This window comes from Macrobrachium nipponense, chromosome 9, assembly GCF_015104395.2.
Source record: "Macrobrachium nipponense isolate FS-2020 chromosome 9, ASM1510439v2, whole genome shotgun sequence".
NCBI lineage: Eukaryota > Metazoa > Arthropoda > Malacostraca > Decapoda > Palaemonidae > Macrobrachium > Macrobrachium nipponense.
Genome location: NC_061110.1, coordinates 81,461,568 through 81,533,656, shown reverse-complemented (window position 1 = coordinate 81,533,656; position 72,089 = coordinate 81,461,568). Strand labels below are relative to the sequence as shown.

Here is a 72,089-nt window from a genome sequence, read left to right as displayed (position 1 = left end):
TTTCTGAGAACACCTATCAATTTTATTTATGCATTATATAGTAAATTTTATCAGCTTTCTAATTCATATTTCAGTTTCTTTCTATCATCATCCCTTAGTCTGGTACGCTACAAAACGTGAATGTATGTAGGTTGACGGATGAAGTGATTGCACATTTTTGTGTGCGTAGATCATTTTTTCTGTGCGCGCTTGTGGGGTTGAAAGAAATCGTGATTGTAATGTGCTATATATCATTTGAAAGAGCATTCTTTGTACTTTAACGTAGTATACGGCAACATGTAGTAAGAGAAAAATTTATATTAAAAACGCCATCGCAAAAATAGTTATATGAAAATGTTATCGTAAATATAGTTTCATAAAGATATGGTCCTTTTGTAACTGATGACGTTTCACAAGGGGCGGGGATAGGTTTTAGTACCGCCTCGTGAGCAGACCCTGTATATTTTGACTGGTAATAGCCACAATGCCCTCGATTTAATTGCTAAATGCGCATTATCATAACACTCCAGGGACCAGACGTCTGTTTTTTTTTTAATATGATGGTTTTTCTTATAATATTTATTGTAGTACTTACTATCTTACCTTTTACCAAATATTTCATAAGCGAGAGTGATGGGGAAGCAGTGTTGCCACACGTACGATAATTATCGTACAAGTACGATAAAAACGGCATTGGTACGATGCACGATAGCATTTTCCATTATCGTACGGTTTGTGCGATAATTCTAAGGTGTTGATAAGTAATTAATAACAAATATAAATGGTCGGTGAACACCTCCATGAAACAGGCTAATTTCTATAAAAAAGAAAGAATTATTTCGGAGTCCGTACATGGCTTGCCGCCGCTTGTCTCCAATTGTAACGTGGTTCAAAGGCTATTGGAACAGTGGGAGGCACTGAAGCTATTTTTCTCGGAGAAGTGGCTCGCTGAGAAACTATTAGTAACGTAGTTGATTATCAACTCCCGTCATGATCCTTTCATGAAGTTATATTTCATGTTCCTTGACTGGGTTCTTCCAAAGTTTACTGGGTTCAACAAATTTTTCCCGTCAGATAAAGCAGTAATAACAGTTCTCCATGAGAAAGTGTCCATGCTATTCAGAGACCTCCTTCTCTCATTTATGGACAGGACCAAATGTACCTAGGAGTTAAAGTTATGCAGGGATTAAAAAACCCCTCCATACAGGAAAAGAAAGTTCAACAGCAGGAGTTTTATCAGAGGTGTAGAAGTTTCCTTGTAGTGGCATGCACACAAATAAAGAAGAGGTATAATTTCAATGATGGTGTCCTGTCAAAGTTAAACTCTGTCCAAAAAATGCTCTCTCATCAGAATTCAGAGAAAGAATCCCCTCCTTATTTCCTCTTGCATCTGAGCTTCCTCTGATTGTACCCCCAGATGACCACTCACTACTTCAAAAGCTGGATGATCAATGGAGAATGTTTCCCATATTGCAACATGAACTTAAACATCTCGTTAATGAGTCACCTGATAAGTTCTGGGGCGAAGTTTCCCAAAAGAGTCTTGTTTTTTCAGACGTAGCCAATTTTGCTCTGACTGCTCTTTGCTTGCCGCACTCTAATGCTGAATGCGAACGAGTGTTCAATAAAGTTAAACTTTAAAACTAAACAAAGAAACAGAATGAAAACAAGGACAGTTAATGGGGCTCTTCTCTCTGCTAGTTGCACGTTTATCATGTTCAGCTGGTGAGTCTCCACCTATAACAATATCATCCAGATATGGATAAGCAAAACCATAAAAAGCTAACAATTGGGAAATGAACTTCTGAAATATTGCAGGAGCAGAATGGATACCAAATGGTAAGCGTAAATATCTATTCTATATAGACCCAAATGTTTGTTAATTACAAAATATTTACGGTCTTCTGGAGCAACTTCCATTTGCAAATAAGCCTTCTTGAGATCTAGTCTGGTATAATACTTATATCCAGACACACTGGAAATTAATTCTGACATATTAGGTCATGGGAATTTAGATTCATGAAGAATTTCATTTATTCTACCCCCCCCCCCCCCGAAAATCCCCACAAATCCTAAGGGATCCATTCTGCTTCTTGACAGTAACAATTGGTGAGGCATAATCTGAGAATTCTACTCTTTCTATAATCTTATTTTTTTTTCAAGCTCTTGCAGCGCACTCTCAGCCTCACTGCGTAACGTCAGTGGCACCGTGCGGACCTTCTGAAAAGCAGGAACATGACCAACTTTAGGATACAATCGGGCTTGACAGTTCTTAATTGGTTTCAAACTATCTACATTATATTAAATTCCTACCTATCAAGTTATTTGGGAGTCTGACCCAACAATTATGAATTAACGTCTGAATGATTTTGCTGTTTGTATAGAAAATTTGAAACGTTGATCTTCCCAAATACTTTAATTGGCACTTGGTTATAACACTGCAATTTAGTTCTACAGTTCAGTAATGTACAATTTAACTTCTTGAAACCATCATACTTTAATGTGGAAATAGCTGAACCGGTGTCAATTTCAAATAAAAATGGCTTATGATTCAATTGACAACTAACAACATGAGGTTGAACAGAACTCTTGTTTACTATACATTTCAAAAATCAAACTGACTTCATCATTGGATTCCTCTTCTTGGATTATAACTTCATGAGTCTTCTTCCTTCAAGTGGGGTTTCGTCGTTGGCGGCGCTCTTGTGAAAACTAACCTGAAGCTGCTGTACAAACCTAAGGGCCCCCATTCACGCTCAGTTGCAGCCTCCAGGTGAGAACGTTGTGGGCGTGGTTTAACTGTATCGTTGCGTGTATGGCGGGATTTTATTCCTAAGGTTCAAACTCACAGGCGACCGGACAGCTCGAGACCTGTTCGAGCAGGCCTGAATGTATGTGAGATGTCTTCGACGCGGCCTGCAGGCTTATCCTCAGTCTATGGTTAAAAGTCGCAGTAGAAGAACCCATTTAGTAGGCGACCACTATGTCAGACATCTGGGTGGATAAAAGATTTTGGAACGAATTCATTGATGTATACAAGCAACATCCATGTATATGGAATATTAAGAATAAAGACTATTCAAACAGGAATATGAAAAATGAAGCGTATGAGACATTGGTGAAGAAACTTCGAGAGAAGGATGGGAGTGCTACCCGTGACACGGTAACCAAGAAGATAAACAACATGCCAGTTCCTTCAGGAAAGAAATGAAAAAGGTTGAAAAAAGTCTGGGGCAGCTACAGATGAGGTCTATCGTCCAAGTCTGTGGTGCTACGACCAGCTTTTATTCCTTCGTGACCAAGAAACACCAAGAACATCATCATCAAATATTGAAGGGGTATGTAAACACTTTTTACTATCATATTGAAACGTTTCACGCTCGTGAAGCATTTTTGTAGCCTTTTCTTGGAATCCTCAAACTATTCTATAGAGCTCTAGAAGAATATAAAAAAAACTTAAAGTGTAAAGACTTGCGCAATTTTCCCTTCGTCATCCATATACACTCCCTAATCTGAATAAAATAGTCTTATAATAATCTGAAAAATGAATTATGTCACCTGAACGTGAAAGGAATAATACTCAGTAAATACAGGTAATAATTCTTTATACTGAATATAAATGCACACCTTTATTTCATAACTGGCTGTAATACATATAAATTTATTTTCTTACATAACCCTCACACATTCCAATGGTACAAAAAATCTCCTACTGTTGGGATATAGATTGACATAAGCAGTAATAAACAATAAGTGGTAAGAGTTGACCACGTATGTGGATATATAGCCTGCACAATGACTGCCATGAGAACCATTCTGTGAAATCCTTTGTAATTGTAAAAGAAAGATCCTGCATTAGGGGGAGGAACAATTGCTACATGTTTCCCGTCTACAGCGCCCAGGCAATTAGGGAACTGCCACATTTCTTCGAAGTCTTGACCAATCTGGCACCATTCCTCCTTCGAATGTGGGAACTGTGGAGATAAATGCATAATAATATTTATCAATACTGCTTTATTCAATACTAATATCCATGTTATTTTTGTCCCAATTTAAGGATGTGATCGAGATGGACTGCCAGTCTACATACCAGCCTGGAGCTTCAAGACCCCTTCCATTACCACCTGCAAAACGGAGCCGCCAACCGGGACCGTCAGTGAGCAACAAGCCTGACGAGGTTCTGGGCATCATTGGGGACAAATTACTGGGAACACGTGAAGAAGATGAATATGATTTGTTTGGTAAATTAATAGCAAGTAAATTGCGTAAAGTTGACGATGATCAATGAAAATTTGCTCAAAAATTTAATAAAAATGAAAATAGGAAGCATATAATACTAAGCTTCTGCACACCCTATTTTCTCATGGGGTGCTTTGGGTAACCTACACACGTGATGTATGTGAGGATACAAAGCTAATAATGATAAAAATTAATATCGTATAATTATAGGGTGTATAATTATGCACGGTATTTTTTGTAATATTGTGTTCAGCTTCATATGTGACCTTTATGTATATAAACAATAAACATCATGCACTTGCCTTCATATATTCTTTCCTTAATACCTTCCATTTAACTTTGCAAGTTTCTGGAATTATGCGTCCCAAAGCTTGTGGTGATACTGCTACGCTGAATTTCAGGTCTTCGTAAGACTTTCCAGTTGCTAAATACCGGAGAGTTGCAGCAAGTCTGTCCCTTGGTGATATAGCAGATCTCATGTAAGTGTCTTTCCTCTGTATATGTGGTGCCACAAGGTCTAGAAGCTTGCGAAATGCAGAGTCATCCATTTGTAGATAGTTAAAGAAATCATGAGGCTCCCATACTAAATGTGACAACAGGTTTGTGTGTGATAGTATTTCTCTTTTTGCTAGCCATTCCTTCATCCAAACCCTTTTCTTCCTTCTCGGCTGCTTACGTCTCTCGTAAGCTACAATACAAAGAGCTAGAATCTGCAGCTCCCTCTCTGATAGCACCTTCCACATTGCTGGCCGAGAGTAGACTAACCTGATTTCACTCAGGCCGCCTGCGTAATGTATGGGTACAATTTCGGTCGTCCGGCCACTGAAGCTCCGCCCCAAACCGGAGACCTGCAGGTAGTACCGGTGCGTGAATGGGGCCCCTAAGAGACAATTGTCATAACTTAATACTTTCGCGAGCTTAAGGTGGATTAAATACACACTTCGTGTAAAGTACTCACACATTGTTCCTTCACTCCGTTACAGGTGGTATAACTTATGACTTAGGCATAGTGTTACTCTCCTGATCCTGGGCCTGGCTGCCCGTTTTCGGATCTTGTTTACATGCTGACCTCTTTTTGACCGGGTCCCGCCAGCATTACAAAGTGGAAAAATATTAATGTATCTCTATATCAGGGTTGTAACAGTAGCTATATGCAGTATGTATGCTATATTTTTTTCAGTTTTAGACATCAAAGGTAGTGTTGGAATTGTTTAACAACGAAATTCTGAAATATCACCCATGGGGAGATCCGGTCAGGACGACGTAAACAGAACGTCGAAGACAACTATTATTCGATTTTAAGTTGAAATAGGCATTTTCTGATAATTCACAGAACTTTCAAAAAGTTGTCATTTATCTCCTGTTTTATTAGTCAATGATTTCTCATTTTGCCTTAACATTGAAACTGTGTGTGTGCGCCGTGTGTGTGTGTGTGTAACACACTCGATCGGTGTCCGAGGCAAAACATCCTATTACACTTCTTTACAGTATATATATGGGATTTCTGAATGACGAGTCCAGCGCAAATTCATTTTAATAACACTACCAGAAAGTAATCTATCTTTTTATATTTTACTGTAAATGATTTTTCATCACATAATAATATAGGAGCTTCACTTGTATATGTGTTTACATTTATGGCATTTCAACAGAAGGCTTTCGGTTTCGGCCGTTTTGTGTCGTCCGGCCGACGTCGGTGACGAAGCAAACTTTCATTATAAAGAGACTCCTGTTTTACAACTATTAACGTCAGTAATATTATTTAATAGTGTATGAAAGAGGTGAAGATAACTTTCTACTTATATAATATCAGCAGATTGATCTGAGAACGTAAACTATGGGATTTTATATACAAGATGGTTTGTTGAGTGTCTTCAAGACCAAGTAATTTCGCTTAAGTTCCTGCAGCAATTTTACAACTGAAGGATGTGGGTATGGTAGAAATCAATTAATTTATATTTTACTGGACATCAGTTGCCTTGTGAATGAAAAGGTATTGGTAGATCTATATAACTATTCCGCTGCGAGCTAGACTATGGCAGTTGACGTTTTTCTATGCAGTTTTACCTCCTATTCGTTTCGGGAACAAATGATCAGTGTAAGGCTACTGAAACTCTATAGGCTATATCCCAAAATTGTTGCGGACTACAACGGATATTGGTAATTTGGTATAGGTATTTTAGGTGGGTGAAAATACAAGAGCGGAATAGGCATACAAGAGGGTATTCTAACATTGCCATGGCAACCTGTAGTATCTGTAGGTTCTGATTCTGAAAAGGGTAAACTTTTTTGGGTTGGGGGGTGGGGAAGTGGTACAAGGATATGTCTTAAATGGTCCCTGATACTTTAATGAAGGGTATTAAAGTGCAGAAGTGCAGCGTGCACTAGTTAAGTAAGGACCTGGTAACTTAGGCTTATGTTAGTGGTCTACCAGGCTATGACCTGATACCTAAGGTTTAGTTCAGGTTAGGGTAGATTCCCAGCCGATAATTTTTAATGTTAAGTTCCCAAAGTTAGGTTAAGTTGCAGTCCAGGAGGCGGCAAAAAAAAAAAAAAGTCCGGCTATGTAAGGGCTTCTGTGCCTTTGACTTGGTTACATTGGGTTGCAACCCTGTTATTTTAATTCACAGTTCCATAAATTAGAGTAGGTTGGGGGGGGGGACGCTCATGAGAGCGAATCCCCCTGGCATCCTAGGTTAGGATCCCCTGATAGGTGAAGTAAGTCCATGATTTTTCACCCACCCAAATACCCGGCTTTCCATATAAAAGGGGGAGGGGGGTTTTATTACATAGGAAAAAAAAATGTGTATTTTGGCCAAGTCCGACGTGCTAGATAAAAGAGACAGTCTTCACAGTAATACCTGGATAAAAGGGACGGTCTTCACGATAATACCTGGATAAAGGGGACAGTCTTCACAGTAATACCTGTATAAAAGGACTGTCACCACAGTAATACCTGGATAAAGGGGACAGTCTTCACAGTAATACCTGTATAAAAGGACTGTCACCACAGTAATACCTGGATAAAGGGGACAGTCTTCACAGTAATACCTGTATAAAAGGACTGTCACCACAGTAATACCTGGATAAAAGGGACAGTCTTCACAGTAATACCTGGATAAAAGGACTGGCCCACCCCAGCAGTAAATAACCTGGATAAAAAGGACAGTCTTCACAGTAATAAACCATGGATAAAAGGGAAGGGACAGCATATTAAAAAAAAAAACCCTGGACAGTTCACACCACATTAATACCTGGTTAAAGGTGACTGACAGCACAGTAATACCTGGATGAAAGGGAGTGTCACCACAGAGGCCTGGATAAAAGGGACAGTAATTCCCGTCAGTTCACCCCCACGATTGTTAGAAGGGTGAACGTCCACGTGTAAAAAATGGAACTGTCAGTCGGACCATCGCTCATTTGCCAGAAGAGTGACACAACTCAAAAAATGTGTTTTGAGCTATTGATACCAGCAGAAAGCCTGTTCTTTATTCCATATTGTGGTGAAAATTCTTATTTGTATTTGTCATTAAAACAGGTCAGTAAAAGAATCATCTAAATATAAGTGGACAGAGTATAGAGATTTCAACTTTAGATTGCTTTTCCCGAAATATAGCAATTTTCGAGTTAAGACACTTCTGGCAAATGAGCGAATATATACTCATATCCCAATTTTGATCATCATTTAACTTTGATGTTAAAATTGGTGATACAAGTGAATTATAATCAAGTCTGACGATTTGGTTTGTTTCTTCATTTATTTAATGAATAGAACTCGGTATTAAGAATATTTTTATTATTATTATTATTATTATTATTATTATTATTATTATTATTATTATTATTATTTTTTATTATTATTGTCATTTGTGTAAGTAAATCCCTATGTAGTATTCTTGCTTAGGATTGCATAGTCTCATGTCCAATTACCCTTTTTGGGCATATTTCGGTACTACTATGATTTATTTTTCCTGTGATGCAGTTTGAGTCTCAAAGGAGTTTATTGTTATTTTGACGGAATAGATAAATTGATGAGAGGAGTGACATTTTCTACTTCGGTTTTAAGTCAAATGGACAATTTCCCCATGGTCCGGACCTTAAAGGGGAACTTCTGGTTGCATTTCAGATGTTCCATATGTGGTATTATTCCATTTAAGTACCCCGGTGAAAATTTGTTTTGGAAAGGGGAGTTTTCTTATTTTTTACAACCCATTTTCTATTGCACCATGGGCGCAGCCATTTATGTGCGTCTCATCTGTTATGCGTGGCGTCATGTCGCGGTATGCTCAAATAGGAGGAACTAATCCACCAGGCATGCTGTCTACACAATTCATGGACACACACACATGCACACACACACACATGTTTAGAAAACTGCCGTTCACCCCATCACACCACACACATTTCGATTGACAAGAATAAATTTAAATTCAAATACATACAAGTGGAGGCACCATAGTATAGATAGCGGTAAATAGCCGCCCTACCTTCGTCGGTACCGTGGTCTGTTCAGACCGACATTTCACGTTGATCTGTTTTCACTCATAGCTGTGGCCACCACTATTTCCTTTAAGGAGAAAACAGTTCCTGAATATGCAATGTCGAAAACAGAAAAAGAAAAACTACCTGGCCACTGTTTGTAATCCTGAAAAACATCATCATTAATAACTATTACCATTCTCTCTCTCTCTCTCTCTCTCTCGGCAATGTTGCAACATCACGTATATTACACACGCACACACTTGCCCATGCGCGGTATGCTTTCGTAAGGGCTGTCACTATTGCCATGAGTGGTGGGTCTCAATAGCCCCTTTCAGGTGTGGTGCAGTTTTGCTTTTGTTTAGTACTTTTGATTCAATCATCCGTGTACTTTGGCGTTCCTCATTCTTAGACAGCATGTCTAAAATGTGACTAGTCTTTTGGCTACATTATATCATAGATACATACATACATACCTACATACATATCATAATATATATATATGTATATATATATATTATATATATATATAATATATAATATATAAATAATATATATAGATAGATAGATAGATAGATATAATATAAACCTAGATGGACAGAACAATATTAATAAAAACCTCAATTAGAGCATTATGCACAAAGAATGGTACACACACATTAGCTTTCCTATTCCAAACGGAGTAATTTCACATGCACTTTAATATGTAAATATACCAATACACCGTTTTTCTACACAAAATTACACACACACACACTCTCTCTCTCTCTTTCAACTTATATCGAATGCAAAGCCTTAAACCTAAATGAAGGAACAAATGAAGAATTCCAGACCTTAGGGGCAAGATGAGAGAGAGAGAGAGAGAGAGAGAGAGAGAGAATTCATGAATCCATTTGACAAAATGGTAAACAAAGGAAAATCCCCGAATTATTGCCATAGATGAGGTAAAAAAAAAACAGGACGAGAGAGATAGAGAGAGACCAGAGAGTAGAGAAGAGAGAGAGAGAGGAGGAGGGCAGACAAAAAAAGAAACGGACTGTATTTGTGATGTGCATACTTGTAGCAAAACGTTCAATTGAACTAAATAATTAATTGAAGAATCATTTGAGTATGGGAACTTTTGGTAACAATTATAAATTGCTTGTGAAAATGATTTCTGAAAAATTAACCATCACAAACACAAGTCGCTAATGAAACTCTGTGTGTGTGTGTGTGTTTGGTGATCTCTTCATTCTGTATATCCCATTACCTTCTGTTCTTGAATTTCAAGTCAATGGACCCTGTGGTGGTGGGCTTATTCTATATGAATGAGGTTCATCTTTAGAATAATAATAATACTAACTTTGAGACTACAACGGTCCCCTAGAAAGGCTAAAAAGGTTAAAAAAGAACGGACGATAAACTAGCTCACGAAATCAGGAAACAGAAAACTTCTTAATGGTATCAGACATCCGACATCCTAAAAAACAAGTGGCCAGCGTTACGCACGAGTTGTGTGTCAGTGAATTATTATTACTCATTGGCATAATGATTGTTGACGGACGTGCGAATTGTTAGGGGCAGTTGGGACGGGCAACCAGAGGTCCTGTTCTTGCCCAGGGCCGAAAAAATAAGAAAAAGGCAGAAAGGAAAGGGGGTTCTACTAAATTAAACCCTTGTATTCATATGGAAGAAGCCCACCAAAAGGGGGCCACTGACTTGAAATTCAAAAGCTTCCCAAAGAATATTATGGTGTTCATTAGAAAGTAGTAATAGAAGGTAACAGATAAGCAGGGGGGGGGTTAAACCAGAAGAGATTAGTATTTGGAAAAGAAAAAAAAAATAAATAAATGGACAAATAATTAAATAAATAAACAGATACTCGTAAAATGTAATGAGATTATAAAATACACACTGTTAACAGTCATTTCACGTTGGTCTATTCTTACTCACAGCTGTGGCCATCAGAATTTCCTTTAAAGAGAAAAAGGCCAAGTTCCTGAATACGCTATTTCGAAAGAAGAAGAAGAAAAACACTACCTGGTCACGGTTTGTGATCGAGAAAAAACATCATCATTAACAACCGTAGCCATTTTCTCTCTCTCTCTCTCTCTCTCTCTCTCTCTTTAGTACTGTTGGAACATCACGTATATTAAGCCCACACACACGTGCGCACGCGCGGTAAGCTTGCTTAAGGGCTGTCATAATTTCCACGAGTGGGTTTCAATAGTGGGTTTCAGTGCGCATTCCTGCTTCAATATACTTTTGATTCATTCGTGTCCTTTGGTGTTAATCGTGCGTAGACAGCATGCCTAAAAGGTGACCTGACTTTGGGGCCATTATATCATATATATATATATATATATCTATATATATATCTATAATATAAATATAATATTTATATTATATATATTTATATAAATTATTATAATATATATAGATATATATATAGAGATATATAACCGAATGAATCAATATTCAATATAAACCTCAATTAAAGCATTATATCACTAAGCATGGTTATACACACATGAGATTCTCTATTTTTCGTTTTTCTAAACGCAAAAATACGGTCTCTCTCTCTCTCTCTCTCTCTCTCTCTTTCTCAAAATATTGAATGCAAAGCCTTAAACCTAAATGAAGGAACAAATGAAGAATTCCAGACCTTCGGGGAAAGAAAGAAAGAACGGAAGAAAGAAAGAAAGAAAGAAAGAGAGAGAGAGAGAGAGAGATTTCAGCAATTTATAAACCAAGAGACAAGACATAAAGTTCAGAATCTTTCTTGCTATATTTCGATCAAACCAAAATATATCTCGTGGAATATAGAAAATCAACGAAAAATCGAGAGTGAGAGAGAGGAGAGTATATGAACTGGATACTTCAGATATGGATTTCAGTTTGAAGAAAATGTGGCCTTATCTGGCCTTGGCAGCAGCTGTTATTAGGACGTTGTTGTCCAGATGTTGTTGGAAATCCGGAAGAATAGTGATCTTGTTTGGTGTGGCTGCCTATTCGCTGGCGAGATTTCTCTCCTGACTGATAATGATGGAGCTGAAGAGCCTAAGGAAAAGGAACTGAACGAGAGAATTGCGGCAGTGTTTCCACTTTAGGGGAAAATACCCCATTTTAGGGGAATCAGGTGGTGTTTAGGGTTGAGCCTAGGGGAATCCTAAAAAGGCCAAAATCTAGGGGAATTTGGATGTATTTTAGGGTGGGTTAATTGTTTATTTTCTAGGGTGTTATAAGATCCTCTCTCGATGAATATGAAAAATTCCTATTTTTTCATTTTTCTTAGTTCATGAACAAGAAAATATTATTATAAAAAAGGTAAAGAGGGGCCGTTCTAAAGACAAAGGCTTCATTCTCCGACCGAGTCCGACGAGAAGCACATGTTGGTAGCTTTCCAAACATCAACAAACAGAGAAGAGAACAACACGTGTTAGAAGTACTACGAAGCAAATGAGCATTATTGTGCAGTATTGGGAGGGTAATAAAATGCATAATTCTTTCTTAGATCTTGTGGAGATTCATGACAGTTCTGCTAATGGTTTGGTCAAAGCTTTAATACAGTCACTAGAAACCAAGGAGATTCCTTTAGAGAATATTGTAGCATTCTGTTCAGACACAACAAATGTCATGAAGGGGGAGAAACATTCTGTTGCAACCTTTTATTTTAAGAGAATTATTGCCAAATGTTATCATAGTAAAGTGTTCATGCCATCTTATTCACCTGTGTGCATCATATGCTTGCCTAAAGCTACCTAAATCCCTTGAGGATCTTTGTCGCAATATACATACACATTTTAGTTTAAGTTCAAAGCGACAAGATTCTCTAAAAGAATTTCAGAATTTTGTAGGTGCAGCTCCTCACAAAATTTTAGCTCCAGGGCAGACCAGGTGGCTTTCCTTGGAAAACTGCGTCAAACGATTACTGGAACAATGGGAGGCTCTCAGATTATATTTCACTGATGTTGCGTTTACAGATCCAACGGACAGTAATGATGCCATTCTCCAATCTCTCAATAATAAGTTTACCCTTGCCTATTTAGAATTTTTGTCGTATAACTTAAGTCGCCTCAATAGTTTCAATACACAATTTCAATCAGAGATTCCAAATTTTTATTGTCTTAAAAAAGAAGTTAGCAATTTAATAAGGAGTATATGCTCAGATTTTATGAGCATTCCATATGTTAAAAAAAAGTGTGATATACATGCACTGGATCCAAAGCATCCATTATTTTCATCAAGTATTGTGTCAGCTGAAAACATATATTTAGGAGTGTTTGGCTATGGAGACAATGATGGCTATGGAGACAATGAGAGAGTTAAAACAAAAAGCAGTGCCCATGATATAAAAATATTTTATGAAAGTTGTTTAAATTTTCTTATTGAATCTGTAAAGCAGATTCAAAATAGATTCAACCTTAGTGAGCCTATTCACGCAATAGTTCAGTGTTTGAATCCAATGAATGCTGCTAATCTTGAGCCTAAATCACTGGCATCTGTCTTTGATGCTATACCACAGCTGTATAAATATGCAGATAGAAACAAGACCGATGAAGAGTGGAGATCCCATTGTTTTAGTGAGGAGTTGAATGGCCAGGTACCAATGGTTTACAGTACTGGGATATTGTATTAAACAAGAAAAATGCTGCAAACCTTCCATGCTTTCCAAATTTAAGGGTTGTTATCTCAGTATTGTTATCTTTGCCATTTTCAAATGCTAGTGTGGAGAGATTTTTTAGTAAATTTAATCTGACAAAAACCCCACAGAGGACTAGGTTGAAAAATGAAACACTTTGTGGTTTTAATGCACATGGTTTACCATCTCAGTAATAAAGGTATAACTACAGATGGTCTCAGGATTGATGACCGAATGGTTTCAGCAGTTAGGGCAGTACAGAGTAATGCAACATGTAATGATAGTAACAGGAATGTTTAGATGAAAGTTCACTAATAGATTATGATGATGTGAGGCAGGATCATTTGTGCAGAGCAATTAAAATAAAAATTTTTCTACAGTATGCATATATGAAATGACCATAAATGTAGTTTGTGCTATTCCTTATGAAGAATGAAAGTTTTGCTACTTAACAGTTTCATGGATATTGGATTTTTGCTAAAGTTTGTGATTTTTGAGGTAATAATGGTTTTGGGCATATCTTGAAGGGAAAGTAATTTTACATTTTGCTGAAGTCAGTAATTATTGGTGGAAACTAGTTACTTCATAACCCCTGTGTAGGACCGTTTCACAGGACTAAGGACACACAATATTGGCTTTTATATGGAAAGAATAATCTTGTAATGTATTGCAGATGTTACATGTCATTGGAAATAATGGTACTGTGTATGTGATATTTACTGTAGGCATATATGTGATAATGCTGCTGCAATCTTATGGTATGCATGTGATATTTACTGTCGGGTTATATGTGATACTGCTGCAAAGATAGTGTTAAGTATTTATTTTTCTATGTATATCCCTTTAATAAAAGTGACGTGTTTATTTTGTAATTCTTTTATACATATATAAGTCACATTAGGATGTCACTAAGTTGAAAGTAAATTATTTACTAGGCTTATATAAATGTGATAATGCTGCAATCATATGATCCTGCATATGTGATATTTACTGTAGGCTTATATGTGATGCTGCTGCAAAGATAGTGTTAAGTATTTATTTTTCTATGCATATCTCTTTAATAAAGAATGTCACTAAGTTGAAAGTAAACTATGGTGCCATTATTATAGGCCAGTTTATAAGTGCAATTACTTTATTTATGAAAAATTACATTATTATGTTTGTTTTTGTTAGAGATTATTTTCTTACTACTGTGAATAAGAGAAATAATAAAATTTCCAATATATACTCCAATATATTGTATTTTTACTATGGTTACCCTACCTTTATTGGGTAATTCTGAAGATAACTCCACATGGACTGCAAGGAACGTAACCAAGAATACGACATCCACTAGGGATTGTGGCCTCCAATGTATTTCCCAGTGTTTAGTACTGGCCCCTGGTGGTTAATTACAGTCGACCGCCCAAAAATAACTGTAAATTCTTAATAAGCAACCCGAATACTATAGGAAACTGTAATTTTCAAATACCCGGCGCGGAGTTATTATAAGATTATCCCTTTATTGATTTAGGGGAAATCCGTGCCAATCTAGGGGAGGAATTTGAGGCCCGGATCTAGGGTAAAACAAACAAATGCAGGCCGTGGAAACCCTGAATTGCCGGCCTTGCGAGAAGCCATCCAGCCTGACAGAGAGAGCACGTGTGCACTTGGACAGGACAATAATTCTTCAGCTACAAGAGAGGCTCGACTACCAAGAAGAGACGTCAAGAAAGGCGGGGCGGAAGAGAAGAACGCGTTCGTGAAATGCAGATGACTCAGGAGGTGTTGCAACAGCAGGCCTTGCAAGAGAGGGCTCACTCGCTCGAAGCTGGAACGATAAAGAGAAGAGGGAGAAACGGCAGCTGGAAGACAAGATGGTCAAGATGGCCGAAGAAAACCAGCATGTGAAGAAGAACGTGAAAGAAATTGGTGAGAGGAACGATGCCCTTTGTGAGAGGGGAAGTGTCTGGGCAGTGGTCAGACGCAAACTGCCTGCTTGAGGGGCTCGAGAAACTCTTACGACAGAAGGAGAAAGACGTGCAGCTATAGACGGCAGAAGCGGCGCGGATAGCAAGACTCATTCAGGAACAAAAAGACTCAAGCGAAAAGTGGGAATCCGACAGGAAAGACTTGGAGCTGAGGTTGGAGCGCCTGCAGAAGGCTTTGGAGGACCTCTTGGAAGGAAAAGCGTGGACTCCAGTGTAAAGTTGAAACAGCGAAACTCAAGAGGAAGGAGCTGGCATGCCTTCTAGAGGAAGGAAATGGTGGCCTGGAGTCGCTGAAGAAGAAGGCCGGTGTCCAGAGCGAATGGAACGACCAGATGGATGATGAGGTTGGATGGCTGCGAGGAACGAAGGAGAAAATGGTCTCTGATTTGAAGAACCTCCAGGAGAAATGAAGACGAATGGAGGAGAGCAAGTGAAAACTGCAGAAGCTTAAGTGGATCTTGAAGAAATGGCGTGATGAAGACTGCACTGGCCTCAATCAGACGGATAAGATGTGGAAATTTTGAGGAAGATGTTTATTTTGTAATAAGTTTGATTTGTTAATCCTTGAAGAAAATTGAACTAGAACGGAAATAAATATGTTAAAATGTTTTCTTAGAGTTTTATTGATTCGTGGATGGAAAAGAAAAGGGGGGGAATATAGAAACAGTGAAGAAAATAAGGGGATTTGTGTAGGTGCCGGGAGAAGAAACAGGATTAGGAGAAGCCCCAAGAAAATTGAGAGGATTCAGTAGGATTAGTGGAGGTGCCAGAAGAAGAAAGAGAGGATTAAGTAGGATTGGTGGAGTGCAAGGAAAAGAACAGGAAGATTCAGAGAATCCCCAGGAGAATTAAGAGGATGCAGTGGCATATTCTGGTTCTAAGGTACAGAATAGCTATTACACTGTGCAGGGACTGGCGGGCGAGGCCCGCCGAGCGTCCCGGGACGGGCGGGCAGGCATCCGCCACCGAGGTCCGCCCGGGACGGGCGGGCGGGCGTCCGCCCGAGCGTCCCCGGGACGGGCGGGCAGGCGTCCGCCGAGCGTCGGGACGGGCAAGGCGGGTCAGGGCGTCCGCGAGCGTCCCGGGACGGGCGGCGGGGCAGCGTCCGCCGAGCGTCCCGGGACGGGCGTGCCGGAGGCGTCCGCCGAGCGTCCCGGGACGTGGGCGGGCAGGCGTCCGCCGAGCGTCCCGGGACGGGCGGGCAGGCGTCCGCCGACGCGGGTCCGGGTGACGGGCCCGGGCAGTCCGTCCGCGCGGAGCGTCCCGTGACGGGTCGGGCAGGCGTCCGCCGAGCGTCCCGGGTGACGGGCGGGCAGGCGTCCCCGTCCGCTCCCGGACGGGCGGGTCAGGTGACTCCGCGAGCGTCCCGGGACGGGCTGGCAGCGTCCGCCGAGCGTCCCGGGACGGCGGGCAGCGTCCGCCGAGCGTCCCCGGAGGGCGTGCCACGGGCCTGGCGTCCGCCGAGCGCCCGGGACGGGCTGGGCAGCCGTCCGCCCGAGCGTCCGGGACGGGCGGGCAGGGCTTCCTGCCGAGCGCCCTGGACGGGCGGCAGGCGTCCCGCCGCGGGCCCGGGACGGGCGGGCAGGCGTCCGCCGCGGGTCCCCCGGGTTACGGGCGGGCAGGCGTCCGCCGAGCGTCCCGGGACCGGGCGGGCAGGCGTCCGCCAGAGCGTCCCGGGACGGGCGGGCAGGCGTCCGCCGGAGCGTCCCGGGACGGGCGGGCAGGCGTCCCCCGCGGGAGCGTCCCGGGACGGGCGGGCAGGCGTCCGCCGCGGGTCCCGGGACGGGCTGGCAGGCGTTCCGCCGAGCGTCCCGGGACGGGCGGGGCAGGCGTCCGCCGAGCGTCCCGGACGGGCGGCAGGGCGTCCGCCGAGCGTCCCGGACGGGGCGGGCAGGCGTCCGCCGCGGGTCCCGGGACGGGCGGGGCAGGCGTCCGCCGATCGGGTCCCGGGACGGCGGGCAGGCGTCCGCCGAGCGTCCCCGGACGGGCGGGCAGGCGTCCGCCAGCGTCCCGGGCCGGGCCGGGCGGCGTCCGCCGGCGGGTCCCGGGACGGGCTTGGGCAGGTCGTCCGCCGAGCGTCCCGGGACGGGCGGCGGGGGGGCAGGCGTCCGCCGAGCGTCCCGACGGGCGGGCAGGGCGTTCCGCCGAGCGTCCCGGGACGGGCGGCAGTCGTCCGCCGAGCGTCCCGGACGGGCGGGCAGGCGTCCGCCGAGCGTCCCGGGACGGGGCGGGCAGGCGTCCGCCGAGCGTCCCGGGACGGGCGGGCAGGCGTCCGCCGGCGTCCCGGGACGGGCTGGGCAGGCTCCGCCGAGCGTCCCGGGACGGGCGGGCAGGCGTCCGCCGAGCGTCCCGACGGGCGGCAGGCTTCCGCCGAGCGTCCCGGGACGGGCGGGCAGGCGTCCGCCAGCGTCCCGGGACGGGCGGGCAGGCGTCCGCCGAGCGTCCCGGGACGGGGAGCGTCAGGCGTCGCCGCCGACCGCGGGTCCCGGGACGCGCGGGCAGGCGTCCGCGAGCGTCCCGGGGGACGGGCGTCCCAGGCGTCCGCCGAGCGTCCCGGGACGGGCCTGGGCAGGCTCCGTCCGACCGGGCGGTCCCGGGACGGCGCAGGCGTCCGCCGAGCGTCCCGGACGGGCGGGCAGGCGTCCGCCGAGCGTCCCGGGACGGGCGGGCAGGCCGTCCGCCGAGCGTCCCGGGACGGGCGGGCAGGCGTCCCGTCCGACGGGAGGTCCCGGGACGGGTCGGGACCAGGCGCCGGCTCCGCCCCGAGCGTCCCGGGACAGGGCTTGCAGTCGTCCGCCGTTGCGTCCCGGACGGGCGGGCGGCAGGAAAGGGAGGCGTCCGCCGAGCGTCCCGGGATACGGGCCGGGGCAGGCGTCCGCCGCGGGCGTCCCGGGCCCGAGGGGACGGGCGGGCAGTCGTCTGCCAGCGTCCCCCCCCCCCCCCCCCACGGGCCGCGGGGCAGGCTCCGCCGAGCACGGGCGCAGGCGTACGCGGGAGGCGTCCGGGTACGGGCGGGCAGGTCCGCCGCGGGTCCCGGGACGGGCGGGCAGGCGTCCGCCGAGCGTCCCGGGAACGGCGGGCAGGCGTCCGCCGCGGGTCCCCGGTACGGCGGGCAGGCGTCCGCCGAGCGTCCCGGGACGGGCTGTGGCAGGCGTCCGCCGAGCGTCCCGGACGGGGCGGGCAGGCGTCCGCCGAGCGTCCGGACGGGCGGGCAGGCGTCCGCCGAGCGTCCCGGGACGGGCGGGAAGGCGTCCGCCGAGCGTCCCGGACGGGCGGGCAGGCGTCCGCCGAGCATCCCGGGACGGGCGGGCAGGCGGCCGCCGAGCTTCCCGGGAACGGGCGGGCAGGCGTCCACCGCGGGTCCCGGGACTGGGGGCGGGCAGGCGTCCGCCGCGGGGTCCCGGGACGGCGGGAGGGCAGGCGTCCGCCGAGCGTCCGGGGGGACGGGCTGGCAGGGCGTTCGCCGAGCGTCCCGGGACTGGGGCGGGCAGGCGTCGCCGACGTCCCGGGACGGGCGGGCAGGGCAGGCGTCCGCCCGAGCGTCCCGGGACGGGCGGGCAGGCGTCCGCGAGCGCCCGGTCCCGGGACGGGCGGGCAGGCGTCCGCCGCGAGCGTCCCGGGATGGCGGGCAGCGTCCGCCGAGCGTCCCGGGATGGGCGGGCAGGCGTCCGCCGAGCGTCCCGGGACGGGCGATTACCGCAACGGTCGATGTCTACCTCTTGTCCCGGGAAGGGCAGGCCGGAGCCCATCTTGGGTCCCGGGAGTAGTGGGCGATGTCCGCCACATGTCTCGCGACTGGTGATCCCCAACCTACTCTTCCTGGGACGGACATTCAATGTGTGCCACGGGTCTCGGGACAGGCGGGCGATATCTGCCACGGGTTTTCGGACAGGTGGACCGGGCCCACGTCTGGTCCTGGGATGGGGCCCCCGCCAGTGAGGCGACCAGGTCGAGCCGCCAGTGGATGGGCCCTTGGCAGGGAGGAGATTTGGTCTGGCCGTCAGGGGTGGGGCCTCCAGCGAGGAAGCAAATCAGTTGGGCTGCCAGGAGTGGGCCCCCCAGTGAGGAGGCGACTGGTTATTGCCGCCAGGGTTGAGGACCCTTGTGGGGAGGACACCGGTTTGGTCCCCTGGGGTGGGGCCACTGGTGGGAAGGAGAACGGGTCGGGCTGCCTGGCGTCGGGCCCCTCGGCCCCCGGCCAGGAGAAAAAAAAAAATAGTAGTTTTTCAGACCTAGCCAAATTTGCTCTAACTGCTCTTTGCTTGCCACACTCTAATGCTGAATGCGAACGAGTGTTCAGTAAAAGTTAATCATCGCTTTAAAAACTAAACAAAGAAACAGACTGAAAACAAGGCCAGTTAATGGGGCTTTACTCTCTGCTAGTTGCATCAAAGATTCAGGAGGGTCATGTGTTCATTATACTCCTGCAAATGATATGTTTTCCAGAATAAATAATCATGCTCAGATATTCCAGAACGTCAGAGAACTTGAATTTGATTAGGAAGAAGATTCTTAAAGATATACTTTACAATTATTATTGTTATTAATTCCTTTATCATGGGATAGGTATCAGTACCAGTCATGTTTAATTATATATATTTATTTTAAATTACTACACAGTGATGCTATTTTGATTTTCGATGTTTTGGGGTGCTTAAAGATATGTATGGGTGGGCCTATCAACTCACATATCTTCGTGTTAATTCGTTATCAGTTTAGTTTACATTATGGAAAGAAGTGACGTTCTAAGCTGTATACTTTTCTTACCACAGTGTTAATACAATATAGTAATAATTTGTCCATAACAATTGTTGATAACATTACAATTATTCATAATTCCATTTTTTTCGTTTTTGTAGAGAAAAATGTTTCATTTGTATTTTTTCTTAATTATATATGTAAATTGCAAGATATTAATGACTACAAAGAAATCATACATAAATTCATTATTTAGTAAAATTATAAAAAATGTGTTAAATATCAGAAACAGTGTGAGATAATAATTACGATAAATCTACAATTTTGTACGATATTTTTTACTGAAAACCCATAATTTTGAGGAGCCAGTACGATAATTCCAATCCGAGAGTGTGTGGCAGGCGGCAGCACTGTTGGGGGAAGTGGGCGGGAGCGGTGGCGCGCGTTTTACAAACTGTCATCGTCACATTCTATTGTCTGCAGTTCTTCATTTTCCTTCCTGTTACCTGTATCTTAATTCAATGAGCAGTATTGGCCCATGATCTGCCTTCATGACCATAGTCAGATGGCAGATCAGCTAACAGCGCCTATCACAATTACGGACGTAGTCGGAGTCCGACTATCGGACATGCAGTCTCTCATACTAAACATGATGGGAGCTCCGCGGGACGCCGTAGCAAGGATTAGAATAAAATATAGAAAAATCGCCAAGTTTCTCAGGATAATTTTCACAGATTACCTCACCAGAAGTGCATTTTATCAACCCTTTTCTTTACTTTTTAACCAATAAACTGTGTTTCGTGCTGCCTTAAATCCAAACAGGACCAGAGTTTAGAATTAAAGAAAAACAAAATTGCTTTAGCCAAGCAAACTGAATCAAACCAGATCATCACACAGTGTTGTTCCCTGTGCCAAACTTAGATTTTGTTGCTGGGCAAGTACACGGCACGCCTACTGTAAGAGCTGTTTTGCTCTTCAGTCAGACTTCAGAGATAAGTGAGACAAGAAATCCTACTAGTACTGAAAGCAGAACTGCGCTAGACTAACCATTTAAGGTTTGTTGTCGTCGTAGGCCTATGCCTACTGAAGAGCTGTAGGCCTAGCTAACCCTGTACCGATAACAAGTGGGCGTGTGATCAAGTGATGACTAAACATTCACTTTGAAACAAGACTCTCAGGTCTATTATACCTAGTCTGTCTTACAACTTTTTTCAAATTTTACGTAGCGAGAGACCTTAGTACTATAAAAGCATTAAATCTGTTTCCTAGTTTGGTCGGACTTTTTGAATGATTGAATCCATTTTTGGCCCTGACGTTGCCTAATATGACCTGTCAAATCTGAACAAGCCTAGGGTAAAAAAAAAACCATGGTACAGAGGTGGACCATGTACGATCAATGTGTACAACCCCCAAAAAAGTACATTATAATGCGTCCTGACACCGGAGTAGAGGTCTTTAGCTCCGTTTCTCACCAACAACAAGTCGCGTCTGATGCCCATCTCCGATGTCAGGACGCGTTATAATGTACTTTTTTGGGGGTTGTACACATTGATCGTACATGGTCCACCCCTGTACCATGCTGTTTTTTACCCTATATCCTAACATCGTCACCTATAGTACTAATTGGAGGGTGGATTCCTATCCTTGGACCCTACACCTATGTACAGAACTACCATAGAGCCTAACCCTCCTCTGTAGGGCAATCAATTTGGTTAACCCCAAGGTGAAGGATTTTAAGTTGAGTTATAACCAGTAGGGTAGGTAATATTTGGTTGAGTTAAAACTCTTAGGTGAAGGACTTTAGATTAAGAAGTTACAACCCCTAGGTGAAGAAATTTAGTTTGAGTAATGTTAGTAATGTCAGATATGGTTGTTAGGGTAGCAAAGCCCAGTCAGGTAGGAAGTCTGTCCAAAATAAAGTTGAATACAATAGTACATTCGGTAGATCTAGTATTATTACTATTCGGCGGCGGCCTAGAGTATGGCAGTTGCGGTTTTTTATGCAGTTTTACCTCCTGAACAAGAATTTTAAGTAATATTTATTCGGACAACTTTAATTAACCCGCAGGGGCCCGTACTGTACTATAGAAATACCCAAGAGCAAGTTGAATAACAAGTGACCTTAGGCTATGGTATGTGCAATGGTTTCTGGGAATAAGATGTTAATGGACTAGGTATTTAAAAATATTTTAGAAAGATCTCTCATATACCATTATCTTTGCAAATTATTACCAAGCAAGGTACGTATTCACAAATTTATAAATTAAATTACAAAGTGTATTTTCTATATCTGCTGGATTATTGCACTTATGGTCAGGGTACGGTGGCAAGGGCTAAGGTGAGCAAAGCCCTTTGGTCAGGTTAGGACCCAGGACCTTGAGTTACGTTATTGAAGGAATGTGTTCTAGTTAAAATATGGTTTTTCTGATGGGCTTTGTGTTTCATCCATTTTTTTTTTTTTCTACAAAATATTGTTGAAAATCCATATGCTCTATTTGCTGAGGATTTGGGAGATGGGAAGGGTGGTGACAAAAAGCTGAAACGTGTTTTGCAGATGAATTATAAATCAGAATCATTTGAAACACCAGCAAAACTATGAAAAATATATGTATTTCTGGCAAAAATACCCACTTCCTTTGTTAATAGTGTCTTCATAGTTGGTTAAGGACAGTACAGGATCCTGCATGTAATTAATGTGGTTGTGTAATTAAATTACATATATATACTGTATTTAATTTTATCAATTTAATACTCAGTCTTGATCTGGGTATAAACAGGAATAAGTGAATAACAATAGCTTTCTTTTCCTCTCAATTAGTAGTTCATATTACTCTGGGAAAATCCTGTCAACACAGAATTTCCTTAGTTTTTGTGTGTTTTGCTTTCAGGATGTTGAACATTAAATTAAAGCAAAATCTAATTTTAGTTGAGAGTTGTGCTCAGAAGACCATTTTATTTCATATAGTACACATTCATTTTTATTTAAATTGCATCTTAACTTGAAAGTGTTTCATAGTAAGGATGCACCACAAACCCTCATATAAAGGGCTGTTGACTTGGTTTCTTATATGGGTTTTGATATACTGATGGGGATCGAAAGGTTTTCAGAACAATGGTAATTTAAACTTTTGACTTTTATTTATGAGATTCATATCTCTGGAGTAAATGATGCAACTGTTTAAGGAATGCATACCATCAGACTGGTTAATTCCCTCAGGGTAAATGTAAATCTTATTAGATTTTCCAATATTTTTTTCAGAGTTTTTGTGATTTTTTCTGATCAAACTTTTGAAAAATCATGGATCGATGGGTGGGGAGAGTAGCATTGGTGACTGGAGCAAGCTGTGGAATTGGAGCAGACATTTGTAGAGAGCTGGTAAAAGCTGGTATGATTGTAGTAGGGACAGCAAGAAATGTGGAAAGAATTGAGGTCAGTTTATGATGCCATTTATCCTAATTGTTATGATATCACCATTTATATTTATGTCTTTTCTTCTAAAAATCTGGACATTCATCAGTAAATTCTGCAGTGCCATGCTCTCATTTTAAAATGTTATACATATACTTCCCCAAGTCTTCCATTGTATAAGTTTAACAAATAAAGGATGTTCACATGATGTATGTATGAAAAGCTAGAGTATTAATTAGCCACAGAAGACCTAGTAATATATATACTATATAAATAATAGGAATGTCAATATCTTGTCTGTCATGTTCTTGTAAAGCATTTCTTTAAGGCTTTATAGGATAATTTGATAATTCAAGTGTAAGCATCAAGATAATTCTTTAAAATTTAATTAAAATTACAGGCTTTATCAAAAGAACTGAAGGGGAACCCAGGGACTCTATTTGGAGTTAAATGTGACCTGACCAAAGATGCTGATGTTGAAAACCTTTTCTCTGTCATCAAAGAAAAATACAAAGGCGTAGATATCTGTATTAACAATGCTGGGATGTCTTATAACAATAGCCTCATAGGTAAGAATATTCCCTAAGGAGTAATTTCCCTTATGAGCAGTTTATTGAAAAAATTCATAGTTTCACTACAGTCAATGATATACTATAGGTTCCCTAGGGACCTCATTATTTTTATGCTGGAAAGACTGTGTTCATAATCAATCTTTTATATCCTCTTATTGAAATGCTGAATAGTACAGTATTTAATGGAGGAGGCCACCAGATGGAGAGATGGAATTATAATCAGTACCTCTCAGGAGATGGAGTGTCAGGGAGGGAGTGTCAGGTATTCTTGAAATGAGGTCTGTATTTCATAGTGAGTCGGCTTCATGGTCCTTTATTATTGGAATTACACTCTCTTTTGAGTGTGCTTTAACATGAAAGCTGCATCAACAGAATTCAGTTTACATTATGTCTCAATTATTCTGACATTCCCTTTTCTGTGAGAGAAATTTTATGTAGTAAGTGCTCTATCTCCATTTCATCCATTAAAGGATATGGATACACTTAAGGATGCTTTTATTTCATTAGTAAAGCTGTAGAGGCATTATACAAGCACTGGAAATTTACAGAATTCTTGTTAATGTTTTATAGCATGATCACAAAGAATGTTTAAGCACAGTATTAAATTCTGCTACTGTTTGGGGTGTACTCTTGCTAAAACATGCAGGAAGTGGTGGAGTGAAAGATCACAGTATAATGATTTTCCCTGATTAATATGGTTAGCTATCCTCAAGCAGTTTGGATAACCATAGGGTCATATTTCTTGGGGCATCTTTTTAGGGGGTGCCATAGTCTAGATCAGTGGTGTCATCTTGAAATATGGTTGGTGATGTTTGGGTGTCCTGATACTTGCATTTTTTTCTGAATATGGATTGCTTTAAGGATGCAGAGGTTGAAGCTCTCCTGTTCACTGTCTGACATTTATAGTAGCTATTAGATCTTGACGTAGGAGTACATATTGTGTTTTTCTTCATCATACCTCCTGATTTCACCTTTAAGGGCATTGTATACATGGCCAAGGCTGAATTATTTCTTATCAAGATGCTAGACATCTGATTCCTATATACATACCAATATACACGTATAAGGTTAATATTCTGGTTGGGATTACAGGGTTTGGCACTTCTTGTTTGCTTTGTCAGTTTTTTATGGGTATTGTTGAAGAGCATGTTTTCTATAGGATACTGCCCAAGCCACCCACTGCAGGCTCATTGCTGATACCTTTGTCAAAGCAGGCGATGAAAATGGAATCAACTGACAGACAGACATGTGAAGAGTGCATTGTCCTCAACTACACCGGAAAGAGAAGTATGATAGGAAACCTCCTTTCTTTAATGATCTCTTTTCCTAAAATAATATACAATTAGAGAAGAGTTGAAAATAAAAAAGACTAACTTGTGCCTGTACCTCCATGACTAGACTGACTGCCCTAATGATGTATGCTGTGTCAGCACAGCTTCTGTTTGGAGAGCCCTTTTCCATTGCTGATCATGGCACCCTACCCATAAAAAGTTTGACATGGCTGCCCAAGTTATAGTTAATAATGGTAATTCTATCCATCAAATTGAAATGCAATAAATATAGCCTACTATAAGATTCAAAGCCAGTGTCCCAGTGTTTTTCCGGGATAAAATTATATCAACGTACCCGACAAAGATGTCACTTTTGTCACAGGGTATCTTACATCCCTACCTAATTTTTTACATTGTTCTGTAATACAAAAGTTGCATAATTCTGGTAACATAAGAGTAACACCGACTTCTTGTTGACATCGCCAGCAAACTCAGAGGAATGACGTAACTAATGACGTCATTAACCTGCCTCCTAGATGGATAATTGGCTATTCGCGAAAAAGTCTCCACCTCTGGCAACAATGAAATACAACCAATACTCCTTGTTTACACTTCATAGTAGTCGTAGTAGCTGTAGTAGTAGTACAGTGGTCCTCCCGTATTCGCGAGGGATGCGTACCAGACCCCCGTGAATAGTTGGAACCTGCAAATGTTTTGGAACCCCTATAAAAACGCAAATAACAGCCTATTTTGTTAGTTAAAACTCAAGAAAAACCACTAAAAATGTTCATACTTGGTTTTTTTAATAGTTTTATCACAAAAAGTGCATTTTATGATGAAATTCATAAAAAAAAACCCAGGAATTTGAGGATATTTCTCATAGAAAAATACTGCGAATGCACGAATTTTCCGCGAATAATGCGGGGAAACATTCCCGATAGAAATCTGCGAATGTGTGAGTCCGCGAATCTGGAGAACACGAATACGGGGGCCCACTGTATATAAGATTTATGCCTAGAGGTCGAGTGCTAGAATCCTTTAAGAAAGGGTTTTCACAGGTAATCTGAGAAATTACTTTCTATCCCTATTTCTCCATTGAAAAATTATATAATTAAAAATCAATTAACAAGATGAAGAAAACTTTGGCATTCATCGTAACTCCCTTGATATTTTTTCTATGACAGTGACGATCATTGTAATAAATAGATAATTGCATAGGATTAGATTGGATTATAGAATTTAGACTTCAAGCCAAGCACTGGGACCTATAGAGGTCATTCAGTGATATATTATAACCCATGACCTTTTTTTTTTTTTTTTTTTTTTTCTTTTTTTTTTTTTTTGCAAAGCAAGTTTTAATGTTGTTCCACAAGTCATATTTTCCTAAGAAATCAACAACTATTGCTTTATAGAGCATATAGTATAATTATCTTTCTGCACCTCATGGAAGTCAACAAATGACAAAAACTTGGTAGCCTTGGATGTCCAGGTGTACTCTTTACCCAAAAAAGGGCCCTATTATTCATTTACCTGTTCAAGTTTACGTAGCGTTTGCCACGGGCCTCCTCACTTCTAAACAACTCTGCAAGTTGAATCACAAAAGCTGTCCTACAGCCACAGGGACAATGACTTATTACAGCCACCATTCTTGAAGCCTTGACAAGGTAAGATTCATTCAGAATTTCAGAGACAGCTGTTTGTTGTCATCACCTTGTGGGAGGAGTCTTCTCTTATGAATAGTATTACTTTTTCAATATAAGTAATAAAGAATCCTGCCAAAAATTAGGTAGGGATGTAAAGTATACTATGGCTAAATAATATCTTTGTCAAATGCGCAGAAAAAAGTTATTCCGGAAAAACACCTGGACAAAGGCTCTGAATCTCATAATAGCTGTCAAGGAATGGTAACCACTCCCACCCCCCACCCCCTTGAGAAAGAACACTTTATTTGAGCTTTACTAGTGTCCTGTACTGTTAGTTCTTGATCCATAATGGTCAATATGTACTACAGGAAATCATCACTAGACATGTCATTCCCACTTGTCCGCATATTTTTTATAACCACTTGTTGTAAATTTAAAACATCCTTAATTATGTTATTTGTATAGTACTATATGGATGAAATGAACAGAAAACAATTATTACATGACCTTTTTTCCCAAGAAAAGGGAATTGGCAGAAACATGGAGAGGTTTTATTATTATTACTGTTAATAACCCTTTCCCAAATTAATTTGGTAAGATTAAGAATAAAGTAGTAAAGGAATTATGGAATTAGTGCATGTATTGGTGTTACTCACTGTTTTAATGTATACTTACCTGGCAGGTATATATATAGCTATATTCTCTGTTCCACCTGGCAGAAATTTTCAAAACTCGCGGCAATCGCTAGTACCTATTAGTAGTTCAGGCAACCACCACCCCGTTACCGTGGCGCTAGCGCTAGGAACCGTTCCCAATTGGGCCAGATTTTCTCTGCCAGCCGAACCGGCAACATTGTTGGTTGGTTCCCTGCTAGAATTTTCATTCTCGTTGCTGACTGATCTTGGATTTTGGTATTGTACTTGGAAACGTTAGCTTGGCATTCGCTTTGGATTGCTCTTTAAGATGTCTGACTCTGGAAGTATGTTTAGAGTGTGTAAAAGAGGGGTGTAAAGGTAAGACTGCCGAAAGCTTCGGTCGACCCTCATACCGTTTGTAAGAAATGTAGGGAGACTGTGTGTACTTGGGAGAATAGATGCATTGAATGTGAGAATTTATCAGAGAAGGAATGGAAGGTCTTTATGAAATACGTTGAGAGACTGGAGAAAGATCGTGTAAGGAGATCTGTTTCTCGTAGTGAGAAGTCAAATTCTTCGAGTAAAAGGAGTGATTGTATTTCCTCTCCAGCTCCTTCTAATGTAGAAAATTGGTAGTTCCTTCTCCCCAGGTATCTTCCTGCGCCCGCTGCTGTATCGGAGGAGACGAACGATACAAATATTGTGAAAGTGTTCGCTGCCCTTGCGTCCATGGGCGACCAGATACAGCGACTTACAGACAAAGTTAGTGCTTTCGATGTCAGTGAAAGTGTAGTGGAGGGGGCGTCTGATCGTCTCTCTCGTGCTCCTAGACCTAGACCTCTGTCAAGCTCCCAGACCCAAGGGAGAAGGCATGTCGACAGTCGAAGGGAGGCGAGAGAGGTTTTGACACGGTCAGGCGTCCCTTCGAACAGTCCTGTTGCAAGTTCCCAGGCTGTTGCAGTTCGCCGCAGAAAAGGCGTAACTGGGAAGTGTGCGTCCTCGGAAGGTTCGACTTCCGAGCGAGAACGTCGGTATGCAGTGGTGTCTCGCCCACTCAAGAGGACGTTCAGGACATCAACTGCTCTCGAGAGACAGGTGCAAGATAGTGAGGCTTGGAGTAGTCCTGAGGTGTTGTCATCCTCGGAAGACGGGGGAGCAGTACCGATCAAGAGGAAAAGGATTTTTCGTACTAGAGAGGACGCAAATCGCACTGGCGATATACGTCCGTCTTCGGCATGGTATTGCCTTGGGAGAATCGCCTCCATCTTCTTATGGATCCTCCCCTCGTATTTCTCCGTCGGGTAGAGTACAAGATCGCTCTCCTTTAGGTCGCAGTCCAGCTCGTAATCCTCATCCTTCGTCGTCTACCATTCAGGAGGATGGTACGAAGCATTTCTTACGGGGGGAAATGCAAGTCCAAGTTGGCAGTGTTGGTGAAGTCTTGGGATGCTCCTGAACAAGCATCTTCGAGGCGTAAGGACGATTTCCTTCCCATTAAGTCTTTGAGAAGGGAAGACAAGGACGCGTTCGCCGAGGACGCAGGGCGCACTGGCGCTAGGCTAGGAAAAAGAAAATAGTGTCGGAAGAAGCAGGACGCAAACGTCAGGACGCGGAACCAATGGTGGACGCAGGACGCAGGCGGCAGGAAGCAGGCGTGTCTACGATGGACAGGACGCAGGCGGCAGGACGCAGACGCATCGGTAGCCGCAGGACGCAGGCGGCAAGACATCGAGAGGCGGCAGGACGCCGATGCCTCGCTAGCCGCAGGACGCAGGCGGCAGGACGCTAGTCCGTCAACGAAGCGTCAATACGACGACGACTTGCAAGATATTTCTTCAGCAGAAGAAGAGTTGGAAGTAATTGAAGAGAAGAATACAGAACCTTCTTCAGATTATAAGGTTCTGACTTCACGTCTTATTGCTGTTTTTGAGGGGGAATTTAAACCGACAGCTCCGTTATCCCCCTTATCACAGTTTTCCAAGACTAGGACTCCAAAGAAGTCCTCCTTCCTGAAAATGACGATGTCAATTTCGGCAAAGAAGGCCCTTCAACGGGTGAATGACTGGATGAAGGACAAGAAAGAAGCGGGAAAATACTCTTTTGTTTTTCCTCCAGCTAAGTTAGCTTCTAAATCTGGAGTATGGTACGCTACTGGAGAAAGTCTAGGCCTGGGAGTACCTGCCTCCTCCCAGGGGGACTTCTCCAGTATAGTGGAAGTCTCAAGCTCACGCAACCTGGCGTTACAGTCGGCCAAGGTCTGGTGGACGTCCTCGGAATTTGACCATCTATTTAAAGGGATTTTTAGGACTTTCGAAGTCTTTAATTTCTTGGATTGGTCTTTGGGAGCGCTAGCGAATTCCATAGGAGAAGAGGATTCGCAGGACTTAGAAACAGCTAAGAGCATTATGTCCTGCATGGATAAGGCTCTTAGAGACGGAACGAATGAGCTGGCTTCGTTATTCACGGCAGGAGTGCTTAAGAAGAGATCGCTCTTGTGTTCGTTCGCATCAAAAGGAGTTTCTAACTCTCAGAAATCGGAGTTACTGTTCTCTCCCCTTTCGAAACAGCTGTTTCCTTCAGAGGTGATTAGGGATATAGCTCTATCCCTTTCGCAGAAAGCTACTCAAGATCTTCTTTCTTCTTCGGTTTAAGAAGTTCTTACCAACCAAGTTGGTGAAGAAGACGCCAAAGGAGACTAGACCGTCGCAACAGCCCTTTCGAGGAAGAACATTCGCTCGACCCGCCTTTAGGGGTAAGAGAGTACCAGCGAAAAGAGGAGCCAAGAACCCCTCTAAGAATGAGAATTCGGTCCTCCAGACGACAGTGGGAGCCAGACTTCAAGGTTTTTGGGAAGTCTGGCAACAAATGAAGGCAGATCCCTGGGCTGTCAACGTAGCTCGGGAAGGATACAAGATTCCTTTCGTGAAAAGACCCCCTCTCGCAACATCTCCGAGAGCCCTCGGGGCAAATTACAACGATTTAGAGAAGAAAGCGGCTCTGTGGGAGCAAGTAGCTTCCATGCTAGAGAAGGAGCAATAGAACCTGTTCTGGATCACGAATCTCCGGGATTTTACAACCGTCTGTTCCTGGTTGCAAAGTCCTCGGGAGGTTGGAGGCCAGTGCTGGACGTAAGTCAACTGAATCTTTTCGTAGAAAAGACCAAGTTCACTATGGAGACGAACGATTCAGTACTGGCAGCGGTACGTCCAGGGGACTGGATGGCGACTCTGGACTTACAAGACGCATACTTTCATATTCCGATTCATCCAGGAAGCAGGAAGTATCTAAGGTTTGTGATTCAGGACAGGGTCTTTCAGTTTCAAGGCCCTATGCTTCGGCCTTTGCACAGCCCTCAAGTATTCACGAGGATGATGTCCAATGTGGCGAGATGGCTACATTTAAGAGGGATCAGAGTATCTTTGTATCTGGACGACTGGTTGATAAGATCCCAGTCGAGAATTCAATGTCTGGAGGACGTAAGTCAAACATTGGACTTAGCAAAAGACCTAGGTCTGGTAGTGATATGGGAAAGTCCCATTGGAGCCCCCAACAACAGATAGTTTATTTGGGGATTCAGATATCGGCAGTGACTTTTCGGGCTTTTCCGTCCCCCGAAAGGCAAGCCCAATGCAGTCAGAAGGTGCAGGATTTTTCTAAAGAAAGACCGATGCTCTGCAAGAGAGTGGATGAGTCTACTGGGCACACTCTCTTCACTAGAGAGGTTCATTTCTTTAGGAAGACTGCACATGAGACCTCTTCAGTTTTTCCTGAAGGATTCATGGCCAAGAAAATCGCAACCGGATTCCTTCCAGTTTCTAATTCCGACCGAAGTAAAGGAGGAATTAAAGTGGTGGCTAACTCCAGGCAGGTTAGCAAGAGGGATGTCGCTTCAGCAGAAGAACCCAGACCTCGTCTTGTTTTCCGACGCGTCGGACGCGCGGGTTGGGGGAGCGACATTAGGCCCCTCAAGAGGGTGTCGGGACTTTGGAACAAGGACGAAACAAAGTGGCACATAAACAGGAAGGAACTGTTGGCAATTTTCTTGGCTTTGAAGCACTTCAGAGAGTTGATTCGAAACAAGACAGTGCAGGTCAACTCGGACAACACCACGGCTCTGGCATATATTCGGAAGCAAGGGGGAACTCATTCTTTTCCCCTTTACAAGCTGGCAAAAGAAATTCTGCTTTGGGCAGAAGAGGAAAAGGTCGTGATACTCACCAGGTTTATACAAGGAGAAAAGAACGTGGGTGCGGACCTGTTGAGCAGGAGAGAGCAACTTCTCTCGACGGAGTGGACGTTGCACATGGAGGTTTGCCAGAGCCTGTGGAAGTTGTGGGGCCGTCCGGTAGTGGATCTGTTTGCGACAGCCAGAACAAAGAGATTACCAACATATTGCTCTCCGATTCCAGACCAGGAAGCAGTGGCGGTAGATGCATTCCTGATGGATTGGTCAAACTTAGATCTGTACGCATTTCCTCCGTTCAAGGTGCTGGGGAAAGTGATGAAGAAGTTCAGGGAGAGCAAAGGAACGAGGATGACCTTAATAGCCCCGTTTTGGCCGGCCCAAAGTTGGTTCACAGAGGTACTGGAATGGACGGTAGATACGCCAAGGACGCTTCCTCTAAGAGTAGATTTACTCAAACAACCCCACTTCGACAGGTTTCACAAGAATACCCTCGCTCTGGGTCTGACTGCGTTCAGACATCGAACGTCTGGTCAGAGCGAGGGGATATTCTAGAGAGGTGGCCAGTTGCAGTTGGCTAGAGCCAGAAGAACCTCCACAATCATCACGGTGTATCAGTCGAAGTGGGACAATTTCCGGAAGTGGTGTAAAAACAGGAAAGTGTCTTCATCCAGTACCTCTGTGACCCAAATCGCAGATTTCCTTCTTTACTTGAGGAAGGATTTACACTTGTCAGTTTTCGACAATTAAAGGTTATAAGAGTATGCTAACCTCAGTGTTTACACACAGGGATCTAGACATCTCGAATAAACCTTAGATTTTCTGAGAGAAGAGCTGATTTAGGTTCGTTTGGGACGAAGAAGAAAGAAGAAGAAAAGAAAGAAACCAATCAGGAAGGCCAGGTCCACCTGCGTGGAACCTGGATGTGGTCTTGAAGTATTTAACTTCTAGCAAATTCGAACCGTTAGAGGAATCCTCTCTGAGAGATCTTGCTAAGAAGACTATCTTTTTAGTAGCATTAGCAACTGCTAAAAGAGTTAGTGAGCTTCAGGCCATATCGAAGAAGGTGGGATGGAGACACGGCAATGCAGTGTGTGCATTCCAAGAAGGTTTCTTGGCCAAGAATGAGGATCCAGCTAATCCTTGGCCAAGATCCTTTGAAGTTTTGGGTCTAGCTGAATTGGTCGGTAACGAGCAAGAAAGAGTTCTCTGCCCAGTGAGAGCGTTGAGATGTTATATAGAAAGAACAAGAGTTATCAGAGGGAGGTCTGATGCTCTGTGGTGTTCAGTTAAAGACCCCACTAGAGCCCATGACGAAGAACGCTCTAGCCTTCTTCATGAGAGAGTTAATTAAAGAGGCTCATATGTTGTGTGAAGAGCAGAGCTTTGGTATTTTAAAGGTGAAGGCTCATGAAGTCAGGGCAGTGGCGACTTCATTAGCGTTTAAAAAGAATTTAGCCCTCAAGGAAATTATTGAATCAACATATTGGAGAACTAATTCAATATTTGCGTCTCATTATCTTAGGGACGTTCAGACAACCTTCGATAATTGTCAGACGCTAGGTCCATACGTGTCCTCGGGTACAGTATTGGGCAAAGGAGTTACTACCCCATAACCTTCTTGTAAGCTAGTTGTTTTTATTAGGTGATGGTGTTTGTGTTTTTTTTTTTTGGTCGTCTGAGAAAAGGGTGCGGTACTTTTCTCAGTCGTGTTAGTATTATCTGGTGATGGTGTGTGTGTAGTTCAGGTAAATGATTTGTTACTAGCTTGAATGCCGTGGCATAAGAGGGCTGTAAGGATCTGTCAACACATTGGTCACGTCCAGTTTTGTCAGTTCCAGTCTTAGCTTCTTCAACATACAGGACACTTCCTTGTTGAGAGCTTACTAAGGTTTAAGCAGGCTTAGAGGCATGGACCTATGAAGTCAGCTACCTTAGCAGGTAAGGAACCTGGAGTTTTAATAATATAATAATAGTTTTTATACTCTAAGAATGTTGCTGTCCTTGACCCACCTCCAAATGTGTCAATCAGCTATATATATACCTGCCAGGTAAGTGTCATACATTAAAATGAAGTTTTTATGATAAAACAAAGTTAATGTATACTTACCTGGCAGGTATATATAATTTAATTCCCACCCGCCTCCCCTCAGGGGACAGGGTTCAGAGAAAATCTGGCCCATTGGGAAACGGTTTTCCTAGGCGCTAGCGCCACGGTAACGGGTGGTGGTTGCCTGAACTACTAATGGTTACTAGCGATTGCCGCGAGTTTTGAAATTTTCTGCCAGGTGGAACAGAGAATATAGCTATATATATACCTGCCAGGTAAGTATACATTAAACTTTGTTTTATCATAAAAACTTCATTTTTATATTGCTCTGCACTCAAAGATAAAATACCGTAGGTTAAGTGGGTTAATTTGGGCTCTGTAGTGATATTCATAGGTAGAATGAAAAATATGTACTGTAAAAGTAAAAATGTTCACGCTGCATTCTGGGAAATACATAAGTTAATAATCCATGACAACAAATATAATTAAAAAATAGCAGCAATAGGCATAAATATACTGTGGCAAAAGGAAAAAAATAACTTTTGTTACTATTTAATAAAATTATTGCTTCTAAATGTTGCAGTTGACCTCAACACCTACACAGGCTAAAACTCCAGAACCACCCAGATTACAGATAGTTAGACAAAGTGCATTTGCGCACACTAATGCACATTGCCACCATATAGAGTTTGTAATAATAATAAAGAATCTTTCAAGCTGCATGTGAGGATTCTTCCACTGTGCAGGTTAAATTCATGAAGCAAGACTGCTGTTACATATAAACATATAAAAGCACAGTACAGTATCCTGTATGTAATCATAAGACTTGAAATTGTCACTACATATACAGAAGGACAGCTACATAGCTAGTTGCAAGTATAGCTCTTTATTCATTTCAAATGTCACTATGAATGAGAGACTAGTACTAATGTTAAAAGGATGATGGTAACCCCGGTCACTGCTGCCTTGTGCTCGGTGAAGAAAAAGTAAACGTGATTTTACGAAAAGAATAGTAGAAAATGGGTAGACTCATGATAGTTTAATTTTGATTAATAGTATTCAACAGAGCAAATGTTCACAAGGAACAGGCCAAAAGGAATGTGAAAAAAATGATATTGTTATGATACAATAAAGTTTCATACATACTTACCTGGCAGATATATACATAGCTATCGACTCCGTCGTCCCCGACAGAAATTCAAATTTCGCGGCACTCGCTACAGGTAGGTCAGGTGATCTACCGCCCTGCTCTGGGTGGCAGGACTAGGAACCATTCCCGTTTTCTAATCAGATTCTCTCTTCCACCTGTCTCCTGCAGGGAGGCTGGGTGGGTCTTCAATCGTATATATCTGCCAGGTAAGTATGTATGAAACTTTATTGTATCATAACAATATCATTTTCATACATTCAACTTACCTGTCAGATATATACATAGCTGATTGACACCCTTTGGTGGAGGGCAAGAGACCGCTAACTTACTGACTAGACAGGTAAACAACATATGTTGTAGGTATAAATAGACCTTGGTTCCTACCTTATTAGATGGAAGACTTCGTGGCTACTGCCCAGGAGTCTGCTTCACCTCAAGAGCCTTAGCGAGATAGTGATCTGTGGCCAAGAGTTCTTGCTGGTCTGTCGATGGGGTCTTATCCACTTACTCGACAGAGCTAACTGGCATTTGTCAAGGGGTGCTAATCCGCTTATATGACAACACGCCTTCTTTAAGGAGCACACAACCGATCCCGATCACCCGATCCTAACCCGTGTTAGTTCTAAGATTGTCAAGAGTCATCCCCAAACTCTTAGCAAACAACCACAAACTCGAAAATCATACATACAAAATCAAACAAAATTTTGTACCCCTCTAATAGTCAGCTGTCACTCGATTTCCTAATGAAGAGAAGTGAAGGCCGCCAGTGCGACATCTGACACTCCCCTGCACAGGAAACACAAGAACACATCCGACAAGAGGGTTACGTACACAAATTTAAGGATCGGTGCTCTCTCCTTTACCCAGAACCGTCTGTGCTGACACAAACGGACCTAGAGAAAAACATTTCTCATACGTTATTCGCACATCTTTCAAATAATGAGATGCAAATACTGAGTTGCATCTCCAATAGGTTGCGTCCAAAATATTTTTAAGTGACATATTTCTCTGGAACGCAATTGATGTCGCGATTGCCCTTACCTCATGAGCTCTTACTCTTAATAGATTAAAAGAGTCATCTGGGCAGTTCTTATGAGCCTCGGTAATTACACTTCTAACAAAGAAGGCCAAAGCATTTTTAGACATAGGTCTCTTGGGGTCTTTCACCGAGCACCATAGACCATGTTGTGAGCCTCCCAACCGCTTCTTTCTGTCCAGAATAGAATTTCAGTGCTCTAACTGGACAAGAGTGATCTTTCTAGTTCTCATGCCTGACTAGGCTTAGTAAGTCCTTTTACCTCGAAACTCCTAGGCCAGGGATTCGAAGGGTTCTCGTTTTTGGCAAGAAAAAGAGTCTGGAATGAACAAATCGCAGAATCTTCTTTGAAGCCAACTCGTGACTCAAGGGCGTGCAACTCACTGACCCTTTTAGCCGTAGCCAGAGATAGCAGAAATATACACTTTCTAGTGATATCCCGGAATGAAGCCGTATGAGGTGGTTCGAACTTTTCCGAGGACAGAAATTTCAGAACCACATCTAAGTTCCAGCTCAGAATCCTAGGTTCTACTGACTTCGACGTTTCAAAGGAGCGGATGAGATCGTGCAAATCTTTATTATTCGTCAAATCTAAGCCCCTGTTTCTAAAGACTGACGAAAGCATACTTCTGTATCCTTTAATTGTTGGTACAGAGAGATGTGACTTTTCCCTCAGGAAAAGAAGGAAATCCGCAATTTCGGTTACAGAGGTATTGGAAGAGGACAGCTTCTTCGACCTGCACCAGTTTCTGAAAACTTCCCACTTCGATTGGTACACTCGCCTAGTAGATGATCTGCGGGCTCTAGCAATTGCGCTTGCCGCCTTGCGAGAAAACCCTCTCGCTCTGACAAGTCTTTCGATAGTCGAAAGGCAGTCAGAGCAAGAGCGGGTAGATTTTGATGGTACCTCTCGAAGTGGGGTTGTTTGAGCAGATCTATCCTGTTTGGAAGAGATCTGGGGAAGTCCACTGTCCACTCCATCACCTCCGTGAACCAAATTCGGGATGGCCAATATGGGGCTATCAGAGTCATTCTGGTTCCCTTCGAGGCCACAAACTTTCTGACTACTTCCCCCAGAATCTTGAATGGGGGAAAAGCGTACACGTCTAGCCCTGACCAGTCCAGGAGAAAGGCGTCTATTGCATACGCCCTGGGATCTTCTACCAGGGCGCAAAATGTATCTATTCTTTTGGAGAGAAACGTGGCGAATAGATCTATCTGCGGTTTCCCCCAAAGATACCAAAGGGTCTGACAGACTTCCGAGTGGAGGGTCCATTCTGTAGGAAGGACCTGGAACCTCCTGCTCAGTCTGTCCACTCTCACGTTCCTCTCCCCCTGAACAAATCTCGTTAGAAGAACCACGTTCCTTTGATTTGCCCAAATCAGCAGATCTCTTGCCAGTTCGTATAGGGCGAGAGAGTGAGTTCCTCTTTGTTTCTTGACATAAGCCAGAGCGGTCATATTGTCGGAGTTTATCTGTATTACTTTTGTCTCTTTGACTATCTGCTCGAAGCTCCTTAGCGCGAGGTGAATCGCAAAGAGCTCCTTGCAATTTATGTGCCATGACACCTGCTCTTCCGACCAGGTGCCTGACACTTCTTTGGACCCTAAAGTCGCACCCCAACCTGTCTCCGACGCGTCTGAGAACAATGTCAGGTTTGGGTTCCGTACTTCTAAGGATATCTCCTTTGTTTTCTTCTAAGGGGGTCAACCACCACCTTAATTGTTGCTTTACTTCTAATGAGATTGGAAACGTGTCCGAGAGCTGTTCTGTCTTCCAACTCCACTGCTTCTCAGGAAGAACTGAAGCGGACGGAGATGTAGTCTTCCTAGAGGAAAGAACTGTTCGAGTGAGGAAAGGGTCCCCAGAAGGCTCAACCATTCCCTCGCTGAAGTACGCTCTTTCTCTAAGAAGTTCAATACTGTGGCACAGCCTTTCCTTACTCTCTCTTGAGAAGGAAATATCGAAAACCCCGAGAATCCATCTGAATCCCCAGATAGACTACGTTCTGGCTGGGGACCATCTGAGATTTCTCGAGGTTCACGATTAATCCTAATGTCTTTGTCAATTCCAGGATTGTTGACAGGTCCTCCAGACACTGCTTTTGAGACCTGGCCCTGATGAGCCAGTCGTCCAGGTATAGGGAGACGTTTATCCCTTTCATGTGAAGGTGTTTTGACACATTTTTCATCAAGTCTGTAAAGACTTGGGGAGCCGTAGAAAGGCCGAAACACAGGGCCCTGAACTGATAGATCCTTTCCCTCGAACATGAAACGAAGGTACTTCCTCGACGAATGGTGAATCGGGACGTGGAAATATGCGTCTTGAAGATCTAGGGACGCCATCCAATCTCCTTGACGGAGAGCTGCAAGTACTGAGGCAGACGTTTCCATGCTGAACTTCTGTTGTTGTACGAATTTGTTCAGCGAACTTACATCCAGTACCGGTCTCCATCCCCCCAAGGCTTTCGCTACGAGAAACAAGCGATTGTAAAACCCCGGGGAGCTTTGATCCAGTACCAGCTCTATTGCTCTTTTGTCCCACATCTGTTCCACCATTTGACGAAGAGTATCCATCAGAACAGGGTCCCTGTATCTGGCTGACAGTTCCCTCGGTGATGTTGTCAAGGGGGGCCTGTCCTTGAATGGGATATAATAACCCTTCTTGATTATTGACATCGACCAAGGATCGGATCCTATGTCTTCCCATGCTCCCACAAAGAACTGTAACCTGGCTCCTACAGGTGTCTGGAGGAAAGATTTCTCATTTTCCCTTCTTAAAGGGACGGAAGGCAGATCTCCCCTTTTTTTTTTTTTTTCCGTTGACTTTCTTCTGACGATGGATCTAGCCTGAGGACCTCCTCGAAAGGGCTGCTGTTGTTTGAGCTGGCCTAGAGGCTTTCTTTTCCTCACTGGCCACAGGTCTATTTTTCCTTGAGGATTGCCTTTTTAAAAGATCTTTGAGTGGCTTTCTCAGTTAGCGAATGGGCAATGTCTCTCACCAACTGAGAAGGAAATAAATGTTCAGAGAGAGGCGCATACAGCAAAGCGGATCTCTGCGAAGGCGAGACGGCCTTAGTGAGAAAGGCACTATGAACCGCTCTCTTCTTTAGTATTCCCGCACCGAAGAGGGAGCACACTTCCGCCGATCCATCTTGAACCGCCTTATCGATGCATGTAAGGATGCTATGTAAGGTTTCAGGGTTAAGTTGTTCTTTTTGCATGGGACTTCTTAGCAATAACCCCAAGGGACCAATCTAGGAAGTTAAATACTTCTAAGGTAATGAAAAAGTCCCTTGAGGAGATGGTCCATTTCCAAAGAAAGACCCCATGTTGCTTTCGCTGAATTTAAGGCATGTCTCCTCGACGAGTCTACGAGACTGGAGAAGTCCGATTCAGCTGAAATGGGCAGAGACAATCCCATATTTTCTCCCGTTTCGTACCATATGCCTCTCCTACCCCTTAGTTTAGCGGGAGGCATGCAAAAGATTGTCCTTCCTAACTCCTTCTTTGTCTTGATCCAGGAGTCAAGAGATTGTAAGGCCCTTTTCTGGATATGGCCGGCTTCATTTTCAGGAAAGATGAAGACTTGTGCGCCTTCGTACTTGAAAATGAGAGCGCGGAGAAGGAGGAGCGGCTGGAGTCAATGCATCTCCATATTCTTCTAAGAGAAGAGCAGAAAGAACTTTGTAATTCGAAAGTCCTTCTCTGTTTAGAAACTTCGTCCTCCGAGACGTCATCTAAATTAATAGGCTCGGAAGGAGCTCCCTTCCCTCCTCTGTTTCCTCTCTTGATTTCTTCCTTTCCGAAGAAGAAGCACTTCTATTAGGAGAGGGGCTAGGAGTAACTCTCTCCTTACGTTTATCATTAGGCCGAGTCATGTGTAACTGTTTACGCCTGTTAGACTCCTGTCGGATATCAAGCTCTTCATGAGGAGAATGCGCCTGGCGTTTAGCAGGAGTATCTCGCTGAGAATACTCCTGGGAGCCTGGTAGGAGTATCCTGTTTGGAATACTCCTGCGCCTGACAGTCGTAACACTCTTCGAATACTCCTGACGTCTGGTAGGCGCATCTCGCTCCCAATACTCCTGGCGCCTATTAGGAGTATTAAGCTCAGAATACTCCTGGCGCTTGGTAGGCACATCGCGCTTCGAATACTCCTGCGCTGGTAGGAGTAAAAAAGTCTAGAATACTCCTGGCGCCTGGGAGAAGTATCGAGGTCAGAGTACTCAGGGCGGCCTGGCAGGAGTATCTCTTCCGAATACTCCTGACCTATGTAAGGCGCATCTAGCTCCGAATACTCCTGTGGCTTGGTAGGAGTATCGCCTTCATGGAATGCGCCTTTCGAATGGCAAGTATATTGCGCTTAGCGGGCGCTTTACTCCTATCGGGAGTTCTCTCTTCTCCAGTTGGCTCTTGTTGCTTGGATGAAGATCTGGGCCTAGAACGATCTACAGTAAAGTCAGGCTCTTTGCGCCTACTTGGCGCCTGGCTCCTAGTTGGCGCCAGACGCTTGGCAGGAGTTACTTCCTTTTCCACGTCTCGCCTGCCTAACGCACCGCTCCCCCCAGAGATGGCCGCTTGTGCGACAACTCCCCTGGAGGGTTCGTCGCGCCCGACAGGAGATCGGTATTTGGATCTCTTAATCGGAAGCCTGTCATCCTTTTTACGAGTAGGCTCTTTAGAAAGTACTCCTACCAAAGACGCTAATTGCTCCTGCACATTCATCAAAATTTTTCCTGGTCGAAGGCTCATTCGAATCAGGAGAAGGAGATCTGGAAGGCGCTCGAGAGTCTTTTACATTCCAAGGATCTAACTCCTTTCTAGCCTTCTTCATTACCGAAGGCGCATCCTCTTCAGAGAAGTGCTCGGGCTAGAATTGAGCTCAGGTTCTTTCCAATTCCTCTTCAGCGGACGTGAAAGCTTCGATTCCTTCCATCCTCTTCTCGAGAAGACGAACTAGATGATGAAAGCACTCACGAAGGACGCTTTTCCTATAGCTGTCCCTGGCAGTCTGAGATGTATAAGATTCTGCCGAAGGGACGCCTTGATCGTTGGGGATTCTCTCAACGACAACCGCCCCGTAAGGCTTTCGACTTTCCTTCTCCTCTGGGCCAGGGAGCTTGGAAAGGAGGTCTAGGCCTGGGAGCGTCGCAGAGACGACCAGACGCCCCCTCCACTACACTGGGGACACTAACATCACTCAAAAAACCACATTCACTTCTCTTAATTATGAGAAGAAGAAGAAGCTACAGAACTACTAGACATTTTCCGGCTTTTGTAAGCCGCCTTCCTCTCTCTATCTTTCTCTAACTTCTTCAAGTAAGAAGTCAGATTCTTCCATTCTTGCGCACTCAATTTCTCACACTCGTTACACGTATTCTCATTTGAGCATTCAACCCTTCTACAACCACTGCATGTAGTGTGAGGATCTACCGAAGCTTTCGGAATCCTCACCTTACAGCCCTCATTCACACACACTCTGAAGCTAACACTAGAATCAGACATATTCACGAAAATCCAAAGCGAAGTCCAAAAAAACAGTCCACGATAGCGAATGCCAAACAACGATCCAAGTACGTCACCAAAAATCAGTCGAAAGATGATCAAAAGCGTTGTGAAAAAAGAATTCCAGTCAGGAGGAAGTAACAACAATGTTGATACTACCGTGACAGAGAGTCTGATTTAGAAAACGGGAATGGTTCCTAGTCCCTGCCACCCCAGAGCAGGCGGTAGATCACCTGACCATACCTGTAGCGAGTGCCGCGAAATTTGAATTTCTGTCGGGGACGACGGAGTCGATAGCTATGTATATATCTGACAGGTAAGTTGAATGTATGAAAAGAAAAATGTTATGTTATTAAAGATGGAGAGACATAAAAAGTACTAGATTAAATGGTTGAAAGATTTTAGGAGTCCTGCCCTTTAGAAGTATTCATGACCATGATCATCTGTGTGATAAATTTTTAGTCAGCTGTTACAATTCTAGTCAATTGTTTCACTTTTGTACAGAAGTGGTAGGCTTGAGTATGTAAAAATACTTGTGAATTACATTACATCTTTTGTGCTACTCTACAACAAAATTTTGATGTTGCATGTTTGCTTATCAAATCTCAGCTAATTGGATAATTCATATCATGTAACCATTATTATTATTATTATTATTTAGATGATCATTCATATGGAAAAAGCCTACAGGGCCATTGACTTAATTCTCAAATACATACCTTAGAATACAGTGTTTATTTGAAAGAAGTTACAGAAGAGACTGTACAGTATTCATTGAAAAATTTATTGATAAATAGGTAAAAATATAAATAGTATACCAGTATTGTCACCAAGATTTTTTGTACTAATAGTGTTTTGCTCTTCATATGTTGACAGTGAAAGAAGAAATTCTGAATATTTCTTTATTTCAAAATTAAGAAATCCAGGGAGAATTTTTTTCAACCTGATTAAGTGTGATCTCCAAGGTTGCTGCTCTTTTTTGCAGATGGAAACACAAAAGAATGGCGAGAGGTGCTAGATTTAAATGTTGTGGCATTGTGCCTTTGTACAAAATTGGCAGTGAAATCTATGCAAGAAAGAGGTGTTGATGATGGCCATATCATCCATGTAAGCAGGTATGTTACAGCAGAATCATTTTTCTAAATAATATGGCTGTTTATATAGAAAAAAAAATACAAATTGCTGCTATAGTTAGTCTGTAATTTCAGCAGTTATAACAGTGAGACACCTCCAAAACTCAGTGTACATTAGATGGTTTTTATTGAATAGTAAGGACCACTTTGGTGTTGTGTACCATCCTTTCCCCATGATAACTTCAATGTTTTCTCAAATCACTCCTGTTGTGACCATTGGACCTCAATACAGTATGTTGTATGGTATTGGAAAATACAATGGTATTCAGAGAGGAAGTAAATGCAAAGAAAGGGTTACTAAGCCAAGGGTTCCCATAATAAAGTGTGAAAGAATGAGGATTACCAAATTATGGAATTTGAGAAAGCATATGAAATTTATTGTCGAGGACAAGAGGAAGGCGTTGAGGAAGGTGAAGAACAGAAAGGCACTAGGATTTGAAGGGATTACAAACAAGATAAAAGTACAGTGCAAAAGTGGTTGAGTGGCTGACCAAGGTGGGTAAGGTATGTCTGGAAAAGGGAAAGGTTCAGATGGAATGGCTAAGAGGAATGCAAAGGCAGTAAAAGTTATTGTTTGAGAAAGAGTGTTGAGATTTAGATGGTAAGGACAAGTTGTAAGGATAAGTGTAAGGGAGGGACTGAAGAGGCTTGGATGGAACCTTTTAGAGGTGGAAGGTCCAACGAAGGCAAATGATTAGATGGTGTGATACAATGAAGAAGGGCATAGTGGATGAAGATGCATTTGACAAAAGTATGATGTAGTTGGAGAAGACACATCAAGGCAAATGATTCCTTGGCTCAGGGATAGTAGTGGGTACGAAAAAGAAAGGTTATAAAGGAGCCCAAGAGTGAATAATGCTGCTTAGGGATAGCGGAGGGTATAAAGAAGAAAAATGATAGCGGAAACTAAGAATTACAATGTAGCTTAGTGTACCGGGGAGAATGTCTTGCAAACTTTTGACTGAGGAAGTGTGGCAGATGATTTTTAGGGCAAAAATAATGTGGGTTTAGACAAGGAAGAGGGCATATAGTTCAAAAGTTTAATATAAAGCAGATATGTGAGAAGTAAGAAAGTAAACGGAAAAAGCTGTATCTGCTAACATGGAACTTGAGAAAAATTAAGATATAACTGATCGAGTGATAGGAAGTAGGGTGTTGATGTATGGCTGACAAGTTGCTGAGAGTGATGATAGGTTTTTTTTGATGGAAGTGAAATGTGTGTCAGTTTGTATGTTGGAGAGTGATTTGGTGTGAAAAATGTTTGAGCTAGAATAAGGAGATGGGATTTATGGGGAATAGAAGGGTAGGAGTGAAAGGACAGTGATAGCAGAAAAAGTGAATGATAGGGAAGGAGTTGTTAGACGGTAGTTAAGATTGGAATTTTGGTGGCCTTAACCACCTTTGGTCGTTTAAATAATTTGTGTAGTTTTAGTTTTAAATTTCCTTATGTTAACACACAGCTTAGCTTCAGGAACAAGAATGAATGGCTCCCTCCAGTTAACTCTTTTGGTCTAGATTATGACCTTCCTCTTTTCCTAGCAAGCTGTGATTAAGGAAGGACAAGATCAAGTTCCTTTGTTTGTTGGTGATTAAGTTCTTTGCTTGCAGTGCAGTACAAGGTCTCACTTAGGCCTCAATTTATCTTGCATGTTTGTCATGTATTAAATTCTATTCTGTAGTTGGTTCCCTCTTGTGGACTAATTTTCCATCAGACACTATCAGCAAAGTCCGTCAGTGTGAGTGATGTCTATCCACTGGGATCCCTTGGTCCTGTTCCCTGCAGTAGTGTTTGGTGGCTTGGGGTGTCATTGCCCTGCTCCAATCCTTGGATAGTCTTGGTTCTTTATGTCCTTTCCTGTTTGTGTAGTTTGGACAAACTTGAAAGTTGTTGGTGTGTCTTGTGCTTGAATGGTTCATATCATTCCATGTTTCCTCTCTTGACTGTATGTTCTTGCTGTTAACATTCCTGGTTTCCTTTCACTTTGAACAGGCTTCTTAGGTGACCTTTTCCATCACTTAAGATCTCGTAGTCTAGTATGTGCATCTGCTCCAGTTCTAATTATCAGGCATAATCGTAGGGTGGGTGGTGTCTATGGTTGTGGCATCCTCTGTTGCATGGAAGGCAGATCCTGTTTATCTGTTCTTTACACACAGTCTCGATGGGATACATGGTTGGAACAATGTATGAGATTCACTTCTGTCTTGGTTGTCAGTTCCCATATAAATAACCCTCTTTTCAGGCCTCCTCAATAAGGAACAGTTCCTTACAGTAAATTTTTTTTTTAACTTTAATAACTCCTGTTCATGTATTCATACTGCTTTCAGTATAAGTGAGATCTATATGACATACGATACCAGTCTATAAATTTGCTGTCCTTTGAGTTGATTCTTGGTATGTATTCCTTGTAGTTTCACTTGTCTCTCCTTGGTCTGTTTTCAGACACTGTCTTCCTTATGCCTATTTTATTGTTTGCTTTTATTCCTTCTAACCTCAATTTAGCTTCCTACTTACTTGACAGTCTCTCATCTTAATTGTTGGTATTTCTTGGAACCTCAGTTGGCCCCAAAATTTTTACTACTTCAGGCCCTATTTACAATAAACTGGTCAGTTAATACTTTAAAAATTAATATCCTCTCATGGTGCAGGGTGCCATATTTTTCAGCTTCAGTATTCTCCTGCATCTCAGGAGAATGTGTATTTTTCTGAGAAGTACAGAGCTGAAGCCTGCTTTTATCCCAGTAAGTGAGGTATTGTCATAATGTGAAAAAAAAATGTTGCTTAAATTAAACCACTGCATACATTAGATGGTGGGTATATTTATTGTGTAGTCTGGCATTGTCCAGAAACTTACAGATATGCATCTCCCTCACCAAATGAAATTTTTTTTTATACATGCATACGTACGTACTCTCTTTATTTATGATGGATGTAAAAATTGCAATATACAACTACAGATGAAGGCACTTTATATAAGGAGGAATATGTACTATCTTCTCAGGATTTATTTTAGAAAATCACTTGCAAGTCTCATTGTCTCAGCATGAATTCTTGGGAAACTGAAATTAGCAAGGTTTATCAGAGTCCTATCTGCACATGTGCATGCATGATTCATCAGGCAGAGGAAGATGCTAACATTATTAGTAACAACAGCAGTTGGTGAAGAGGGATCAGGATTCTTACTGGGGATGACTCATATTGTTCTATTGATTGTTCTTGCCAAACCTTAAACAGAAATTCAAATACTGATTCATACAAGTAAATTTCTAGTACTAAATGTCCTTTACAGGTCCTAGCACTTGAGCTATGCCTTAAATTCCATAATCCATTCATCCGCAAGCAAATTTCATTCAGATAGAATATTTAAGAATACAAAAATTGCAAGTGCCATAGACAGTATGAATGCAAATTTTTGTTTCTGTATGGAGTCACATGCATCCCTGTCAAAGGAACAACTTAAATGTGGACTAATCAAACTGGGTTGTTTCTCCTTTTACATAAGGCAACTATATTGATGTCTTGGATGGCAATAATGGCTTTAAGAAAGATAAAGGCTTGTAATCATGTATGGAATTGCAATTAAAAGATGTAAATTTAAGTTTCTATCATTTCATTTAAGGAGAGATTCCTTGTGTGCTCTTCCTGTTATGAACATATATGTACTAGTGCATACTTATTGTTATAATGGCATACTTCTTTGCAGCATATGTGGACACTATGTGCTTCCAGTAAATTGCCTCCATTTTTACATAGCAACAAAATTTGCAGTTACAGCTCTCACAGAAGGACTGAGACAAGAGCTGCGAGACCTCAAGTCCAAGATCCGAGTTTCTGTAAGTATTATTGAAACAGTGGTGATAAGAATAGCTTTAACTTTTAGAAACAGATAAGGAGGGATAACCTAGGAATTTCATAGTTTTAAATGTCATTTTAAATGTTTACCTGATTCCATTTCAAAAATAGTCTTTAGGTGTGAGTATGATTTTTTGATCAGGTACTTACTTTATGAGAAAACAGTACAGATAGTACTAGTAATATATAATGCAATTTCCATTAGTGAATCTATTTATACTTGTAGGAGATAAAAATACATATAGTACAGTAATTCTATACTATTTGCAAAAAAATATTTTCACTACAACTTTAATACTGCATATGTTAAATTTGGACTTCTTTTGTAAAGACATTCACTTGTATTATAAAGAAAGTTGTTAGTCAGGAGAGATTAAATATGTAAGATTATAGAAAGGATAGATACAATGGTTGCCACTAAAGAAGTTTCTTGCAAGTAAAATAAGAATGAGAATTGAGTGTAATTTTGTTAAAAATTCCTTTCTAAATTAGGAGGACCTTGATCCCTTCATTCTAGAAGGCCTTTTGAAAAAACTGACAAAATGATAGTTCCATAACTTTCTTAATGTAAGGTTTCAAGAACAAATGAAAATCAATTCATTGTTGAAAGATTTTTTTTTTTTTAAATCAAGGCTATTAGCCCCGGATTGGTGGAGACTGAATTCGTCACAAGACAGAGGGGTGAAGAAGAAGGAAGGAAATGGTATGCTGCTGAACCATGTCTTAAGGCTGAAGATGTAGCAGCATCTGTGTGTCACATAATATCAGCTCCACCTCATGTGCAGGTATGTTGACAATAGTGTAAGCTATCGGTACCATTTTAAGAAAATTAATGTAATGTACTGCTTAAAAGAAGTGCTAGTAGATTACTCCACTGCTGCATATCAAAATGATATTTCCTAAAATTTAGCCATAAAACCTATTTTTTCAATTTCAGTTCGGTAAAACTGTATCAAACTTCTGGATTTACTGTTAGGTTATGGTAATATGGTAAGTCATTTATGAAATATGTTAGGAAAGCTCCACAGTTGCAAGAGGAAAAAATAAACAGAAATTAAAGACTGAATTTTCATGCCAAAACTGATATTTATAGAAAAAAAAATGTATGTACGTATTACTATGCAGTACAAACCATTGGATGGCTAGAATTGATTAGTGTATATAGATACTTGAAGAAAACAGAAATTAAATAAAGATGACAATCATACTCCTGTAGGGTGTAAGAGATATGTACTTTGTATAAATAGCCCTCACTCTCTCACCCATCCTGTGAGCCTTACAACTCCATCCTCATCCTTTCATTTGAGGAAATGAGTTAGAAAACCTTCCCAAATATCTTTATATAGTTGTCACAGGAAATGATACTCTGGCCTACCTACAATCAGATCCACTTCTAGTAGAACCCGTCTCCAAGAATTTTAGAACCATTGTTTGGAGATCGGAGCACACTCACGAGGGCTTAGACCAAGAAACAGTGTGACTGATAACCCTTTTAGAGATGAGCTTTCCATTAATGTAAGTCTATATCAAATTTTGGTCATAAGCAAGCTCAACTAAGTTTCTTGCCGTTGACATAGACATAAGATCAGAGATGGCGATGAGAGTGACAGAAGAGGTATATGGCTATCCCGGGGGCTTTTGCAGCTGGCTTCTTGTCATTTCCATGGCCTCAGGAGGATTGAGACCATTCATTGACTTAGCTTTTGGAATTGGTACTTGTCACTGACCCTGTTCTGGATGGAGACAGTACCATTCCATTTGGAAGGACGCCATTTTGGTCCCTGGACTTGAATCATGTGAACTTTACTTTCAGGTCCAAATTCTCTAGTCTTTGGAAATATTCCTCTGGTTTGTTTAGCAAGGAATGATCCCTTAGTTAAAGGTTCTAAATTTTGATCTGGCCATAGTTCCACAGGTCTTCACTTTTTTCTCATCTCAACAGGAGAGACATCATGCTTAGAGGTACATGATCATGACCTCTTCTGCAGAACTTAAGAAAAGCCTTAGATACCCCCCATCAGCCTGTGCCAGAGCTTGGGCTTAAGGATCACCTGGTACAAGTCAGATGTGACACTAGCAAAAGAGAAATTTTGTACATGCAACTTCCCCGGCAGATATATACTTAGCTTATGTCTCTGACGTCCGACAGAAATTCGAATTTCGCGGCACACGCTGCAGGTAGGTCAGGTGATCTACCCCCCTGCCGCTGGGTGGCAGGAATAGGAACCGTTCCTGTTCTAGAACCAGATTTTCTCTGTCGCGGTAGTGTCAACATATGTTGTTGCTACCTCCTGACTTGATTTTCGTTTTTCATCGCCATCGATCTTCTGGGCTGTCTTTTGCAGGGAAGTACTGGGTCTTTGGTTCGGCATACGCTTTTATTAACTTTTTAATGAATTTGGCTTCGAAAATTTCGAAGAATATATGACGTGTAACTACCGAAATTTTCGGTAGACACTCACATAGTTTGCAAGAAAGGGAAATATTAATATTTATTCATTAATATGTGTAATAAGTGTTAGAATTGATTGAGGAAATATACTGACTTCCTACTTTAGGGAGTCAGTAAAGCATGTAACTAGATACGTTTCTTTTAAAAGTTTTTTAGAAACTCGTACTAACGAGCAATTAGAGTATTAACAGTACTAGTAGTGTTGCATCCTCATCACCTTCTTACTTCGCAGAAACTTCAAATTCATAATTGCAATTTGAAGACAAGGATTGTGGCTCAAAATGCGAGCTATTGAAAGGTAAGAAGTGATTACTAGTGTTCCCCATTGCAATGGAGGGTGCGTCTGATCGGCTCTGTCTCGCTCCCAGGCCTAAGACCTCTTTCAAGCTCCCAAGCCCAGGGGAGAAGGAATGTCGAAAGCCGTAAGGGGGTTTCAGAGAATCCCCACCGGTCAGGCGTCCCCTCGGCAGGTTCTGTAGAGCGTCCCAGACTGCCAAGGATAGCCATTGAAAAGGCATCCTTAAAAAAGTGCGTCTCTTCATCTTACATCCGAAAAGACGAAGAATGTATATGTTTTGATGATCTAGCGCGTTCTCTGAAAACTAAGAGAACACTGAGCAAGAGCCAGCCAGGAACTTAGGAAGCCGCGTTTCCAGCAAGCTAGCGTGAGCCACGTTCCAACAGCCAGCAGCGAGCCGCGTTCCAGAAAACAGACTAGCGCGAGCCGCGTTCCTTACAACCAAACGCGAGCCGCGTTCTAGCAACTGAGCGCGAGCCGCGTTCTAGAAAATTTTTCTTGGCGCAAGGCGCCTTCAAAGAGACGAAGCGCCAGCCTGGCGCAAATTGCAACAGAAAAACAGACGGCTAGAGCAAGGAGCCTTATAGTACAGTGGCAATCAGAACGATCCTTCCATTGAACGTTTCCGGGCAAGAGGCTCTTTCTAAAAGGGGTCTAGTAGGCGCTCGGAAACTATCAGGGCGCACGGGACCTTCCACACAAGCGAACGTTCCAGGAGCGAGTCTCCTTTCTAGCGTGCGGAACATTCCAGGCGCGCGGAACTATCCAGGCGCTAGGCGCAAGGAGCCAGGCGCCAGAATATTCCAAATCTTCTTAAGAGATAGAGGTCAGTCGCGAGGCTCCTCTTTGAGTAATGCGGACACACTCCTTCATTCATGCTCTTCCCTCGTTATGAAGAGGCAAGCGCTTTGGGAGTTTTTCTTATAAGAATCTCATCGACGTTTGGGTATGATGGCGGATAGGAAATATCTACTTCCTTCCGTAAACCCTACAGACGAACAGGAATTCTGTCTCTTCCGCGATTTATGAGGAAATCCACGAAGATTTAAAGAGTTCCTGGATTAACTTCCTTCCTTAAGGAGATATATATACTCTTTCTATCATTCTATTAACGAAAAGAACGAAGACAGTAAAAAATTTTCCTTTATCTGCCTCGGCAGGGAAAGAATGTAGTAAGTATCTGCTGTATGAGAATACGATACGGCAAATCACACATACCGTAGTTACTTCTTTGTAGAGCAACTCAATTATCAGTATCCTTCCAGGAATTTCCTAGGAAGGACTACGCTTAAAGGGATTGTTAAGACAACACCTACTTAGCTTCTAGATTTATCGAAGTCTTGTTTCGCTTAAATATGCATTAATAAGAACTTCCTGAAGTTCGATAATAATTTTATAAGATTCCTTTATTTAATGGAGTAGCTGGCAACTCTGGAAGAGTAAGGCCAGACGGCTAACGGAGACTGCTATCGCGCCTTAGAGTCAGAGACCAACGCAGTAAAATGTAGGTGTCGGTCATGAGTGGTTGGTTACATGTCTCTCTCCTGCGGGATGGAATAACTAACCGTGTCTCTCCCCTACAATCGCGGTTTTAGCCTCGGATTGAGGGGATAGTTAAGCAAACATAAATAAAATATTGTCTGCCTTTTGCTAAGAAGCTTTCAATAAGAAAGATATTACAACCTTTCAATGCTGTTTACCGTAGGTAACATTATTAAAGGATTCTACGCAACGGAACTCTATATTATATGATGCTCTCATGCTTACGAAAGCATGGCTTATTAGAGTATACATGCTTAGTGAGAAGATGAATGTAGTAGAAGAGAATTCACTTTAAGACTACGGTATGGTCAAGTCTTATGCGCATACCGAGGTTAACTACAGAATTCCTAGTATCTTACAAAGGTTTCCTAGATTAATGCTGTTTACCACAACTGTGACAGTATTATAAAGGAGTCTAATACGGCAGAGCACGAAATAATATAATTCTCTCATCCTTTCGAGAAACGCACACAACCTTTTTAGAATCGGATATTGCTCAAGAGAAGATGGGTGAGTCGGATGGGAAACATTCTCTTAGTGGCAGAAGTTGTTTCCCTGAATGGACTATACTACGTATATAAAAGTTTTTTTCCTACTAAGAACGGAATTTAACACGTGAAGGATGTCGGGGTACCATAAGGGGCACAGATGTTCTGGCACATCAACTTAAAAAGAACTAGAAGGAAGCGCCAGCCTGGCGCAAAGCGTCAGAATCGCCAGCCTGGCGCAAATTGCGCCAGAAGCGCCAGCCTTGCGCCCCAATGCGCCAGAAGTACCATCCAAGATATTTTCTCGTTTTAGCGAGTTATTAACCTAAAAGTCCGTAGTGGTTGGTTGGTGTTTGCTTCTCACCTCGGTGGTCGCGGGTTCGATTCTCGGCCATTCCATTGAGGAGTGAGAGATGTGGATTTCTGGTGATAGAAGTTCACTCTCGACGTGGTTCGGAAGTCGCGTAAAAACACCATACAAACAAACAAACAAACAAACCAGTAGCCTCTCGGAGGCTCGGTAACGGCAAGATTCGTTCCTGATTTCGTTACCCATTTAATCGGTAAAGGGGTTCGCTTACAAGGAATGATGAAATGATTTTTTTTTTTAATCACTTAGACCAATTCCACGACTCTCTCATATCGCAAAGAGCATCGAGAATCTCTTTTTTCGCCCCTGTTCGCGTTAACAAAAGAGAACCTATTTGGGAACAGACACGGAACGTAACGATCCTTAAAGGTTCGATGCAAGATTTTGCATGTCCGTGAGAACCTTCTCGATCGAAGATAATAACTGTTAACGTATGTCTAACATTTATTGAAAAGAGTTTTGAGAACCTGCGGAAAGTCTTCATAGATCTCTTCGCAAGGTAGAAGACGAACAGGCTTCCTATAGGACTCGCTTCCTTTCCTCGAAACCAAGAGAGGTAGCAATATACGACATCTTTAATTTAAAGAAGGGGAATAAACTTTAGTCTTTTTTCCCTAGTTATAAATTCTTAACAGATATTAAGATAAATGGGCATCAAAGGAAGAGAGGATGAATGCCTCATTTTGGCCTTAGAGAAGTTGGATTCACAGAAGTCACGTTCTTCTCACAGCATGTTTCGTAAGGCTTTTCCAAGAGTATCTGGATATTCTATCAGAATCTATTATAAATACCTGAAAAACCTCTCCACTCTGAGTCTTTCCACGTGCAGACTGACCAGAAGTGGACATGAATGAGAGGATTTTTCAAGGTAAATGACAATAGTCATGGCTAAGACATAGAATTGCTGCAGATCGTGCTAGATGGAATGAGGAAACTGTCCTCTTCCGATACCTCTGTGAACCACATAGCGAGGTTTTTTCTTCACTTTCAGAGGGAAGAATCACCTATGTATATATCTGCTATCAAAGAACGCAGTAAAAGGCTATAGTCTGTCTCTACAAGGGGAATTAGAGATAACAGAGGATTAAGATCTTCGGGATCTATACGATACCGCAATACGACAAGAGTAGGATATCATGTACTTCGAATGGAATTTTTTTTTTTTTTTTTTTTTGTGCCCACAGATTCCGTGTTCCGACAAAATGGAACTGCTCCTCATCAAACTTCTTTGAGGAAGTTTATGAAGGAATTCTTTGTTTCTCTTAGCCCTAAACGACCAAGAAGACAAGTGAATTTTTTGTGCATTGGAATCTCGCATCAGATTCAATGGAGACTCGGCAATGGGTTCTTGCCAGCATAGTATGTCTGGCAAAAGAACTAAATCCCTCTATTCCTGACGCAACGCTTTCAGATAGAAGTTTAGTTGCCCAGGCAGGGTACTTACATTTTCATCTACAGAAGAAGAGATGGTTTAAACGTTTGCCTACAGAGTCTTCGGGGTGCGACGAGGGCTTCAAAATGCTTCCCAGAAGGTATTCAGAAGAATACAATAAGAGCTAGAAATCAGGGTTCCGCCCAATTTCAGCTCAGAGTCTCCTTCGACTTCCAGACTCCTTCCCTTCCTTCGGGAAAGGATAGGGAAGATCTGCAACGAGGAACCTCATCAACATGTAAGAAGAGATCTCGTTAGCAAAAGAAGTGTTCACGAAGGATCCTCCTCGGAGGAAGACTCTTCTCTCTCGTATTGTTAGATATCCTGTCGTCTACTGGGTGTAGCTGACTAAAATCACCTCCCCTTGCCAGGGGCCAAAAGCTCAAAGGGAAGAATTTCTTCCACCCTTCTCCAGTCTCCTGATAAACTATGTGGTTGTTCAGGATCTCGGACAATGTAGTGCCAGCCAAGCGCCAAATGCCAATACAGGCGAAAAACGCCAGAGGCGGACAGTTCCAAGGAAAAACTCTGTCATGGCCGGATACTGAGAAGGAGCGGGCCTCCAAACCTGGCCGCAAATGCGCCAGAGGCGAACAAATCGGACAGATATAAGAGTGTCCGATGTGGACATCGCCAGACAGCCTAGAGACTCTTCCAAGCTCGAAGCTCCAGCAAGTGTGGAGGAGCCAAGCCAGGCGCGAGGCGCCAGCCAGGCTCTAGGAGCCAGCCAGGCTCTAGGAGCCAGCCAGGCTCTAGGAGCCAGCCAGGCTCTAGGAGAGCCAGGCTCTAGGGAGCCAGCCAGGCTCTAGAAGCCAGCCAGGCGCCATCCAGGTGCCAGGCTCCTTCAAGGCTAGGCTCCAGTCAGGATTGAGGATCCATCCAGGCACAAGGCTCCTTCCAGTAAAGAGAAACCTAAAGCTCTGTCATGTAAGAGGGCTAGTCCCCATTGATATGATACAGGTAAGGCTCTGCCATGTAAGTGGGTCAGCCCCCATTGGCACGATCCGAGAAGGCTCTGTCGTGTAAGCGGGCTAGCCCCCATTGACATGATCCAGAAGGGTTTGTCAGTCATAGGTCCCTACCTCGCTGAAACTCTTGAGGCATGCAGACTCATAGACAGTAATCATGAAGTCTTCTGCCAAGCTCCAGGCGCAAGGCGCCAGCCAGACGCAAGGCTCCAGCCATGGCGCGAGGCGCCAGCCAGGAGGGAGGATCCAATCAGGCGCCAGCAGCGCGCGAGGCGCCAGCCAGGCGCAAGGCTCCAGCCAGGCTCTAGGCGCCATTCAGGCGCAAGGCTCCAGCCAGGCGCGAGGCGCTAGCCAGGCTCCAGGCTTCACCCAGAAGAGATCTATATCAAAGAATGCCCTGGCCTTCTTTGAGACAATGTGATCTCCTAAGCACTTGACAAGTGCATTGATGATTCCTTCAAACAGCTGAGAATTAAAAGCGCATGAAGTGCGAGCTTTTCTGTATTCTTGTTCTTTCCTTAACAATATGTCATAAGGACATATTTAGCTGTCACATACGGGAGATGCAAACTCTGTGTTTGACTTCCCATATCCGAAGGATGTCAAGATAACCTACGAGAGATCCTTCTCTCTTGGTTGATACGTGTCTGCGGATACATTGCTGGGATAGGAAGCCGATACTGATCCTTAACTAGTGAGTTAAATTTTTAGTTAACGTCGTGTTTTTTCTTTGGGTTGTTTGAAAGGAGTTTTGGGGATAACTCTTTTCAACTTAAGCACTAACCCTCGTGTTAGGATCAGGTGATCGGATCGGTGTTGTGCTCCTTAATTATGCCACTAGGCATAGGCATATTGTCATGTAAGAGGCTCTGTCGAGTAAATGGATAAGACCCATCGACAGACCCACAAGAACTCTTAGCCATAGGTCACATCCTCGCTGAGGCTCTTGAGGCGAAGCAGATTCCTAGGCATTAGCCATGGAATCTTCCACCTGAACAAGTAGGAACCAAGGTTTTATTTATTTATTACCTACAACGTATGTTGTTTACCTGTCTATTCAGTAAATAGTTGTCTCTTACCCACCACCAAGGGTGTCAATCAGCTAAGTATATATCTGCCGGGGAAGTTGCATGTACAAAAATGATATTGTTAGAATACAATAAAGTTTTGTACATACTTACCCGGCAGATATATACGATGAATGGCCCACCCAGCCTCCCCTCAGGAGACAGGTGGAAGAGAAAATCTGGTTCTAGAACAGGAACGGTTCCTATTCCTGCCCAACCCAGCGGCAGGGGGGTAGATCACCTGACCTACCTGCAGCGTGTGCCGCGAAATTCGAATTTCTGTCGGACGTCATAGACTAAGCTAAGTATATATCTGCCGGGTAAGTATGTACAAAACTTTATTGTATTCTAACAATATCATATTTATCAGGAAATGGAGCTGGATAAAATGACTTTTCTGGTATGACCCCATGGTTTTGAGAATATGGAAGCACATGTTTTCTTAGTTTTTGAAACTCCCTATTCCATGAAACTCTCAATTCCACATGAGTTGCAACAGAGATCGCTAGGCCACCTGAACTCGCTGGAAAACTAGTTCCTTCCAACTAGTTCAGACTAGGATCACTTTAGCTGAAATTGAATAACAATGGTGTTCCACAGATTAGCTGGATGAGCTTCCTTTCATACTTCTTATAAGTGTCCCAACTGACCAAGTTTGGTGGCTACACAGGCAAAATCTATAATTAGGCTTCCTCTTTTGCCTTTTGCCACACTTATTGCTTGTTATCAACATTTTGAGGGAAAGTTGGGACTTATATTTACAGGATTTATTAATCACAGGTAGATTTACAAGACAGAGAAAGCCATTTGATCAATTCTGGAACTGAGAATGGTACAAGGAGCCCTAAAGAAGTTCCATAGGCAGTTCCACCATGATGGCTTACCTTTGGAACAGAATCCCCAGCAAAGTTCCAGTTGACTGTAATCTGTTGTAAGCTTTAAATGCAGTACCAATATGTAAGCTTTAAAGGTAGCTGACAACTCAAGCAAATGGGTGGTTCCTGCATTTATAGATCTTTGGCATTCCAGATCTGGAAGCAGTGGGGAATGCCCTTTTTAGGACTGTTTATGACCATCTTTTATCACAAACTTCTATACTATTTAGTCCTGCTAGACAAGGCAGCACAAGTAAGTAATTTCAATTTCCTGGGACAATCTTTAGATATAAGCATTTGCAACCTCCTTAATCAAGCCAGTTTTTAACAAACTGCAGAAGTCGTGCAATGTTCACAGGAGCTTAGTAGCTCTTCTCTCCATTTTGGACTCTTCAGTCTTCATGTATGGAGGCTCTCCACCAGTGCCTCATCAGGAGAGGCTTTTTGTGCCAGGCTGCTATCAAGGGTTACTGCTCTGCCCTCTCAGAGCTATTCAAGTGCAAGGCATGGACCTAGGATCTTCTAGTGAATTTAATCATATGTCAAATTTTTCTAAAGGGAAAACATATCCAGGACTCAATAGTCTCCATCCTGGGACCTGTTGCTGATGTTAAAACACTAATCCAGTTCAGAATAAGAACCCTTGGATGATGCCCCTCTAAGGGATCTTACCCTTACAACTACAATCTTAATAACCTTAACCTCAGCTGGTTAAGTGAGCGAGTTACTTGTGCTACTAGGAAGGATTTTCACAAAAAGAATTTCATTGTCTTATGTGACTGGTTTTGTGGTGAAGATGCAGACAACTTCCTTTCAGACTCATTGTGCATTCAGACTCGTCGTGCACCCTTGTTTTTCATTTATCCTTCCCTTGTCAGATTGGGAAAATATCTTTTTTTTTTCTTTTTTTGGCTGAAGAGCAGTCAGGATTTATCCTCAAAAGATCAAAACTTTTTAAAAGGTGCTTACCAATTGTTTCTACCCACCAATTTGAGTTCTGCAGAACTGTCTAAAAACTTATTTTGTTCTGTTATGTCAATTGACCTTGAAAGCTTATGATGCTCTTTAATTTTTAACTTCCAGCTGAATGGGCAGTGTCATGAAGTTCAGTCTATATTAAATCTCTGGCCCTTTAAAGAAATAAGGAAATTCATTCTACAAAAGTTATCTTCACGGAGGTCCATGCATACCTTTTTATGTATTTAACTTCACGGTCTTGCTTATGAATCCCTCTACTTGATCTCACCTGGCCTTCCTATAGCTACAGGTCAAATTGTTACTTTTTTTCAAAGGGATAGGATACAGGCAGTCCCCGGGTTACGACGGGGGTTCCGTTCTTGAGACGCGTCGTAAGCCGAAAATCGTCGTAAGCCGGAACGACGCTTGGAAATTATGTCTTAAACTAATAAAAAGTTATAAAAACCTTACTTGTAACCTTTGGTTACACTACATGTTGTTTCCTGTAGTTTTATGTACAACCTGGAGTTATTTTCATAAAAGAATGCTGGTTCTTGAAGGTAAAAACTATTGTAATCCTCTGGTGACACTACATTCTTGAAGTTTTATGTACAACCTGGAGTGATTTTGCCAAATCTTGAGGGCTACAAGAACAGCTGATTACTATTTTACGTATCATATAGACTAATTAAAAATTAAACGTATCTTTAAATAGGCTTATATATTAGTATCAACAAAACATTTCCTGCTATGAGTCAGAGCAGTTTAATGAAACGAACACTTCTTCTGTTCCTATCTGTTCAGAAAATAATGTTACGTCAATCCCCGAGACGGTGACCATTGCCAAGGTGTCTCTCTCTCTCTCTCTCTCTGATCAAATTACACTGGAACTTTGACATACGATTGCCCTAATATACGAATGTTTTGAGATACAACAGAAAATTTGCGAAAATATAAGCTTTGATATACAACGAAATATTTGAGATACGATTTTGCGATGAGTGTTTAGTTGTATAGGCGACCGATAAATGGCGTTCAGTCTGTTTTTGTTTGTTGGTGCTGCATGTTAACACGTCGTTGTTTTAGTTCGTTGTATTTGCGCCTATTTTTTCGTGTTATTTTGTCTATTTTATTATTAACCATGGGTCTCAAAGCTAAAGACAAAGCAGGTGATAAGAAAAAACCCAAGAAAAATGATTTCGATGGAAGCAAAACATGAAATTATACCAAAGCATAAAACCTTCCAAAGGCATCACCATTATTTCTAAACTACAAACTGATTAAAAAAAAAAAAAATAAAAAAATATAAAAATTAGTTTAGCAATGTTATTTCATTTGTGTTTATTACGTAGTTATTAGTGTACATACGTAAATTAAAAAGAGAACAAATCGTTTCCCCTGCCACCCTTCCCTACCTCTTCCCCCTGCTGGCCTCACGTCATCTTTCGTTGTGGTAAGTAAAATTCCTTTCTTTTTTTTAATTGATTTTATTAACATTTATTTCATTTTTTATCACATTGCTATGTTATTTTATCATTATGTGTGTTATTACTCGTTTATTTGTGTATAAATTGTGTATTTTATGTAAGTTTAGCTGTGTTTAGGTGTGGTTTCATACCGCTAGAACGGATTAATACATATTACATTATTTTAAATGGGAAAAAAATGCTTTGAGATACAACTGTTTTGATAGAGACGATGGTAACGGAACAAATTAAATTCGTATGTCAAGGTTCCAGTGTAACTGGATAATGTCTCTCTTTGGGATACTTCGATTTTGCCAAATCTTGAGGGCTACAAGAACACTTGATTACTATTTACGTATCATATAGACTAATTAAAGTAAACGTATCTTTAAATAGGCTTATATTATTAGTATCAACAAAACATTTACTGCCATGAGTCAGAGGCCGTTTAACGAAACGAACACTTCTCTGTCCTTACTCGGAGCGTCGGAAGACGCCTCTCTCTCTCTCTCTCTCTCTCTCTCTCTCTCTCTCTCTCTCTCTCTCTCTTCTCTCTCTCTCTCTCTCTCTCTCTCTCTCTCATTCTAATCTAACCAGAAACTTCGTTTTGTTATTATTACTGGAAACAAGCAATGATTTTTTTCATTATTTGTGCTTTTGGACTGTTATATGTAAACTTTGCGCACCGCAAGCTAGTATGTATTCATTCGCTCGGAAACTAGTTCCGCATATGAGGCGTCACTAAAAAACATAGAAAAATACGACATAAAAAGTGTCGAAAATCATCATAACCTCAAAATTTTTGTTGTAATCTAACCAGAAACTTATTTTTATTAATATACTGTGCTAAACTATAAAGGAGTTTTATCATAGTATGAGTTTTTTTAAAAGCGTCGTTAACTCGGAGCGTCGGAAGCGTCAGCGTCGTAACCTCGGAACAGCGTCGTAACCCAGGACGGATTTTTCCATTGAATATTTAGAAAAGCGTCGTAACCTCGGAACGTCGTAAGCCGCGAACCGTCGTAACCCGGGGACCGCCTGTACTTTTGACTGCAATTCCTTTTCCTCTTAATCTTGGTCACTAACATACACAAAGTTAGCTTGGACACTCGCTATTACACTATACATGCTAGCCTAGTTCATGATCTCTTATTAGTTCCTCTAACTCTTTGCTAGCTCCAAGCCCTTGAGAGTTGGTGCCTGAATAGAAACAACTCTCTACCCACCGAAATAGCTACTTAGGCATTCATAAAGTTAAGAGTTTAAAGTGCCAAAACGATTACAACTATTTAAAAATGGAATTGAAGTTTCTGGTACAAGCTTATCACTTTACATGGTAATTTACCCTTCCCCTCACCATGCAGAGCTAACAGATTACAACTTTTTAAAAATGGAATTGAAGTTTTTGGTACAAGCTTATCACTTTGCATGGTAATTTACCCTTCCCCTCACCATGCAGAGCTAACAGTGGTCAGAAAACACTAGAAGTGACCAATGACTGTTATTGGAGGGACTTTGGTACCCAGATGTGCAGACAGTAAGCTGGATTCATCTTCATTTGAGATTGCCTGCAAAGGGAGCTCATGGACTTACAGATTGTTTGAAAGTCTTTAGTTTGCACCAAATAAGTCCAATTCGTCTTTGAAAAAAATAATGTAGTTCTATGGTACTCATAAGTGCACAAAATCTGAGCAAAAATTACATTGTGGTATAAACCACCTCTAGTTTCTTGAAATCTAATATTGTAATGTTCTTGATTTTTAATTGTCATGATAATTTTTTTTTCACAAAGGGCTATCTCTTAATAGAATGACAGCTACTGAAAAAAGAATAGGAAATATGCAGCATTTTTCATAAGGATTCAGAAATTGAGTTATAACTGAGTGAAACTTATTTACTCTGGTCTTCCGTGAGCAATATCAATTATGTATTGCTGTATGCCAGAAACCCATAACCTAATTTTTTTATTATAAAACTTAACTTGTAATAATTCTTTTATAATAACTTGTAATAATTCTTTTATAATAACTTGTAATATTTCTTATATAGTAATAGGAATTGTAATATTTCTTGTATAATAAGTCTTGTTAATCTATTTTTGCAGGTTCACGACCTTATTATCAGACCCACATGCTCCTAAGTTACAAGAATGTACTGTAATTTGATTAGTAAATATATGTAATATCATTGAAACAGTTTTCATGTAACACACGTTATATCTTTGCTATAAGTAACCATTTGGTATTTTTTTAGTTATTTTTTCTGAATGGGAGATAAGAATTTGAAAGGAAGCTTTACTGAGTGTAGCTGATGGTTGGTTTTTTTTGTGCTCTACTTAATAACTCTGCCTTATGTATTTTGATGAAATATCCATTCCTATATTCTGTATTCATTACTGTTAGAATATACCTTATGTATTTTGATGAAATATCCATTTCTATATTTTGTATTCATTACTGTTAGAATATATCAATAAAATATTTTCCTCAAACTGTTTGTTTATTAGCTTTTTAGACTTCTTGATTTTAAATTAAGTTAATGAAAAATGTTTTAATGTTACCAAAATGTCTTGTGTATATATCATCTTTAGTCCGAGTTCTTCAATGCCATGAGGGTTCTTAAGCTCTCATAAAACACCAGAGGGAATAAAAATTTTAGTTTCCATAGCAATTCCATCTGTATGGTTCCTATGGTGTATATATCATCAAGAGGCAACCTGACCCAAAAGTAAACTCAGCATTGTAGGTCTTCACCCTTCCTGAATTTCTGTTTTTTTCCTACTGGCCTGTGTCCTGCTATTTCACAGCTATGTACTACTCTCCTGACTAACTAACCTCCCCTTCTTATCACATGCCCAAACAGTTATAGAATACGGACTCCTCCCCATCTCTTTTGCATTTGCCATTACAGTATTATACATTTTAAGATCTAAAATCCCATATGCCATTTATTTTTGCAACCTGAGCAACTTGTCACACCATCTGTTGCATTGGATGAATTAAACTGAGTAAAATAACAAGCCAGCTGAACAGGTTAAAGTGACAAGAGACGGAGACATATTTGCAAAATTTCAAGACTGGAAAACTTAGAAAAGCCAAAACAAGAGTTTCAGGAAATCAGCAATATATCAGTGACTGAGAGGGGGTAAACTTAAACCCAGAATAAAATACGTGTCCCGAAGGATGAAGATGACATTGTCAATTACATTGTAAAGAAAAATCCCTGGTTATGTAATTTCATTCATGAAGAGGACGACCTGAAAATTGTAAAGGGAATGAAAGCCAAAGATGACATATACTATGCACTATATCATCAAATGTGCACCACAAATACGAAAGGCTATCTGTGATAATGGTGATAGGTTGAGTACACTGTACAGCCGATACAGAGCGTATACGGCTGTTACTTACCCTACCAAAGCTATTAATTGTTCATAGCGCAACAAATTGTAAAAATGACCAAGCTTGTCCTAAATGTGGTTAAAATTGCGAATCTAAGCGATCGTTCCTAGACGAATTCACTGACCTCCACTCGTTAGCTAACAGAACCATATAGTGATTTGTGGTGACTTCAACTTACATCTAGTTGATAACGATGACAAATACTATTTTAAAGAATTTATAGGGTTACGTGAAAGCTACGATCTCGTGAATATTGTGAGAGAACCGGCATCATTAGTAAACCATACCACTGACCTGTTGATACGAAACAAAAGCAACGAGATTGTGAGCGACATGGGTTGCGGCGGCTGCGCCCTGAATGCGTGATATCTCTATAGTACATACGTTAGCTAGTTACATTTAGTATAAATATCTGGAATGGCTTTACGCTGAAAAAAACTATAACCCATAGAAATAAAACCAACTTTATAAAGCTGGTGAATTTATTGTTGAGAGTTTAAAGAAAATAAGAGAAACAAGCCAAGAGTACAGGTGAAATTTAAGGAATACCTTGACTAGGCCACTCATTATGTGCAAACCGTTTTGCAGTCTATAGCAAGCATATTGGCGTCAAACTACAATGATATATGTTCAGATGTTTGTTTGTATGTTGTTTTTAGGTTGCATGGAACCAGCGATTATTCAGCACCGGGACCAACGATTTTACTTGACTTCCGAACCACCTCCAGAGTGAACTTCTGTCACCAGAAATACACATCTCTCCAGTGTTGCCAAAGCGCGGAGAAACGACCAAAAGTGCGGAGAAGATTCGATCATTCGAGGGGGAGTCATTGAATGCAGAGCTGCGGACTGCACTCCTCATGTATGCGGTGCTGTAGGTCCGCATATATATTTATGCTTTTAAAACTTTTTTCCATTAATAAAGATGATTGAAATTATATAATATTTTCTGAAAATACTAATATTTTTGAAAAATGAACCATTTTCACTATACTCTGTTTTTTTTTCATCTGTCCATCCGCCTGTGGTGTTTTTGTATGGTAACACTGCGTCCCGGGTTTTAGATAGTTACGCTATGTGTAAGTTTTAAGTAAATAAAAGGATATCTGGGTGTACATTTGCAACTGAAAAGTGTTTTAATAATTTACTGTATGCGAATTACACCGTTAATATTCGAAATAGGATATTATTATAAGCGTTGAATGTAAGCTGAATGTCACTATCTTAAGCCCGGGACGCAGTGTTACCATACAAAAACACCACAGGCGGATGGACAGATGAAAAAAAACAGAGTATAGTCTCGTGTGTTCATGCGCCAATATCAGATAGGTAGTACGATCATACGATTGTCAAGAACCGATTTTGACAACAGCAGATAACGTAACCCAAACGTGATGTCTTGCAATGCATTTCATTCTTTAGGTCCAGCTGTCTTCAATTTGCCTTTGAATTAAGATATATATATATATATGTATATATATATATATATATATATATATATATATATATATATATATATATATATATATATATATAGTAAAATTTGGTTAATTTGGGAATTAATCTTAGGGTGAAGACTGAACTTAACATTACTTTGGTAAACTTTAGATTCGTGTTTAATGAGTTTTTATTTATTTATTTATTTAGAAAACAATTGCAAACATGTATTAGGCAATTACAATAGTTGAAGTTATTCAACTGATTATAACCGAATAAGTTTTGATATCAGTATGCTATGAAGTGGTGTATTATAATCGTGGATTTTCTTTATATTAATGTAGCTTATTGATAAAAAAAGGACCAATTATGATGTGCTCTTTTCCAATTTCTTGAAACTCATAGCCCCAAATATGGCATTCGTTTGGCTTAGGATTGCCACATGTATACCATAAATCTTGGGGAAATATCTCATTTCAAAATATCCGTATCATAAAAGAAGGCATATAGACCTACATGTTTCATATCGTTTTTGTCTGTTTACAATGCTTATGGCATTGATTTTAAGCCTAGACCTATGTTATATATTAGATTGTTTATTATTATTATTACTTCAGCAAACGTTTTGATTTAACATACAGCATGTTACCTAAAGTGATGAATGTGGCTTAAAAAAGAAAAGAAGGAATAAACTACTTCTGAATATCGAAGGATTTATATAGCTTGTCAACTTACTCTGTGGGGAACGCAAAAGTAATGAATGAAAAGCAACCGTTTTTAGTAAAGAAATACATTTCAGTGCAGTTTTTTTTAAACTTCCCACTTTTAGCTGAAAACTTTATGAATAAATTTACTTGCCCTTGTTCACTTTGTGGCCTAATTTACGCATCAAATCATATATAACATTCAGAACTATAAAACAGTAATTATACACACACACACACACACACACACACACACACAACACACACACATATATATATATATATATATATATATATATATATATATATATATATATATATATATAATATATCGAATGTAATAAATCAGCTTCAAGACTGAACACGGGGGGGTCCGCGTGTCTCGTTCGATTCTAAATTTGACTATCATTAAAGTTACGTAATGTTTCAGAAGATATGAAGCAACTGAATTTCGGTAACTTGATCAAATATTTTCAAAAGGCAAATGTTGTCTTATTTACATTCTTTTGACACTTGAAAGATCATATTTTCAAAAACATTCTCTTCTAAAAAAAAAATAAAAAAATAAAGGTGTCTTGACGGTGTGTTAGACCTACGGTCTTAATGGTTCTCACCAACACGCTCCCTCAGATGACGTAGGTGCGCAGAAGAGGCTTAAAATTAGGGAGCTGTCTGGCTGACTTGTTATATTTGGACCGTGGATTCTAAATTTGACTATCATTAAAGTTACGTAATGTTTCAGAAGATATGAGGCAACTGAATTTCGGAAAGGGGAAACTCTAACCCTAAAAAGGTTTAATTAGTAAACCCAACTCATATACTGGTAAAGATACGGTTAATATAATATAAGCAGGGTGACTATTTAGTCTAGTTATTGTAGTAAAATAACATTGCTTGGCAATTAACACTACAACTCCCGGTGCGGAGCTAGTTTCTCGGTGATGTGCGGACTTCGCGGCAACCCTGCATCTCTCACTCCTCAATGAAATGGCCGAGAATCGAACCTGCGACCACCGAGGTGGAAAGCAAACACCATACCAATCACGCCACTGAGGCGCTATATGTTTAGATGACACAAGGCAGATAAATAGTAAAATAAAATGCCAAATGGTTTAACAGTTATAACAATGAATTACGTGAAGCTACGAAAAAGATAAGAAAAATGGAAGATTTATGGTAAAGATTGAAAGAATCAAGTAGTGTGTAAGGACAACGCTTATTCATAATTTTCTCTGTATATAATTCATCATTCGCGTTGTTCTTACTTCCCTCCGAGAGAGCATTCAGCGGGCTTTCCGCCAGTGTATAAAGCTTGTATAACCATATATTGTGTACTTTTATATTTTGTATTTTATGTCTCTCAAGAAACACAAATCGGGTCTCGCCGACCCACTTTTACTCTCTCGCAGGTCGGTGACCACATTTCCGTCCGCATGCTGTATATTTATATTTCCCTTGACTGTAATAAAAATCAGTACACTTCTACCTGCCTCTTTGTCCACCTCTCACAACTGGTGACCTCCCGGTTTGGACGGTGACCCAAGCGGTTTTGGCTCAGCCATTAAGGGACTTACTACCGCCGCTCACCTTCAGAGATCTTTAACGGACTCACACGGCGCCTCAGTATAGATCTCTGAAAGCTCCTACCGTGGAAATGGAAAATAAACCAACGCCTTTAACGGACTAAATACGGCATACCTGCCAAGGTGTGTTCAGGCGTTTCCTCAAACGGTTTGGCCCGCCATTCACGACTCTGTCGACCGTTTCTGTGAGAGAGGACAATGGGCGCAGACAGTACCACGCGGGAAACCCAGGCCTCCCCCGCCCCAGCGACAGACTCGGACACAGCGGCCGCTCGAGCTGTCAAATTGCCCCCCTTCACAACGGCTGACCCGGTCTGCCTGGTTCTTCCGAGCCGAAGGGCAATTCCGGATCGCGGGGCTCACGAACAAAGTGCTGCAGGCTGACCTCGTCGCAGCGGGCCCCCTCCCGACAGAGTGTTCGATCCGAATATCTAACTGGCTGACCGGTCGAGCACGAACCGGACTTGTCACGCTCGACGAGATAAAAGAAAGGCTCGTGACAGCCTATTCCGCGCCCATCGCTGAAAGGGCCGCCCGCGCCCTCGACCTAGTCGCGAACCCCATGCGCGGCGCCGACCCCCAAGATGCCTGGGACACTGGATGGGCCTCGTCGTCTGCCCGAAAATAGGCCCCGAGGGGAAAAAAGAAAGGGATCAGCCTGAGCCGCGAAATATTCCTGCGGCAACTCGAGCCGGACGTCCGAAAACAGCTGACCGACGCGTACACCCTAGAGGACGACAAACTACTAGAGAAGGCAAAGAAACTGACGTTGTCGAACAATGCCGCGAAGCTCGCCGGCCCCCGATCCTCCGTGTGCCTGGCCGCAGAGAAGGAAGAAGACGACGACGACCCAACGCAAGAGATCGGCGCCGTATCCCAAGGGAAGTCCTCCCACACGCAGCGAGGTGAAAACTCCTGGTGCCGCTTCCACCGGAGATTCTCCAAGAGGTGCGAAAGCCCTTGCACCTTCCAGCAGTCAAAAAAACAGGCGACGGCAAACAAAACCAAGGCCGCCCGTGGCAACGGCCTCGTCGGAACCACACACCGTAGGGTTCTACGTCCGCGACGCGATCTCCGGCCGGAGGATGTTGGTGGACATGGGGGCAATGCACTCGATATTCCCGCCGTCAGGAAAAGACCGTAGCCGCGAGCCCGACAAAACAACCTCCCTCGTCGCCGCAAACGGGACCCCCATCCATTCCTACGGCACGAAGCCCCTCAAGATATCCATCTTGGGGCGAAACTACGTCTGGGAATTCACAATCGCGGACGTCAGGATCCCGCTACTGGGGGCAGATCTCCTGGCGCAGAACGGCCTCCTGGTGGACGTGGGCCGCAAACGCCTCCTCGACACGGGGTCTTCACAAAAATGGACCTCTTAAAATCCTATTTCCAGGTTCCAGTGCACCCCGAGGATGTCCCCAAGACTGCCATCATCACGCCTTTTGGCTCCTTCGTCTTCCATTACTCAACCTTCGGCCTGAGGAATGCAGGGGCCACCTTCCAGCGCCTGATGGACAGCATCCTGGGGGACCTGCCCTTCTGCGTCTGCTACGTCGACGATACTTAATTTTTTCCAGGTCCTTGGAGGAGCACCTACATCACGTCCGAGCGGTCCTGAAGCACCTGCAGGAAAACGGGCTGGTCGTCCGTTTTGACAAATGCACCTTCGGCCACGAGATCTCCGCGACGGGCGTGCGCCCCATGGCCTCGAAGGTAGGCGCGGTGCAGAAGTTCCCAACACCAACCACGGTCAAGTCCCTGCAGGAGTTCATCGGAATGGTCAACTACTACCGCCGATTCATCCCCGCCGCCGCCCGCACCATGTCTCCTCTAACACAGGTCCTGAAGGGGAAACCAAAGGCCCTAACGTGGGAGGCCGAACAAAAGAAGGCTTTCAACGAGACGAAGAGGGCCCTCGCCAGAGCGGCGACATTATGCCACCAAGACCCTGCTGCACCTTTATGCCTCACCACTGACGCCAGCAACGTCGCCTGCGGGGCTGTCCTCGAGCAGATGGTCCAGGGCGAGTCCCAGCCACTCGCCTTCTACAGCAAAAAACTGTCAGCCGCCGAGACAAGGTACAGCACGTTCGACCGCGAACTCCTGGCGGTGTACCAAGCAGTGCACCATTTCCGCTACCTCCTCGAGGGCTCCCCCTTCACGATCAGGACAGACCACCTCCCTTTGGTACACTCCTTCACCAAGGCGGGCGAACGCTTGGTCAGCGAGACAACAGAGGCACCTGGGCAGCCATCGCGGAGTTCGGTTGCACCATCCCGTACGTGGCCTGGTGAGAAGAACCCCGTGGCAGACGCCCTATTGAGGATAGAAATCAACGCTGTGCATCTCGGGGTCGACTACGAAGACCTCACCCACCGGGAACAGGCCGCCGACCCCGCCCGGAGACCGCCGCATACCGCACTGCTATCACCGCCCTCAAGTGGGAGACGTGCCTTTTCGGACCCGCAGGCATGACGCTCCTCTGCGACATCAGCACGGGCCGCCCGCTGATCCCAGCCTCCCGAAGGAAAGCCGTGTTCGACGTCATACACGGACTCTCGCACTCCTCGGCATGGAATTCGGAAGGACTCCCTCGAGTGGGCCAGGACCTGCGTGCCTTGCCAAACTAACACAATCAGTCGGCACACAGAATCAGGCGTGGGGGAATTTCCGCAGCCGAAACGAAGATTTGGCCACATCCACATAGATGTCGTTGGCCCCCTGCCCCCGTCGGAAGGCGCCAGGTACCTTCCTGACGGTAATCGATCGCTCCACAGATGGCCGAGGCAACACCGATGTCGGAGGCGGAACAACGAAAGCATGTGCCCGAAAGCACTCCTCGCCAGCTGGGTCAGTCGATTCGGAGTGCCAGACGAAATCACGACAGACCGCGGACCAGTTTTCCTGTCGGAGTTGTGGACTGCCCTGGCCCGCCTAATGGGAACGTCGCTACATGCCACCACCGCCTACAACCCAGCAGCTAACGGCATGGTGGAGAGAGTCCACCGTTCGATCAAGGCTTCCCTGATGGCGCGCTTGCACCGACGAAAATTGGAAGAGCCAACTACCGTGGGTCCTCCTCGGTCTCAGGACTGCCCCACGGTCGAACGGCGAGGCATCACCCGCGGAGAAGGTATACAGGGAGCCATTAACAGTCCCTGGCGAGTTCTTCCCGACCAATGCCGACGACGCTGACATCTCCATCGCCAGGCTTCGGGAATCCGCCGGGAAGTTCTTACTCCCTGCGTCAAAACCTTCTCCGACAGAACCAAACGTTTCCTCCCGAAGGCCCTATCATCGTGCAAGCACGTCTTCGTCAGGGACGACGCCCGCCGCCCGCCTCTAACGAGACCCTACCGCGGTCCCTTCCGCGTCCTACGACGCACTGACAAGGCATATCTCTTATCCTGATCGATTGTGACTGGGTCACAATCGATCGTCTGAAACCAGCCTTCATCATGGACGAGGACCTCGCAGACACGGATTCCACAGGGCGCCTCAATCTTCCTCGGAAAAAAGCGACTCCTTCGATCGCCAAACCTCCCGGCCGTAGCCGCGGCCGCCCTCGGAAGACGGTCGAACCCCCCGAGGATCACCTCAGGGGAGGCATCCCGTCCCCGGAAACTCCCGAGGATCTACCACAGCAACTGATATCGCGCACCCGAGGGCGCCTCCGCCGTCCAGCTCGCTTCCGCGAGTGACTACCCGAAGTACAAAGAAGTCAGCCAACAATTATACCTAATTATTGTCTTAGGGGGGGAGTATTTGTATTAGGGCTTGTGCCTTGTATGATAAGGCGCCCTATGAGGTAATGTTTTAGACTGCGATAATCTTACGCTAAGTCGGTTGGTATTGCACTTCCATCTTCAATGGAGTGTCTGGGGGTTTGTAGATCACTTACGAAGTCAATATTATCTTGTTGGTTATTACGACGATGTGTTAAACTCATGTTGGTTCAGTGAGGTTCTTGTAGAAAACACGAAGTATAAAAATAAATATATTCTTGAAGTTTTACATGCTGAAGATTAGATATGATTGTACAAGTCTTCTATGACGATAGCTTGATCGCTTCTGCCAATGATGATGGCTAATCCTATTCCTCTACATGATAAAGCTTAGGTAAAGAGGTACAGGTCTTCTAATGACGATAGCTAACTCTCTTCTGCTTGTCTACCATCTCTGTTACAAGTTATGAAGGAACAGACAGTAGTTCGAACATATGAACATACATACAAATGACATAGTTTCATACGAACACACAATCAAAATGAGACACGCTACAGATCACGTAGGCCGTTTGAAATATAGGTCGGGGTAGTTGTCTCAAGCAGGGAGCTGGACTAATGTTTATAAACAATTGAATGACTACAGGTGACGGCATGTTATCTTAGCCTACATACTTATTGTATACGTCATCTTTAGCGTCTCTAGTCTGATCACATTCCTGCAAGCCAATCTTTTATATATATGGACTAACATTCCATATTTTTGATTATGTAAACACTTACATCAGCTCGGTCAGCTACCAAAACCAACCACTGAATATTACTCAAACTTGACTTGCATTTGACTTATAGGAGTGTGATACAGACACTATGTGAATATATATATATATATATATATAATTATAAATAAAAATCAATGTAAATTAAAAATTCTGGTGTACATGAATTGATTCAAGTAATAAAATATAAAACAATGATATTGTAAATAATAGTGATCAACGTGATATATAATGATACAGTTTTTTCACTCATCTCTTTTAAGATACTTATGCTACAGAAAATACTAATGTACTCTGATAATTGCATAGAATGAAGATTAACATGATAACAACCATATTTTAACTGATTAAAAATTTCATATATGAATTGATAAAATTATTAATGTTTATGCTGATTGATTCGTTGATTTTTATGCTAAATGTTATATATCTGATTCATTAATCAAATATACTAACTCATATGTAACTGCAGATATTGGTAAGATAAAAGGTAACAGATTGATTATAGGCTACCTGATTTGTTTATACATATGTATATGGATTCATATAATTATGATTAATATATGTGCACTTTAAATAGATTCCTATTGCGTACACGCAAAGATATATTTCGATTCGTTATTTATGATCATTTATATATAGATTCCTAGTGCGTACACGCAAAATATATTTCGATTCTGTTATTTATGATCATTTTATATATATAGGATACATGACCGAGGTTATACTACTTCAACATTTAACTAGCTTTCGAACCACTTTTCGTCCATTACACAGTTCCAGACAACCACCTATAGCCACATGAAACGGCCTATTTCACAGGGTTAAAACAACGGGGAAAATTTGCCTGGGCTGGTCCAACGTTCTATTTTTGCGCTCATACTTATTCTCTGCATCCTAAGCTACACGATTACGTTCGCGATGAATAAAAAAAACACCCCTCCCCAGCACGAGTCCCTTCGCCAGCAAAGTAGAGTTGAATATCCTTCGGGTCGTAATTGTCGGAAGTATGTCCCATTTGTAGTCGATTTCCACAGCCACCGGAGCGTTCCGCATTAAAACGAGATTAACGACGATATACGGTGCGGTCGAAGAAGTCCAAGAAATTCCTTTCACATTGTAGGCGGTTGTTACTTGAACTGCAGTCATCCGCTGCGACGAACGATTTTTTTAAAGAATTGCGATGTGAAACTCTCGTACTGCAGGATACTGTAACCAGGTTCCATTAATCAGCCTGCAAGTTAAATTATACTTGTCACAAGGGCAAAGTAAATTCAGACAACATCCAAATACGGGAGGGAAGAGAGCCATTTAGACCAGACTTAACCCACATGAATTCGCTGATATTTTGGAATTCAAGAGTCCGCTACAAACTTTTTTTATCCATGGCATTAACAATGAGTGAACCTATCCATCTATGATGACTGTAAAAATATCCATAATTTATAACAATTAAACAGATATCAATACAAATCCCAAAAGAAAATTCGATATTACTGGTAGTAAATTACTAGACAAAGAAGTGGAAAACGGAGCTATTTGTAAGATTGCCAGGCAACATAAGAGTCAAAGAGAAGATTAATCATGATTCTGTATTTCTCTATGCTAACTGAAATTAAGTTGTGATAAAATCTGATCCTATGTCCCTAACAAAAAAAGTTTCATATTCAATTTTCTCGCGCGCATCCTCTGAGGTTAATTTTAAAAACTTTATTAATAGGTAGGAGGTGCAACGAAAAAAAACCCACTATGTAACTAATTTCTAAATAAACTTTGGGTTTTTCAAGAAAATGTGACATTTTCCCATGAATGTGATTTACCTGGATTTTGTAATAAGCTAATGTTGCAAGTAAATAATCCATATCCATATCGTGATACTTCTAAATGTCTATGAGGTTCAGAAAAAATTAATTCATTTTTGATGTTATAGAAATTCTATTTCCTTATTTTGTTTATTAATTTTAAAATGATTGCAAGTTGCATTGCGCACACCGATAGACACCTGTACCTAATGTCTGCCTTGCCCATGAGAAGTTCAGGCTAAGCATTCCTTTCTCCAGTCAATCTGTTTTGCAAGCAGAGACGCACACAGATGAAGCCTGTGTAAGCAGATTAT

At 42.5% G+C, this 72,089-nt stretch overlaps 1 protein-coding gene across 1 annotated transcript; it reads left to right on the top strand.

Annotated features, from left to right (window-relative positions):
• Positions 1-20,912: 20,912 nt before the first annotated feature.
• Positions 20,913-60,703, top strand: LOC135218412 (dehydrogenase/reductase SDR family member 11-like). Its single transcript, XM_064254715.1, has 7 exons — positions 20,913-21,041; positions 23,246-23,416; positions 23,796-23,964; positions 42,429-42,558; positions 46,278-46,407; positions 47,059-47,211; positions 60,446-60,703. The coding sequence occupies exons 2-7, from the start codon at positions 23,285-23,287 to the stop codon at positions 60,479-60,481; spliced, it is 750 nt and encodes a 249-aa protein (XP_064110785.1). The 5' UTR covers positions 20,913-21,041; positions 23,246-23,284; the 3' UTR covers positions 60,482-60,703.
• Positions 60,704-72,089: the final 11,386 nt, after the last annotated feature.

Bases quoted from the DNA above. Each gene is read 5' to 3' on its own strand.
- LOC135218412 (XM_064254715.1), top strand. From the start codon at position 23,285: ATGGATCGATGGGTGGGGAGAGTAGCATTGGTGACTGGAGCAAGCTGT. The intron at 23,417-23,795 runs GTCAGTTTATGA...TTAAAATTACAG, and splicing joins GAAATGTGGAAAGAATTGAG to GCTTTATCAAAAGAACTGAA. The intron at 42,559-46,277 runs GTATGTTACAGC...ACTTCTTTGCAG, and splicing joins CATATCATCCATGTAAGCAG to CATATGTGGACACTATGTGC.